Source organism: Cylas formicarius, unplaced genomic scaffold (genome assembly GCF_029955315.1).
Source record: "Cylas formicarius isolate icCylForm1 unplaced genomic scaffold, icCylForm1.1 PGA_scaffold_6__28_contigs__length_40554024, whole genome shotgun sequence".
In the NCBI taxonomy this organism is placed as follows: domain Eukaryota; kingdom Metazoa; phylum Arthropoda; class Insecta; order Coleoptera; family Brentidae; genus Cylas; species Cylas formicarius.
This window is the reverse complement of record NW_026844347.1, coordinates 71,868-143,956: the sequence shown is the minus strand read 5'-3', so window position 1 is coordinate 143,956 and position 72,089 is coordinate 71,868. Positions and strand designations below refer to the sequence as shown.

Here is a 72,089-nt window from a genome sequence, read left to right as displayed (position 1 = left end):
TGCAAATCACCAGTTTTCAATTTCTCCTTTCAACGTTTTTCTTGTAACCAAATATTACGACCGAAATTTAAAACCATATACTCCTCAAAACGACCGCATTCCAAATTGGTTCTTTAAAATGCACCAGGCAACTAATTTAAACGTTCAAGTTTCAAAGGAAGTTTCCGGTAAAGTAATATAAATTAGGGTGGGGTATTTATCTCACTACGAGATTTAGCAGTGGTTCGATATTGGTAAAGTTTTCTATTTACAATGATGAAAAGCGTTTTTAGATATTTTCGTAGATATTATAGACTAGCGAATTAATTAATTAGGCTGTATGGTCAATTTTATGTTTTATAATTAGAATCGTTAGAAGAAATCACAATTTGACGACTTTTTATATCAGACGCCTGCATAATTTTATTTCGCCTCTTCAATTTTTCGACACGTGAATTTTAGTATTTCCATTTATTTAACCAAATTTAATTTGTTACACTTTTTAAAAAAACTAATATCATTCGGGTTCGACAAACGTTACAGTGAAATAAACAGAAAACTTGTTTAGTCGAAAATAACACTTAAAGCCACTAACAACTCATAGTATATTATACAAGTCTGATAAACCCTTTTTCTGTCAAGATTTTATAAATAAATGAAGGAGTAACTGAAGATATTAATCAACGTGTTGCATGCTATAATTTTTCCACCACTATGAGTTTTTGCATTTTCTTCCCACCAATAGTTACGATTAATTGGCAGGTCGAAACTTTGTGCTTTGCACAATGGACAATTACTGTGATTCTTTAATGTTACAATATTAAACATTTTGGAAGTGATTTTTAACAAAGCTACCGGAAATAATATGGAAACATTTTGGGGGACGATTTTGGAGTTTTATTTTTCTTATTTTGTCTATAAAAACACAGATATCAGGATAAAACGATAAACAAAAAATGGGCAACTGAAGCAGCAAGCATCAATTGCATTAATTAAATCTCAAAAGCGTTAGAATGGCATTTAAGATTTATCCCACGCCTTATTAGAAAATGCTTTCTAGCAAACTTTTACCGAATTATCGGGTTTAATGACAAGTTTTATGAAAGTTCCCGAATTCTAAAATGGTAAGTAATATATTTTAAATTCAATAAATCTGTTTCCAGAACGGATATCGGAGTTTAAAATATTGGTTTAAGTAGTGGCCACAAAGTAAGTTTCGTTTAACATAAAAATTAAAGCACCTATTTTGCTTCAATACCTATCCATATTATGAAATAAAAAACAGGCACTTCACGGATTGCTTGTCATTTTTGCTAATCTTTATTCCATTCTGGAAAACATCTCTTGATATAGGAATCAAATCCATAAGTTTTTCAATGTTCCAAAAATTCCACCTCCAACTTATATAATAAATTAAATATTTTACTTCCGTAAAACATATTTCCAATTGATTTTATAATTTATTATTTATTTTTTATAAACTGTTGGGCACTCGAAAGAAGTAAACACAAATTTATTTTATACATTATATCTATGTTGCTGTATTATTATTTTTTAATCGTATAACAATGTTTAACATAGAGGAATTTAAAACAGAGTCTGCCTTTGGTTTCAAATTTAATTTTTTATGATTTTTGTATTTTACATTTGTTAAAGTCTACGTATTCAAAGTAAAAAAAGATTTCTGGCGATTCCTTAAGACTTATTCGAAAATGGTTTTACAGATTTTGTATAATTAGCAATCATCTAGATTTTAAATTTAATAAATTTCCAGAACGGATATCGGAGTTTAAAATACTGATTTAAGTAGTGGCCACAAAGTACTTCACGGACTGCTTTTCATCTTTGCTGCTAATATTTAGCCCATTCCGGAAAACATCTCTTTATATAGGAATCAAATCTATAGTTTTTCCAATGTACCCAAAATTCCTCCGCCAACTTTGATAATATATAATAAATTAATTTTTTTAATTCCCTAAAACATATTTCCAATTGATTTTATAACTTATTATTTATTTTATATAAAATATTGGGCATTCGAAAGAAGTAAACAAAATTGTTTCCTTTTTTCGGATCAAAAAGACAATGGATTTATCAGTATGTCAAGATTTATTTTACACATTATATCTATGTTGCTGTATTATTATTTTCTAATCGTATAACAATGTTTAACATACAGAGTCTGCCTTTGGTTTCAAATTTCATGCATATGTACCTTTTTTATGATTTTTGTATTTTACATTTGTTAAAGTCTACGTATTCAAAGTAAAAAATGATTTCTGGCGATTCCTTAAGACTTATTCGAAACTGGTTTTGTATTCTGTATTTGTTTTAGATTCTGTATAATTAGCAATCATTTGTAAATTATATCATTAGTTAAAATTCTTCGATATTTAAGTGTGCTAGCTTCCCATAGGCTCATCGTATCTTATGGCGTAGATGTATCCAGTATAATATCTGACAACCGACTGAGCCTTCTATTTATAATAATCCTCGGTGAAGATCACATTTGCTTGTCAGAGGAAGTTTTTGCAGCGGCATATCGTCCGGCATGGGCTTTCTTAAAAATGGGATATTCCAGTTGTTGACCACTATAGATGTAGGATTTAGCCATCCAACTCCAAAACATCTCTCGAATAAGCGTAGACTCACGGTCCATGCACAATTGAAGGGCACGAAGACTTAAGAGCCGTACTCTACGTATTGTGGTCTGATCATAATTATTACAGGCTGGACAAAGTAATAACCTTCAAACTAAATTTTTATTGATGATGATGTGAATTATATAGAAGTATATTGTGAAGATTCTGTAATACTCAGAAAATTAAAATTTCCAAATGAATATTTAGTGCATCTAACGAAGTCGAAAAAATGCCCCACCTGAGATATATTTTTTAATCTCCTGTAAAGTCAAAGTCACTATGAAGAGGTAATCATAATTTAAAAATATTTCTAGTTTTTAATAAACGTTTTAAACGCATAAATCTAGTTTTATCAGCTTTGACGGCGCCGTAATACGAATGAAGTTTGCGGAAAATTTGCGAGTTGAATATTAAAATGGATTTTTGAAATTCGGCCAAGAATTTCCTAGCGTTACGAGTACACGGCTTTGCACGTCTCCCTAGAACTTATTGGAAAAACAACCATTCGTAGGCTGAATGTTACACGTGGTTGCCATAAGTTCAATTGCTTATTCTGTATACAGTGTAAAAATTGTATAAAACTTTCTATATTTATTCCGTAAACTTTGCTTGTAACATCTCCAATCAACCGATAAGAATACCGTGGTACAAGGCATTTGTACATAGCAAAAGATACTTCAAAACTAAATAAGAACAGATCAAAGTAGATACTTTTACTTTTCTCAGAAGTTACTATAAATACCAAGTAGCACGGGGAAATTACTACATTACTAGTATAATATTTGTCGAGTTCTTATAACAGATTTGATATTCGATGGCATTTAACGAAGTTTATGAAGAAACTTGATGCTTTTATTTATTGCGGTAGCTGAAAATAAGGTTCGTCATTTTTGAATTCCGCTTTTTTTTAAGGTTCAATAAAGAAAGCGCATTTTACTTAGGAAATATATTTCTGATAGAAAAAAAAGAACGAAACCAGAGGCTTCCCGCAAGTTTAAGAAAGCCAGTGTTTTTTACAGGTTACAGTTACGTACGTAACTAGACTACTCACATACATATTACAACATTTAATTTATTACTTTACATTTACTAACAATCACAGAAACAAAAAAATATGGATACTTATATTTTATGAATTACTGGAATTTAATTTTATTCTTGTATTTCCTGTTTTGTTCATATCCACAATTTTGCTTTTCATATTATTATTCTTTAAATATTAGCACTTAAGGAACTCTCGGAAGTGATCAGATGCTTCAATATGGAGAAAATACATCAAAGCAAATCATTAAATTTTAGTATGACTACTTCGTTTATATTCATACAACCCATTATCAGCTTGTCAGTGTGTTAATGTGCCGTCGCGTCACGGAATTGCTCAGACTAATTAAATCTACACTGATGTCACAGTTCGTTGCTAATATTGGTTGATATTTATTTACTTATGACGTCTCTGAAAGTAGTGGCGAATGCGCGCCCTATATATTTTATATATAAAAGAATTAAAAGTAACTTTTTGTATCGTATGCTACACGGTCGGTAAACTTTTTAACTCACTCATTTATTAAAAACTCGCTCCGCTGCGCTCCGCTCGCGTCAAATAAACTCGTGAGACAATAATATACTATAAATGTATTCGTGTTGTTTTGCATTTGAAAAACTTTTTAAGTCACTCGTTTATTAAACACTCGCTCCGTTGCGCTCCGCTCGTACCAAATGAGCTAGTGCCTCGAATGACGTTTACCACACTTGTTGCGTAATATAATATTGCTTCTTGTTTCTAAACCCGTTTGTGCAATTTCTTTATTTTTATCCTTTCCTAAAAAATTAGTTTTAATATTTACACCATAAGAAAATTCATTCGAAATACCTATTTAAAAATTGGGCCCATCTGCTGTGAATAACGCAATAAATTGTGAATGAAAATTTTCTATAAAATTATTAATTTTGTTGTTTGTTTGTTATTGTTTGTTCATAATATTAAAATGGTTCAAAAATGGGTCAGTCCATATAAACAAATGATTAGTTCAGCTCCTATAAAACTTATGAATGGCAAACCACTTTTCTAAGCACTTAATAAAAGATGGTTTGTGATAGTGGTTGATTGATCTGTGCTATAGAAAATCAGGGTATTCCCATATTCTTCTCCACTAGTATTCATAGACACTAAACACTAATCTAACCTTTCGATAATTGGTGGACACTCTCTAAAATAAATATTCGTAACTTCCGTATCCATCTCTAAAATTCTATTCCAAATCTTTTTGTTATCGAGTGGTAACGTGACTGCACATTAAAATTTCCCATCATTAACAATTAATGGTTTTCGCATAGGTAGTTATGTTTTATATTTTATATGTTTTATATTTTTTATATTATCGGTATCACCCATGTACCACAAAGAAAATACCAAAACGGAACTAGTTGGCGAGACATAAATTTGATGAAATTAAAGTTAACAATTAACAGCATATTATCCAACGAGTTTGATAAACGCCATTTGAAGACGTTTATCAACGTGTCGTTGCATTTTTGTAATATAGAACGACTACATTCACTGAGTGACGTATACCGTGACCACCAGTAAATATGGCGGAAGTATCAATATTTTTTGATTCCTGATGTTGCGTTTTCATCAGAAATTTGAGATATATAAGAATTACTTCAATAAAACGCTAATCTTTAATTTTGTTTTCTTTTTATACTCCTTGAAAGAAATAATATATTTTGGTATAATACGCATTTAATATTGCACACACACACACACACACACACACACACACACACACACACACAGTTTGACAGGTATCTAAATTGTTGTAATTTATATTAAAAAAATAGTATTTTCCATAACCAACTCATAAAAAAAATTATATTAAATATATTAATTTAAAATAGCTCTTATGTGAACAGCTAATAACAAACTCAGGCATTAAATAAATCAAGCTAGTTTATATATCAAAATCAAAAAACTCTATCTAGATCAGTTTTTCTCTTTTCGAAAAGTTAACACATAACCGGTCTACAAATGGTGCATAAAATATTTCCAAAATCGCTTGGTATCGAACTGACAGCTTCGACATTTCTATTTGCGATATCTTCAATTTCATGAAAAAGTAGAGTTGGATCTTGAAAGCCATAACACGTAAAATTTATTAATAATAGAGATACTCTGTAAAACAATAAAAAATGGGACACACTGACAACAAAGTAAGGCGAATTCATTTTAATTGGAAACAGAGCACACACAACTGAATCAATAATTAATTTTGCTTTAAAAGGTGTACCCTGCGGAAAGTAAAATATAGCGCTGAAAGTACCTCTTAAAATTACGAAGTTATTCTTTGATGGCTCTTTTTCACAAACTTGGCGAATTTCTTTCTTTGATCGCTTTAAAGAGAAGTGCACAACGAGTTTTCGCCAACTGCATCAATTTTATTATCTATTTTTAAATTCTACTCTTGTTAAGAAAAGACTTCTGTGAAATCGAGTTAGTCTGAAATTACTTTGAAAGATTTTCGACCATATCTATGTTACTTTTTAAATAATCTTAGTTATCTTTGTACAAGGTAGAGCAATAGGTGTTAATTCATCTTTATTTATCCGTTATTACTAATTAAATAATTTGAAAATTATGAGCCTATTGGGGCAAATGTTTTGCAATTATTGATTTTAGAAAATATGCTGATAATAAACAACATTACCAACTGGAACAGGTTATGTTGACTTTGCCTTCAAAAAAAAAATCGTCTTTAATTGGGTTATTAAATGTTTATTCTCCTTAACCCAATCATTTGATTATGACTAATACCTAATTGTTAATTCTTGTGTTTCTGCAGTTTGGATTTATTAACAGTAATTAATTAACATGTCTTAGTTGATTGTTAATTGAAGAATATTTATTTTACTATGATATAAAATTTGACTAAATGTGAATAATAAATTTGAAGTTCAAGTAAAAACTTTTATTATGGATAAAAACATTTGCATAATTGTAATCTTATGAATTTTTAGATTATATATTTTGGTTATTTGTCAAATTGTAAAATTGAAAAAATATGCAATTAGTAACAAAAACTACTGATAAGAAAAAGGTGCTACCTTCGTGGTACGCCATACAGCAAAACAATACATTTTGCTATTATTTGTTAATTCTGTTATTTTAACATTTAAGAAGTGGTTTTATTCGAATCTACAAAACATTCGCGAAATAAAATTTTACCTTCTTGAATATAATTTACTACTACTCTTTTATATGAATAATATTAGAATTTTGTTTTCATATTAATATTTATTCTATATTACATCGTCCTTTCGGTGCACTATGACCAAAAATAGTTTCTTATTTAAGTCACTTTTGTGTTTTCTCTTCCCATATTGTAACAAATTTGATTAATGTTTTGTCGCTTTTAATTTTCAGCAGAGGATGTCGTTTTCAAAATACAACGTGAATGCGTTTACTGATCCCTTATCTGCCCTTCCGTCGCCTATTATCCGTCGCCCACGCCAAAATTCTGTTTTCGTTGGCGGATCTGTAATGACCGTTATCAATCCGCCCAGGAGGGTGAAATCGGCAACGGACATCCACCATCTTGTTGTCACCGAGCACAGTCCGACTGCTTCATTGACAGGTGTGTTTTGTATTTAACAAAAAAGTGTATTTTTTAACGAAAATTTGATGCTATACCTTCCAGCAGAATACAACTGCGGTCTTATAAAAAATAGAATAATAAGATACTTTGAAAAATTTTAAAAATGAGGATTGAAAAATAAGATACTTAATTTAATTTGATTAGTGTAAACAATTTTTTGTACAAGTTACAAAGTACGAAAAAACATTTTTTACTGTTTTTTTACGTTATATCAAAATCTCCTGTTAATGCCAATAAAACTTATCATTTCAAATCTCGTTTTTAACCAGCAGTATGACCACTGACAGATCGTCAATTCGATAGTTTTCGGTTTGGGTGTGACATTTTTTCGTAATCATTTTGTCAAAATATGGTACATCCCATTTAATTTTCGGTGGAGAGGAGAGGTGTTTAGTTCGCTGTCAGGTGTTGCCAGGCAACTAAATGATGACTTTTGCTCAGAATAAAGATATTGAGATGCGGTTTTTACTAGATTGTTGGCCCTTATTTAACTAACTAATTAATATGTTAGAAAACTCCGCCTGGTGGCAAGGTAAGCAATCACAATCGCTATTGATGGACTAACGACCCCAAGTTTATTAAAATGCGTCAAGCCGTTTTGGTAATATGAACATTTACTTAAGAAAATGTTCGAATATCCATCATCTTTTCAGCGATAGATCAAACAGCAATAAATAAAAAAGATTCCATTTTCTCTCTTTAAGATAGTGCTTGCCACAGTCAACAATAGAAAGAAACCGATTTCAAGATGACAATTGCGCCTTCTGATTTACTTAATAATTTTTTTTCAAATTTCTAGGCGTGTCCGTTATCCTAGTATCGTACCTCGTTGCCCTTACTGGGACACCCTGTACAATAAAATTAAATTCTACCTTGTAAACTTTTACACTTTCTTTAACGACGCATTTACTACAGCTCTTTAAGAGATAAACAGCGAAAGTTTAAAATCTAAAGGAGGGATGAGTAATCTCCGAAATATTGGAGAAATATTGTGAATTAAGAGAACACCACTGGCTCTGTACCCGCTGTCTTTGGTCTACTCTATATCAAAAGCTTAATCGTATAGAAACTACCATCGCCTATATGGAACCTGTTAATATTTACTAAATTACTCGAGAAATTGTTTTATAACAATCTTATTAAATTCTAGTAAAACCTATTTTCGGAATCTCATGACAGCTTGCCCAAAAATAATTAAATCGTAACTACGAAGGCAATAAACTTTGTTAACAACAACATTGATGGTAAAATATTAATAGGAGGTATATTCAATGATTTGAGGTCATGAATAGTACACCATTCGAACATAAATTGAATGGCTTCGGTCTCAGCGGGTCGTCTTTGCAGTGGCAAATATTCTATATATTAAATCGCAAGCAATATGTATGTCTCTCAAATAATAGCCAGACGTTTGTCTCCGAAATCGTTTTGTATGCCATTGGATGATATATTGTGGCCGCTCCTAATTCTAACATTTTAAACACATCGAGTCGCAGTGGAGTGACTTTGTTCGGGTTTGGGGCGGAACTGGTTACAACTGGTTCTCGTCCCCTAGCCTTAAAGTGGGATTTCTTTTTTTTTTTAGAATAGGATTAGTGTTAATTGTTTCTATATGATTTTTATTTCTTAATCTTTGGACAATGTACCGTTTTTGTATTGAATTGGTTTGTGTCTCGATTTTAATTTTAATAATAATAATAATTAATTAATAAGGAACGCAAGTAGCAATTTTGATTATAATCACTTAATTGAATATTTCAAGTAATATCCATCCAAAAATACTGCTGTGGGTTTCTTTAAATTGTTTCCTCTTTTTCTTTTCTCTCGGTCATAAATAGTTTCTTGATCAAGTTCTGTTTTTTCAGAGTCAATGATGCAGTTATTCAATAACTGTTCCTTTAAACCTGTTCAAAATTAAACAAAAACAACGCAGATTAGTTAGCTACTAAGTTAGGAAATGTTTCTTTCTAGAAGTACGTAGTGATTATTCGAGATTTTTCGAGTCATCATTATCGAATAAGTGCGCAGCTAGTCCTGTAGAGTTTAAAAACGGTTTCAAAAATACCAACTCGAACCAAGCTTATATGTGATAAAACACACAAGAGAAATAACAAAAAGTTGTTCAGTCCGTTTTTAGCTTAACGATTTTTGTAAATAAACGTCAAATAACTGACACGTAACGTAACACATTTTTGTCATTTAAATCATATTTAACAATCGATTGTTACACCCAAAAATCTGCGCTTCCTGCCCATAGTTCCGTAGTCCCTAGCTCCACTGCTTTAACTACGCATATTGTCGTTTAGTGTTAAAAAATTACCAAAAATTTTTGGAATAAATACTTGCCGCGTTGCAACACTAGCATTAATTTTAAGAATAAATCGTCATAGTATATGATGCAACAAGTTTTATTAACGCCACTCTGGTTATGAGTTTGTTTGTTTGTGTTTAACAATCCTCTGTGTCTGAAGAAAAACAACACGAATACATTATCTGGGTAATTTGAGCAACTATGGCTACTAAATTGGAAAATTGGCTTCGTTATTTATTCATTAAAATTCAAAAGAAAAGGAAATGATGGATGAGTTTATGAAAAATCAAATTATTATATGTTACTGCCTTCTTCAGGACTAATAACGATATGATATTAGGACGGCAAATCATCCTTATTAATCTTAAAGTTGAAAATTGGCTAAACGTTGACTACATAACAAATTAATTATTCACATACTCAGTCCAAAACCCATCCATTCCTTAATATCGAGAGAGAAACTGTTAACCTTTTGCTTTTTTACTGAAAAAATGTTTTTATTTAAGTGTGCAGAAGATTTAAAAAGATGGGAGGTTCTATTTGAAATTTTTTAAGTATTAGCTGGCTTTTGTGTTTATTTTTTTTTGTTAATGTACTGTTGATCTGTTGCTGTCTGTTTAAAGCAGTTGCAGTACACTAAACTTGTTTTAGAACTACTTCCGTTTAAAAAATCTATAAGTGCCTCCGAGAAAATGTCAATTACGTACCTACTTACCGAGGAAATTTTGTATGAAGCTTTTTTAATCCCATTTCTACGTTTTATGGAGTTATTCTCTGTTCAAGAGAAAGTCAATTATTTTTTTCTTTGTTCTTTTCAGCTAGCTAAATAATGACCATAAACAATATTGCCACCGCTGAATATGGAGAGTAGCAGCAGTATCAGCATCATAAGCACGAATTCTAATTTCTAATCAAGTAAATATTACATTAATTTTTTAAGCAGTAAATTATTTAGTTTATTCTTAAGATATCTGCATATTATGGAAAATATTTCCGGTATTCCCATCAACGGCTGCTATATTGCGTGTTTGTTTATATGCATATGTATATTTTTCGGAAACGAATTCACATAGTCATTAACGCTACATCTGATTGCGGTGTTCTCCAATTTCCCATATACACCTACTTCCTAATTAATTTATGTTAACAATTTAACCACGTCTGGCAAGATTAATTGTTACTGATGAATATTTTGGTGTAATACATTTTCCCTAATCATGACGTTGCGTTAGTAGTAATGAATATCTACGCTGATGATAAACCCACACGAACTAAAATTATTTTTTACGTGTACCGAAAATCCTTGGAAAATGGGTAGTTCGACGTTGTCTTTTCCATAGATTGTTTAAATCACATTAATGAATCGATAGTTCAAATTCTAGGGTAGACGTTCATCGTTTTCTTACCACATGGTTCTATTAATTGCTGCATGTTGGAGGTTTCTTATCCCTGCCAACTGACCGATGCATCTTAATCCCGACAGTTTTTTTCTTCTATCTGGTCCTCTTGTCCTTTCAATTTTAAATCGAAGAACTCACCATTGCTACTTTATATTTCAATGCCGCACAGGACAACTAACCAAACAAAGCCTTTGTCCATTCAATATCTGATGCTGAGAATAAGGTTATCCGAAAAAAAGTTTAATTCTCGGTAAGGCTGGCCGAGCTGTTGCAGTTGCTGTATTCAGAAGAAAAAAATGTCTTTTTGTGGGATCTACCGATATTTAAAAAAAAAATATTGAAATTATGACCACGATATTCACTATATATTTTTTAAATATCAATAAATTTCATATTTGACACTTAAAAACACTAATTAGCATGGTATTAAAAAAATGACAAAAACTTGGAAAATAAGTTTCCACCAAATATTTAGAAATAAAATTTATTTTGGATAAAGGGGTTAATTACCCACTAAAGTTTATTTGCTATAAAATTAAATAATGAATAAAAATATATAATTTATTTAATGATTATTATTTCATTAATCGCTTTTTAATGTATTGCAAAATTGTAAAAAATAATTCTTATGTATTGTAGTATAAAATTTGATTTATCTTTTTTCGAATTGTGAAGTTATTAAATTTATTTCAGTAATTATAAGAGGGACCTTATCCTTGGGAGATAGACCTCTCCATTTGTCTATTGAACGTAAAAAATGGATCATACAGCTAAGTATGAGCACATTTTTTATATCAATATATTTTAATACCGCATAGGAAATAAAACCTAACATAGCACATATTACGATACGTCAAGTCAACATGATTGATAATTTGCATGATTTGCATTAACATTCTAAAGGAAACGAAATTCCGCATGAATAAATCGTTTTTTCCAAATATGCGAGTCGAAATCACTTGCCATTGAATGTAAAAAGAAAAATTAGGATTAAGAAGGATAAAATATATTGCAAACAGCGAGTTACCGCTTGGATAGAGAACAAAATATGATAAGAAGGAAAATATATTCCCTATATCAAAATCAGATTGTTTTCACTTTGGATAAACAAAAAGGGAAGCTAGAATAAACCAAGCGAGTTATCTAAAAGATTGGATTTAAATACCAAAAAAAAACAACAAACAAGTGGCAATGGAATCGCAGAGATTACGCACCGGCAGATGTAACCTTCAAGAAATTGAAAAGTATAGATCCGAACACGGATATATAATTTACCTAGATGGATTGATTCCAATAAAAAATGCTGAACAAAAGCACCGTCAAATAAAGGATAATGCACGCTCGTTCAGAAGAGGGATTTAGACCAAACTACTTGCTCAACCCTTTTGAAATGAAAAATTGTTTTTTTAAATTATGAAACTGAAATTCAAGAATATTTGTTAAACAATGAGATTTATTTATTTAATCCTGTTACCAGAAAATGCAGCTTTTTGAAGTGTTAAATTTACATTTCCTCCATATCATTGCATATTCAACCCCATAGATCATTTGTAGCACCAGGTAGAAAAATCACATCTGAGAGCAGAACACGTTACTCATAATTTAAGTCCAAGTGTAATAATAATTTAATTAACAATGTAACGAATAATATCCCTGATAAGAGCTGCAAAATGTAATACACTTTTTTCAAATTGATGATTTTACATCTGGATGCAAAATAACATAGAGCTCATTATAATTAATCTTAATAACTACTCTGAGAGTGAAACAGAATTAGGATTTAAATTAAAACGTACATATGTAGGTAATTATTTATTATTTGTATTTATATTTGAATAAATATAAACGCCTTAAAAATCCATCGTCCCTGATGCTCTGTCCTTCAATACCGACTAGCCAGGTGTTTTATTGCCGTCGGCATAATTATTATTTAAATTATTGTTCTTCCGTCCTTTCAGAGATACGTAAGGGCTAGGATCCCGAAAAGTAATATTTCAGGTAAAATAATTGTTAATGGGCTTAGAGAAATGCTCTGCCGTAAGTGAAAAAACATTAAAATTGGTTAATACAAAACCACTTTATATGAACCAACGCAGTGAGTAAGTTCACAGAGGAAGTTTTGCAACCCATAAAATCATTAGCTCTGACAATTCGCCGATTGAGGCCAAGAAAGTTAATTAAAATTAATTTATTTATCTCTGAGCCCATTTCTTCAATGTTTGATACCCCAACGATTATAGCGTCAGGTATGGTTAGGTATGTATAGGTAAGGTTTAAAAGCAACTTGTCAATTGTTTTGTTTTAAATAAAAACCATCGGCCCATATCGATCTACGGTTTACTGACAAACACCAGTAAGTGCAACAGCAACTCATTCGTCATTCAGCTTGACACCAATTTCGATTAAAATATGAAGACCCAGATATACGCCCACGCTTCCGTCAAGTATTACGCTTATCACCACTTCCACCTGAGCGCGCGAATTTAAATTTTATCATTAAGCCGACATGTATTAACAGCCTCTCCAAAAGCCATTTTGCTTTTAATAATCTCCAATTTATATTCGTCCCACCCGTACCAGGCAATATTTAGGGTAGTTGAAATTATTTTTTCCCGACTGCTGACAGGTCTATTATACCAAATCTAGTAGATTAGCAGAGAGATGGATTTGTTTTCAGGATTAGAGATACAAAATTTAGCAAAAATGTTTTTTTACAGATTTGTTGCATAACGCTTAAAGGCCCCTAAAGGACATTGATGAATGCGCATTCAAAAAGGTACATGAAAAAACGTTAGGGTGTATGCAGAAGAAACGTCACATATTTGAGCGTGTAGGCAACGGAGTGAATTTGTAATCTGAAATCAAAATATGAAAATAGATCACTGAACTGGAAATATTGGAGTGCTCAAGGAGATTTAGGTGAACACAACATTAAAAATTGGACGTTTTGGTTAGTTTTGGAAACAAAAAATTGCAACATGAACGCAGCAGATAGGGATAAAGCCCCACCTAATATTTCTCTAGAAAATAATAATGAGGATGTAGATGTAGCGATAATCGTACCTCATAAAAAAAAACATATTTTTTAATGATTATATTTGTTGTTGTTATATTGGCATTAATTCCGAATTGTAAAAACATTTCAATGTATTTCTGTAATTTTATTTTGTTTTTTGTCATTAAGAAAATTTTTAATGGTGCTAAAATATGCTAGACTAAGCTCAATAAAGTTGTAAATTATTTGGGAATCTCAATCATTCAGAATATTGTAGGTGCTATTATAGATCCTCTGTTATCATATCAGGATCATGATGATGATATCCGGATTTAACGAAGTATTCCTTCGTCATTACTACACATTTGGCGTAACGCACTGAGAATCCTGTATCGTTTGGGCCGAAGCGCAGTTCGATATTATTACTATACAGAAAAAACTTTTTCTTTTTTTTTTCTACTTTTTATTTTTTTAAAGAGACATCCACAAGCTACTATAATACTATTTACAAATATTTTGGATTCCTCCAATCGTCCTGTTTATTTCTTTAGACATTTGGAGCATTCGTATGAGGAATCCATAAAACTTGTAAATACAATTACTAGGAAATTGTTGAATAATGTTCAAAACCAAAGTTGTTCATTTGTCAGAAAAATCCTTTACTGTTGCAATTTAATAATTGCTCAACTCCCTCTCTTTCGTTGCTCCATCCGGTATCTCTCTCTCTATATGTTCTTGATTTGTTTTTCATGTTTTAGATTTTGTATTGTGTGTTGTAGATATTAATGTTTTCTATTTATATTATATTGGATCGCATGTTCAAATTTAGGAGTTTGCTGGCTAGATGAGCTGGCAGAAACAATTTTACTGTATACAGGGTGTCCTTAATCGTATGCAATAGGACTGCAGATTCTTAGGGTAAAATATTAAAGATTTGGTTAAAATTAATTTAGTGGAATACTTCTTAGTAATAAATATTGTTTCTTAGAATATTTACGTCTTTGATGATAATACTACAATCAATGAACCTCGCCAAAATTTTATGCGCAATATTGGTTCAAAATGATGTAAAAAAATCATCAACTTTTGGAATATCTAAGTTGAACCAAATCTTAATATTTCTGCTCAAAAAATCTGCAATTTTATTGTGCACTAACAAAAAAAAATTGAACATAATTTTATGCAATCCCAAACACTTGACCTCAGACCTCAGTGCTTAAACTGACAAGAATTAAGTTAAAAAATAAACAAATCCATGAATTCTTTAGTGTTCAAATCCGTTCCTCTTTTCTTTCTAGGTTCTATCATTCCCATCCTGAATAAGGAAAGAAGGCCATCGTTAATAACTGTAGAACGATCCGAGAGACCAATATTCATATCAAGACGCCGGCCGTCGAATGCCGTTGATAGATGGTATCCGCCACAGAGAGCGCGACGATCATCGTGCTTTGTAGAAAGGCCTACGAGTAGACATAGAAATTTTATTAGTTTCGATCATCCCGATCGCCGAACTCCTTCCACATTAGTGATCAGCGAAGGAAGGTCTTGTAGGTATGTACAATTTTTTTTTTTGGAGGAAAGGTTTCATGATGTTTTCTTTTCTCTTGTTTTATAATATTATGTTTCGTGATATGTAGGTATGTCTCGGATACTTCTCCCTCTAAATCATTATAACGTATCAGCTCATATATTTTTTTGCCACGGATGATATTGTGACTTTTGTCAATTCTGATGGCTACGTCATACGTCTCTCAGTGATCAACAATTATTTTAACTATTAATTTTATGAAACTTACCAAAACTAACAAATTTTGGCTGGCACCATTTATATACCGCCCACACCTTAAACCCGATCCAATCGCAAAAAAATTCTTTAAATGAGACTCTTGAATTCAATTCAAAAAATTTACTCAACTTTCGTCGGATTACCTTGGATCAGTGTGTGTTTTTACAAATTCTTCATGATATCACAGTTATGCTTACGCATTAAAATGTCAAAAAAGGCAAATTGTCCCTATACAATGCCATATAGTTGTGGTGGCCATAAGAACAGACGGCTATGATACGCCCTTAAATAATGGCATTGTTTTCAGCACGTGCCGCTAAATTTCACACAATTACCCGCACTTTGCGCTATTTATTTACTAAAACGCGATCTTCAAGCACTTAATTCCTTTTCCATTAACATTTGGAGGTATCTGCTTAGATGAAATTAATTGCTGACATTTATTACGATATGCATATTAATTTATTTGCCAGGTGCAAATGACACAAAGTTTGCAAGCCATATTAAATTAAATTCTTGTCACCCCAAGTAGATTCGAGACAAAGCTGATGGCGGCAACTAACGAAAATTAAATCAAATGTATTTGACCATTTACATGCTATATGCACATGCATTTTAATTGTCACAAACTTTTGAAACCTAAATTAACAAACAAAATGTTAAATACTAATTCGCTAGCTTTAAGTTGCCATTGAAATATGTCTCTATATTATCGAATTTGAAGTTGAAGCTTAAAATCCTATCGTGAATATTTTTACATAAAAAACGTTTGCTTATTTTACACATCAGAAAAAAAGATATATTTTTTTCTATGGCTACAAACAAAATTGAGAACCCGCATAATGCGGGTAACCAGTACAAGCAGGCAGAAAAACGTTAAGCGAATTGGTGCGCTAAACGGCATCCATTTGGCGAAATCAGTTTATGCTAAACGAGGAAATGAAAAAAAGGTAACTAAAATCTGTCCTACGTCAAAAGAGTCTATTCTAAATGGGCATTGAATATTGATAACCACTTTATTTAGTTTCTGCTCCTTTCCTTTTCCTCTTTCAACCGGTTTGGTCTAGTGAAAATTAGTAAGCTCGGAATGAATATTTACGTACAAAAATCTTTTTTTATTAGAGACTGTTGCTAAATATTTTAACCATATTGTAAATGGAAAGTCTTACGGAAATCATTACTTGCCCCATTCAAATATATAGTGGTTAGTTTTGGTGAATACTCCGAATTCCCATTATCATGATTTTTATTTAATAATACCTTTCGAACTGATGAATTTACCTGCTCTCTTCATTCGTGCCTGATTTAGGTGCAATCAACTTGAAATTACCCACTACGCATTCCAGCTCTGGTGTGCTTTATTAGGAGTTGCCACATCGTATCGTTATTTTCACGCCTGAGTTGCTGATAACATTGTTAAGAATTGTTATGAAAACAGCTTCGAATTTGCACTGTTCTCTTCAATATAGAACTCATCGCATTTACAAATTATTTCTAATCTTTTTATTTTCTGAGTCGGAAATGTAATATTTGTTGCAGCTATCATCAGCCAACTATCAGTTTTGAGACTCCAATCGAAACGTACGAAACAACGGACTGCACTCAGTTCCATTGTCAAGCGAATCGAAATAACCTGAAGCCGAAGATATCAAGAAGCTTCGAACAACCGCCAAGCTTAAAGCCGAAACCGGAGCGTATGGCGAACAGTTTAGACGTAAGCAGTTCGTTTAGTATCGATAGACGGTTGTCGATTCCTGAAGAAGATCGATCTTTTCCAATGGATGAGACTAAAATAACCGTGCCACTATTGGAGGGCATCAAAAGTTCCAACGTGTGACGTTAATGTGCCACTGCGGCAACAGATTTATTTTTATAGTATGTGTAAGTCAATTTTTAATCTAGATTATAATAATAGAATATATCAGTAGATTTATTATGCATTTGCGGGGCCATTTCAGAAACAGAAAATTTTAGTTGAAAGTATTACAATGACAATAAAGGTTCAACTGACTTTTTAAAAACCGGTAATCCATTTTTTACTGAGATTGAATTCAATAGTCTTCCTTTAAAACTCTCCTTCCGATTCGTGTTGCATATGTCTTGTGCTTTAAAAAACAAGCGCCAATGCTCTGCTGGATATATATCACCCAAATTAAAAAAAAAATTATGTAAACGTAGTTTCGATAAAACGACCGCCATATTTTAATAACAAGTATGTAATGTAATAACTACATATAACGTAAGGATTTTTGAAAAAGCCGTTTTTTGACATCAAACATTTCCGGATCTACGGTTATATGATTTTTTTCTTTTTTATATATGACGAATCTCTAGCAGAGCGCTGGAGCATCTTTTTTGAAACACTCTGTATATCATGGTTATATCTTTCTGATGTATTTATCAAATATCTATCTTTCAAATATAAACATTATAGATTGGTGGTACAATGCCATGGTGCCAAATAACTTTCATTACACACACTTCGTTATAGTGGTTTAAATTCGAAAAAAATAATTGTTTCGTATCCATGAAATAGCATATGATTCATATGTTTAATAGGGAAAGGAAAATAAAACAGTAACCCAAGCGAATTATAGGTAAGACCAGTAACGTGGTGTCCCATTTCGGTTGCAATTGCGGTTATTAGTAAGGACAGAATTTTGCGGTTCTCCCAAACAAGGACAAAATTGTCATACCACTCTTAGTTGCCCAGTTTTTTTTAAATATTACTATTTATATAATATATTATATGTATATTATATATATATTAAATATTACTATTTTTGAAATATTGATATACCTACACATATACAGGGTGGAGCAATAGTATGACAAATTCTAAACTCCCTCATTTAGAACAATTTCAAAAAAATGTTTTAGCGAGTGTCAAAAACAAACATAAAATATTACTAAGAGGTCAGTAAAATTCCAATGTAACTTTTGCCAATTTGACGAAATTTGAGCTAATTTGCCTCTTATTTTTTAAATGGAAGACCCTGCCTCTAACTACTTTATCGTTTTCAGTTACTGCACCTTCACCACTTTTGTTAAGGTTTGCCTATACTTATCGATCCAAGCAATATTAATTTTTATTAATCAATAAAAAAAATGTTTTCATTTGCCATGCGCTGATAAAAAACGAGAATCAATTTTTTAAGAATAAGCCTAGGACAAAGGAAGAAATGAGATTTATAATAAGGTTGGGGCAAATGTTGAAGTGCGGTATTACTAATTAACTAGTTGTATATAAGCAAGTATTTTAAGTTGATTTCCTATTGTGTAGCGGTTAGCGGTTTATTTTTGCCAAATAATAACAAGAATTAATAAAATTTCTGATTTTGGAGGCGCCAATAAAATTTGGCAGTAACAAAAACGTTGGTTTGATGGATATCTGTGCACGGCATTTTTTTCTTATTTATCAACAATATTTTTTTGCGTCTTAACTGTTTTGAGAAAAATGTTTCACAAATCAGATTGTTTATTTTATTATTATTACTAATATCTTGTTTTATTTTAATTTGTTTATTTGTTCTATTAGAATTGACCTAAGCATTAAGTACGCATTATCCATTAGCGTTCCTTGTTATATGAATATTTCCTTATAAACAATAAATAAAATTGATTTAATGAAGAATCCGTATCGTCTTTTTAAACGATATCTAATACTTATGCTTTTAATTATTTTAGAATACATGCAAAAAAACTATTTATATGTAGGTACAATTCAACATTTTCATTAGATAACAATTCGTATATTTTTAAAAACGTTCGAAATGTTGATTTTCCGCCATAATGACAAAAACCTAGGAAAATATAAAAATACATCAAAATATACCGGATCCCAATAAAATTAATAAATTTTGGCTATCACAAAATTTCGGTAGATTTCGGTGATATAAGTCGTCGAAATATATTCTTTTACTCTGGAAATCTAGAAATTATAAAATTACTTGGGTGTTTACGTAAAAAGCTCTAATACGATTTTGGTAAGTTGTGAGACAACAGAGGGGAGCAGATTTTTAATATCGCCCTGTATCTCGGAAACTAAAAGTGTTATGACAAAATTGTTCCACGAAATACCAAAACCCCAAGGTTCTATTACTAATAACCGAGATATCTCGCTATTGCCACCAAAATAGGTGCGTCCTGTACAATATTACTTTCATATCGAATTATTTTTCCTATATCGATGCCGGTTGAAACAATGTGGACTGTAACACCATCTTTGAAAATAACTAAAGGAAGTTATCTCGGGTTTTTAAGCCGTGAAAAAGAAGAAACTCATCTTTTTCGTCAGCGATAGGAAACGGTGTCCTACCAATAGGCACTACTGCAAGTAAGTACGTGAAGGTACTGCAGCTTTTATTTGCTGCAGTGTACAAGGTTGTTTGCCCTGAATCACCAAAACAATGAAAGACATAAGAAAAACAAAAATACTTACTTCGATGCATTTCCGTTACATTTGAAATTATTCAAACTAATTTTTGAAATTGGAAAACTTGTTTTTATTTGTTTAATATCCTGTTAATAGCATGTCAGCACGTCAGACGAATGTGGCCTTTCTGCGTGGTAGCACATTATCAACCTCTCGTGAGGTAGCTTTCTTTATTTTGTAATATTTGCCAAATACGTTTAACAATTAGAACTTAATAAAACCAGTAAATAAAATAAATAAGTGTAATATGAACAGGTTTGGCGTTACATTGGAATTGAATTAAATGGAATCTGTACTGATTGGGCCCGTGAAGCTAAATGCAAAAAGTTTTATCGAAATTAAAATATTTCTATTTCTACATATTTCTCTACTTGTAAGTTAAACGAGAGCAAACGATGGTGCAATAATTACTACTTATTTGCGTCTCCTAAACTGTAAAATCTTGAGACGACTATTGTATATTATAGATTTTAACACATATTCCATCCGTTTAGTACAACAATAACATTGATACGTGAAAGTACTATCATATGTATTATAAATTGTGATACACATGTATTTCTATCGCTTCTAGGACCAATATTTCAATAAATTGTATTGATATAATATATCGGCCCAGTTTTCCTTCTGCAATAAAAAATATTTATTAACTCTGTTGAACTACGTCGTGTCCCTAAATATTTGTTACATTGACTTCTTTAAGTTCGATTGCGGAATGAAGCGAAACTGGGTACCAAAAAATAGGAGCTCTAAAATATGAAGTTACTGATTGTTGGAGGTGGCTCAAGCTTCGTAAGTTTTGTTGATTTCCCTCTAATATTCTATTATCATTACGATTATAGATTTCTTGTTATATAAAAAAATTTCGTTTTATTTTTGATATCGCTAAGTCACATGTTTTCTCCACCTCAAGAAGTTTCGAGTGGGACCTATACAACTCTATAATTAGTATGTAGGTGATTGAACAATTTTATCTTTTATAGTTCGTTGTATCAGTATTGTATGAAACTATTACAACGGGTTTTAAAGTGTAGTAAGTAAGATTTTTCATAAGTGTTGAAGGGTTACAGTTGATAATAGAAAACAATTGATTATAAATAATGTATCCTTAACCGCCTATTTTCCCAAATAATTTCTTCACCTGCCCGAAAACGGTAAAAATGAAATAATAATAATCAATAAAATTAATTGATTTTGCACCATGGGATAAAGCGGTAAAAGTACTAAACGTCTGAGTCATGATGAGTAATTTATTTTGAAATTTGTTTTTAAATCAATTGGGTTAGTTTTTTCCGTCGGGTCGAAAAACGCTCAACTTCGGCATAGCTACATTTCTTGAAAAATTATGTCATCGAAAACTTTTAAAGATAAAATATATTTTTATAAAAGCCCAGAATGCAATCAAGTTGGTTTATACAGGATATATTAAAATGATCTTAGACCAGTTAAGTTTCATATTTGAAATGCAGCATCCTGTCTACAATTGCGCTTTTGGATTCTGCGGAAAAAATTTACCCTTGGTACACTTTGTTAACATGTACTGAAGATTGATCATTGTTAGACTAATAAATAGGTTTTTAACAAACTTTTGAAATTCCTATATCGCATCATTTTAAAATGCAGTACTTCAGTAAAATGTGTATTTTCGGTATAAATTAAGTGATTAAAACGAATTTCATAAATACCCAGTAAAGTTTCATATCGATTTTTTACGTGGCAACAGTAATAAGCTTCTTCCTCTTCAGACCATCCGAAAAAGTGGGCTATAGTGAATATTTGCATTCTTAAATAATAATTCTAGTAACATAAAAGTTACTTCGTCATAATTATACATAAAGCACTTTGTATCAAATACAAATTAAAATGAGATGATATTGGTTAAAACAAAGGTACCAGAGATACGTCTGGGATAAAAAACAATAGCAAGCATAAGGCATTGGCATTGCTTATGCGTTAAATTTGTTGGACCGTTAAATATCTAATTTCGTATATTAATAATAGCTTTTAAGAAAAAAATGCTATTCCTAGAACTACATAGCCATACTTACATCAAAATTTAAAAGATCAAAAAACTTTATTGCAACTGTCAGCACTCTCATGACAAATATAAAATCTTGTCATTTTGGTAGAAAGTTTTGAAATATCCATCCTTCATTTACCTATCTATTGATGCATTACTATTGTATTGCTATTACTGTTATTATATACTTTTCTTCCTTTCATTAATAACCGATTTTACTGCAGATAAATCGGCTTGTTTAATGTAAAATGAAAGTATTTGTATCTTCCTAAAAATGTTTTGAAAAGCAGATTATCAATTATATTTTCATTAAATAGGGTCCTGTTATTAATGGTACCTACGTTTTAATATAACTTTTTTATGGGATTATTTCGCGTTTTCAATACGAATCCATTTCAAAGATCACCATGAAAACGAATCGGAACGTATCGAAACTCAACCAATTTCTTCTACTTCCTAATTTATTAATGTTCGATACTGCCTAACATTGAAATGAAGTAAAATGCCGGAAGTTGTCCTACTAGTGCCTTCTGGTTTAATATATTGGAAATATTTTCTTTCTTTCTTATACAAGATATTTTATCAAAATTTGGATCAAGTTTCGAAACGCCTTCAATTCCCGCATTGAGAATTGTTATCCTCTTTTCTTCCGCCACAATTTTATAACAAATTCAGTTTGAGGACTGTGTTGGAGAGACTTTGTAACTTGAATTTTCCCAATATTTTCCCAAAATTAGATCATAGTAAAAAAACTTTATAAAGTCAACCTATTATATCTAGTGTGGCCGTCTGCAAAATGTTATTTATATATCTCTCTCTCCGAACTTGTTTTACTTTATTGGGCTTAGTTTGACACCATTTTCCATTTTGTCTTTTTTTAGGCCCTTTTTGCTGCAATACGTCATTTTGGTGACTTTTTTCATGTCATAGGTATCGTTGTCGTTTCATTTTGAAAGCCTTGGAAACATAAACTGAGACCTTCATTTTCTCAACATCCGTTCATCAAAAATTTTCATGCAAAGATTATTCACCGATTTTCCAATCTGACTCGCGAAAATCTCTTTAGAATTCTTGAAACAATGTAAACCGCCTAATAAGTATTATTTTTTCGTGATAAATTTTTTCAATGCCTGACGGTTGATAAATTTTGTTCTTGTCGTGAGATTGAGAACTTTGGCACGTCAGGCTAGAAAATTCGGAAATGGTTTTGTAGATTTCAAGGAATGAATCTTGAAAAAATCGTTATAATCACTTTGCCAACATTGTTCGTTAATCTTAATCGTTAACGATCTATTTTTTTTCACAGAATATCGTTTTCGCATTTCCGTTCGTGTTTCAAAAGAAGAGAGTATTTACAAATTTTTAATGGCAAAAAGTCAAGAATATGGAAAGAGCGAGAGGTAAACCGCAGCCTAATTGTGCTGTACGGTATGACCGAATTGCAGAGAAATTCCAATTAATTACCGAGAAAGTACAAGAAATATTAACTATAAGGAATTACGGTGTACGCTCGTTTTTCTTGAGTTTACATCTCGAGATATAATATGTATCAATAAAATTTTTGTCTCCGGATAGTCTAATCATTGTTATCCTCTGTGTTAATGTGTCAATCTTATGTTATTGTCTTTTATTGAAGATGAAGCGGCACACAAATTTGTAACTTGCAAATGTTATACTCTTACAATAAATGTAGAAAATAATATATTAATATCCTATAAATAAACGTTCAGCAAGTTCCACCGTTTGTTTCTTCCTTCTGGACACAACCTTTTATTTGTTCGAACAACGCGCGACATGGAAAAACTAAAAGCCATCTCCTTTTATGCAAAACTTTTACATTGTGAGATTAAGGGCGTCTCTTACAAGTCACCGAACAAGAATAAAATCATGTAGCAAAAAGGTCGTGTTTACAAATCTTCCATTCTGTTTTGCTTCGGGCTTGGGACGATTATCCACCCTTCTCGTCTTTCTTACGTCCGAAATCTGCCATGGAGGTCGATTTTCCATAGGAGTTGCCAGGGCGTTTAATTCGCTACGGAGGAGAGAATTTACCCGGACGTTTAAAGTAAATATTAATTAGGTATAACCGTAAATTAGGGAAAAAATAAGTATTTATTTGCACTTCTTATTGTTTATAAAATTTAATTCGTTCCTACGTTCTTGTTTGAAATATTTGTTCATATAAATACAAGATGGATCAACCAAAATCGGGCATAAGCTTAGACCAAACAAATATGCCTCGAATTATTAGAAAAGACTACAGTAACATCACCATCATACGTACCCATTAAATTTGCAATAACAGTATTTAGTATCCCTGTAGCCTTGCTACAAACCCTTTTACTTACGCCCATACCAATCTTATGGGGTTTAGCTGAGACATTATTTTGTCGAAGGTTGGTTTTCCTGTTTTTAAGTGTATTATGTTAGTCTGATGATATCTGACGGATAAAATTGTTAGCTATCCAGCTCCACATTTGAACAATTTTTGCTCCTTATGCTGAGTTTTGTTGGGTCGAGTTTGAACACATTGATGGTAATAATAATTTTCTCATTTTCAGATAGCGCAGTTTGCCGGAAAGTAACTATAATTTTAATATTGAACACTAAGGCACATCATTATAGTAGTATTATGCTATGCCTATAGAATAAAGTTAAGACCACTAAGTTTTACAGTTCAATAATGATTTATAACTCTCGCGCATTAAGAAACATATCATAGTTTCTTTCTTTGGCTCTATTGCGGTCTACAGTTTGTCAGGAATGTGGAGCTAGTATTTGCACGCTGAAAGCAGAAGCTAAAAAAGAACGCATTAAGAGATGTTATTGTTCAGGATCGGACGAAGTCAGTTTACACTTTTCTAATAAATCGACCTATTTAATTTAGCCAACGCTTTCAATATACGGCGAGGTCACAAAAATTTATATTATTTTAAATGTGACGCCTCCTAGAAAAAAGAATCACTCACTTCTCTTCTGCTATTGTTTTCTCTTTTTAACTGTGTACGTTAGACAGAGAGAGATGTTTTATTGGATATGTTATATAAACAGCGGAATAAAAACAATTTTAAAATGTTATGTTGTTTATTTAACTTGTTCAATTAATCATTAACTAGTTTATTTAAAGAAAAAGTCTGTAGTTGGATGAAAAATTATACAAGGATAGAGCTTTTAAGAGGTTTAAACTGACGTGGTAAAATGACACCTTCCGCACGCTATATTGGTTTATAACAATTAAGCATCTTACAGAAAGAAATAGAAAAACGGTACTTGATGGACGAGTTTAAGTGGCCCGACCTGAAAGAGTGCTTAATAAACCAGTTACTTAAAAAGTTTGCCAAATGTTTTGCGTACTATACATTTTCTACCACCTTTAGTTTTTGGGTACATTTTTGTAAAACAACACGAATACATTCACTGACAATTCAAGCCGTCGGAAATATCTCCGATTGCTCCCAAACCGGTGCTGTAATATTCCGGATATATCCGAAGTGGCTTCAATCCGTGGGGAAACGAAATTGACGTGGTAAAGTGACACTTTTCGCACCCTAGATGGGTATCGTATAATTTTACATTGTTTAGAGGGGAGTAGAAAAATTTGTTTAATAATTAGGTACGATTACTTTTTACTAAAAATTTTTAGGGTTGTAGAAAAATTTCAGTGTGTAATTCTACCGCAAAGTGACATAGCCGTTCTCACGAGTTAGCCTTTTCGGTTAACAACTTCTACTTTTTATTATTCTTGGCATCTCAGATACGTAAGTTTGCCCCAATTTCAGCTACCCTGTATGTCTCGTATCGTCTTGAATATATGTAAATGTAATGTAAAAAAACTACTTTATAGTTTCAATGACCTATTGTGGGCAAGTATTCAACACATCCTTTCAAAAAATGAAATTAAACCCCGAACCCTGTGATCACATTCGTAACAACCGACTTTTCAACCACCAAAATATTCTTTTAAAACAAAGAATGTAACAAAATTTTACCATTTCGATTATTCAAATGTCTGCCGTATTTAACTTATTTCGAATCGATTCTAAATTATTTTCATCCGAAACTTTGCTAATCGAAGATATTTCTGACTTCATTAATTACCCATATGTAATATATCGTCTGGAATGCAAATGCAAACACGCATCATGGACTGCGCGGCGATTAGTAAAACTTGATCCCGACGACGCAAATATTACGCGAGTTGGCGATAAAGTTCGTTAAAACCCCGATACGCGTATAGTGAAATAACATATTATCGATAACGAGAACTTAAATGTATTCACCTGCCAACGCACATTGTGTCGAAACTTGGGAGGCTGTCGGTATAGATCGGATGACTTCCTCCATGATGTTCAAATTTGCTTGTTGTTCAGTTTTCCATAGCGGTGGTGCAGTTGTGGTGTTTTACAGATTTTTCTACCAAATTATATATCAAAAATACAACTTCTTGAAATAAACCACAGGTAAATTTTATCTTTTAGTCTAAGAAAATTAAATGTCAATGTTGTAGTAAACTGACCTAAAGCAGTAACGATAACTTAATTTATGTGTCCTTGTTAATATACACACAAATGTTTGCAAAGTATCTAAAAAAACAAGAAATGTACAGAGTGTCGGGCATTATTGCTAATAACTATGCATTATCGGGTAACATAGGGTGTCTCGGCCCTATAAAGTCTGTTCATAGATATAAGAAAGTGATTAACTGATACGAATTAAGGAAAGACCTGGGCAAGCTGTAAGAATGAAATATGGCCGAAGAGGTCCGTACTTTGCTTAGAATTTAGTTATTTGGGGTTTTGTTAGGAAAGATACTAAACAATATTTATTTATTTATATATTTATTTATGTTTAAATCTAAAATAAAATTACAAATTATTTTTATTACCTACTTAAATTACTTAAAATGCTATCCCTATCATCGTCCGTTCTAATTATTCTTAGTTCTATATTATTTGCAATATAGATATACGATTGTTCTGCTTTTTCTGTATGTTTAACAGAATTTGCCCAACTTTTTGAAGGGATGTTAAAAACTTTGGTTTCTATAAGTGGACATTGGAGTTAACACGGAGAAAAACATTGTTACGACGAATGGCAGATTTCACTTGGTGCTAAACATGTTCAATGGGCTTAAATATAGAGTGGTAAGGTGTCACATGAGGAAGGGGTTTTAGTCAATTGTCCACTGTGATAACTTGCATTGTCCATTGCGATTACGCTATTAGGAGGAATGTTTAAAACTGGTTTGTTTTTAAACCAACTTTCAAATAAATAAGCGATGGTGTCTTCATTGTAATCCAGAGAAGAATCTTTAATATTGTTCTCAGACAGAGAAAGTCCATTTGGAATCCAACCATCTTTAGAGCCAGCATGCAAAATAATTATTCTTTTACCTCTTTTTGATGGCGCGTTTGTTTTACACTTATCGGTTGAGTCAATCTAACCCTTTTCCGGGGTATCATAAGTGTTGAACCAGGTTTCATCGAAGTAAATAATTGGCCTTTGTTGTTCCCTGTAAATCCTAAGTTTTTCTAGATGTTCCAGTCGCTATTTCCGAATTCTAAAAGATTCCATTAAAACTTGTCTTTTGTCATTTTTAACACCGGTTTCATCTTTTTCAAGCCTTCTAATTAAGATACCTAATGTAGGTACGCTTTGGTTGGTAAATTTTACTCCGTATTATATCTTGATCACTTTCATCTACACTCGAGAAAATGTCAGCGTCGCTTTTTTTTTCCTCGCTGAAATGGGATTATACAGTTGATGTTGGAATTTTCGTCAATGTGGCCGTTTCTTCTAAAGATGCTCGCTTGCTGGCACCACGTTCAATGAGAGTGAAATAAACATTGTTTATAACTTCGTTAGTCTCAATAGAAAAGTGTTTTCAACATTTGGGCGGGAGCATCTCCTGAGATACACACGCTGTATTACACACAAAAGAAGAATGATTACTAATAAACTTTACTTACTTACTTAAACCAAAGAATATTAAACACAGGTAGATATAAAATTATTTTCTATTACGGACCACAATTTTACCTGAATTTAAATTCCGAAATTTTAGGTAATAATCTTGTTGCATTGTATGTTAATGACCACCCTTGGATAATCCCATTCAAAAGCAATTAGTCACTTTCTTATATCTATGAACAGACCATACCAACATATATATATTTATGGCCGGTGCATTTTAAAGTGTTACAGTCAGGTAGCCGAAGGATCGAAAATACTCTGCGATATTATTGTTGTTTTCAAAATTTGGGAAGTTATATTAATAATAAAATGACTAATGCTCGAATGAGCGGTTTATTGATATTATTAATGAAATACATTTACACCTCGAGTTGTGGATGGATAGGCTGATCGTTATTATTAAGTTTTTCTACTCCCTATTCTAAAATACCGCAGCAAGTATGTAGAAAGTTTCACTTTGAAACGTCAGTTTTGTTACATACAGTCGCAACTTCGGATGTTTTCGGATCTTTAGTCACGGGTATAGGAGCGATCGGATGTTTTAGGTAGATTTTCTCCATGGTAGTTTGCCGTTTCTCAATTCTGACGATCACGTCAAACTCTGTGAAAAACGTGCACCTGCTTTTCGGTAGAAATGTATCCAAAAACTAATGCTGGTAGGAAAAGTATAGTATTCAACACTTTGATAAACTTCGGTACTATTACGGTCGAGCCATGTGCTGCATGCGAAATACATTTGAAGGAAGATAGAAACAGGCTTGATTTGAAGAGATATTTAAAAAGGGTAGGGAAGACTGAGGTTGGTTATATATTGTGCTGCCAAGCATTTGGTGTTTTGTTGATCGTTTTTTTTATCGTATTAATGATATGGAAACATGTAATTTTCGTTTAGTTTAATGATAGCCGGGGTCCGAATGCATCCCCATTGACCCCCAGTGCTTAAACTGTGCTTACGCCTACGCCTATTTACACGTGTGTTCGGGTGAAGTTTCCTCTACGCGGCTTAAGTTGTTTAAGATTTTACTAAAAAATAGTGCTATAATTTGTTTAAAGCTTGTGATACAAATAAATACTTTATACTGTTATAAATATTAGAAAACCTGTAGTTGTTATTTTTACACCTTCTGAAATTAATTGGTTTTTATTGTAAATTTTTTACCGTTAGATGTAACAACATGCCCATGTCTCGGGTACGGGGTGTCTTTTTGTGGAATTTATCTATGTGTGTTCTTTCTTTTAGGCTGATACGCAAAATGATTTTGAAATTTCAAGAATGAGTAGTTCCTCAATCGACCAAACTCACAAAGAAATAAGTAAATCAAGCACAGAAAAATGTACACACTTCATAACACAACCAACCCCAGTCTCCCTAATCTTTTTGAAAAACCTTGAAATAAAGTCAGCAAAAAAAGTCAAAATAAATCAATTCGGTATTTCTTCTTAATCAAAGCTCATTTTGAGTTCAGTATGCATCCTAGTCAGCTTCTCGCCAGGATTGTTCTATTAAAAGCAAAGGGACATATTGCTAATTCGAATAATATTTTATGTTAAAGAATTACTTGTACTCGCGGTAAAATATCGGAAAACTCAAATTTCAGAGTTTTGTTTTTAAGCGAATAAGACATATAAGATATATGATATATGGCGGAGTGGCGGGCATCATTGCTAATAACTACTATGCATTATAGGGTAACATAGTGTGTCCCGGCCACATACATTTATATAAATACATCCTCGATCCCACACACACACATACACACACATTCCCACGCACATACATATTCTCTTATGGAAACGCATATTATATAATATCATTTTGAAACAAGAGCAACCGTGTAACTGAATAATTCAACATGTTTAAAGTGATCAACCAAATGAACTGAATTTTGTTGTTTTGACCGAAGGTAAATAAAATCGAGTGAGTGCGCAATAGGCTTCTTAACAGCAGCAGCAGTGGTGCAGGGAAGGATGTAGGTAGTCGCGGGCGAGCCTTGAGTAAGGCAATCTATATATTATTCTGTAAACTTTGGTAATACTATTTATCAGCAACCACCGACAAAAAAGATAGTAGCTATACTTGCAGAAAATAGTGTGACATAATTGTGCAATTGTATGGTTCTCAGTTAAACATTGATTTTGTTTGTACCGGGTGCACTTTCTGTTTTCACAGAAACTTCAATGTTCCATCGTTTAGACCCCTACTTTTTTGTTCTAATATAAAGCCGTTCCCAAAATAAATAACAATCCTAACAAAGTATTCCACTTTAATCTTTTTAAATAAATGTAATAAAATATTACATTGTGAACACATTAGACACTAATCATTGAATTTATATAAATTACCTTGTTGTATCAGGTCGTAATTACTTTGTAATTTAAATTAGCGTTTAAACAAGCAAAATTTGCTTTTCTACTCCCTTGTGTAAAATACCTAATTATACAATGATCTAGCATCCGAAAAGTGCACGTTTTAAAACATCAGTTTCGTTTCCCACGGATCCGAGTCACTTCGCCCATTTCCGGGATATTATCACACGGGTTTGGGAGCAATCGGATGTTTTCGGAGATTCTACCACACGGCTTGAATTTTGACGTTTGTCAATTCTGTGAAAAAAATAAAGAAATTTTTTACAAATGTGTGTGTACCAATAACAAATAATACGAACTTCAACAAAAATTTGTATCTACTCTGTATATTGCAGGGAGGCCATAGTAAAAAATTAAGGTATTATTGACTATACAATTCGACGAAAGCGCATTACTAACGCTTTGAGCTTATTAACCATACCGGGACTGTTGCCTTCAGCGTTTAATTTGTTGAGTAAAATTTTGTTATATTTTGTTTATAATGGAATTGGGAATTGTGTGTACATGTTTTTATGTATATGGATAAATCGTGATGTGGTGGGTACTTCCATAACAGGTGCAGCGCCAATATTTTGATGGTAAGTATCATCCAGAAAAACGCCTTTTTTTTAATCTATTTTCCTTTAAATAGTATTTGACGAAATATTCTGCCTGTTTTTATTTGAACAAAAGCATATGCTGCTATTATGCCAAACAAAGTACCTTTTTATATTACGCTCTATTTAACACTTGCGAAAAATGTGACCAAATGTTTTAGTTATACAAAAACGCCAACTATTCATCACCAAAACGTCAATAAAGTTATTATGTAGTTGAGTAAATTTGTTGATAAAGGTAATACCAAATTAAATGCAAAACCATAACCGGAATTATAATTGTCCTTTTCTACTCCCGTCTATAAAATACCTAATTACCCACCGATCTAGCATGCGAGAAGCGTTACTTTACCACGTCAGTTTCGTTTCCCATGAATCCGAACCACTTCGGACATTTCCGGGATTTTACCTCACGGATTTGGGAGCGATCGGATGTTTTCGGAGATATTTCCCACGCTTTGAATTTTGACGTTTGTCAATTCTGACGATCATGTCAGTGAATGGATTCGTGTTGTGCGAAAATGTACCCAACAACTAACGGTCGTAGAAAAAGTATAGTATGCAACACGTTCGGTAAACTTTTTAACTCACTCGTTTATTAAAAACTCGCTCCGTTCGTGTCAAACAAACTCGCGAGTCAAATGCCGTTTACCGCACTTGTTGCATAATATACTATTAGAATTAATTGAATGGTAAAATGGGAGATCCAGGCTATTTCTGTTATAAATTTATTCTTGCCACTCTGTGTATTAGTCGAATAATTAAAGCAATTGTTAAATGTACAACACATTGTTCTACAGGTGGGGAAATTCTTGAAATGTTTCCACAAATTCTAAACAAGTGGACTATTTTTCATTCTAGTAAATAGAGCACCCACCGCGTATATGCTCGTATTTTCCTTGTATTGTCTTGTCAGGGACACATTTATTACAAGCCGGTGTTTGCGGCGAGTCTAAATTTACCATCAAACGAACCTAGGAAACGTTGAGGTTAATTAGAATCACCTCCACGAATATTAGTCTAATAATCTCATTATTGTCGTAATAATCAAAGAATGGTTACCAAGAAATTTTTAGGATTAAATGAATTAGAAATTCGAAGCTTAGAAAGATGTTGTGCATTGTGTTTAAGGAAATTCATAGATTGTGAATCTTATTCTACTATAGTATAGGAGGAGTATCGAGAAGTTGTGGGTGAGTATTCGAAAAAGTTTTGTATATTGGGCTGGATACATTTTTCGCCTTTTTTATTCTCCAAAACTTATGAAGTTCTGAAGCTTCCAAAATTTATTCACACTTTTTAGTTATACTATGAAGAGGGTTCTACTTGAAGAGATCTAAATATATGAGGTTTTTTCATTATTTATATATATTTTATTATTAAATTGCGCCTTTCTTAGCAAGTCGCCATAACCATGTGTAGTAACTTTAAATCGATTTAAATTACATTTCATTGTAGTAAAAACCCGAAGGGCGAAGAATTGCCCGACACCCGAATTGAACAATTTATTTCCTTTAAAACTGTTTAAAACTTGATTAAAAGAGAGCAAAAATACACACGAATATTGTTTTATCAGTTTTTTTTTTATTTTATCGTATGGCTCTACAAGTGCTATATAACAGGTTACAAACAAAATTCTTATGAAAAGTAGGTATAAATGACAATTAATACAAGTAATGTAAAACACAGTAATACACATTAAATATGACACAGACAGTACATATAACAGGTGCATGCGAGCAACCTAGCGGTATGGGAAAATCAAATCTACAGGTCCAAATCCAGTTCGGATAACCATGCAATGGCAGCGGGGCTTGCATCAGTAAAGTCTTTCCATTGTCCAGTAAATCTTCTCAGTGGGCAGTCTTGGACTATATGTGTTAATGTTTGCTCTTCAGCTCCACAGTCACATGCTGGATTGTCGGCAATTCTCCATTTGTGCATCGCTGATCTCGTTTTTGCATGTCCAGTTCTAACTCTATTTAATAGGGACCATGTTTTACGAGGTAGTTGCATCCCTGGGAGCTGTTTATTTGGATCTTCTATGTTGTGTTGATTGACATTGCTGTTATTCCATACGGATGTCCATGATTCAGAAGCGTCGTAGGTTTTTCCTGGAGCAAGTGCTTCCAAGTTCCATATTGGGGCCCTTGATTTCAGTCGATTCACACAGGGTTCATCGATTACCTTGTGAATAGGCCACGTTCTTGGCTGGTCTGGGTGATTTATCTTTTGCCATTCTTGGAATGTAGCCTGTTGTCTTCGGATTCCTGGGGGAGCGATATTTGATAGTACGTGGAGCCATGGTAAAGGAGTCGACTTCAGTGTCCCTGTTACTACTCTCATGGCTTCATTAAGTTGGGTGTCAATCTTATTTACATGAGAGCTTCTGCCCCATACAGGAGCGCAATACTCCGCTACAGAGTACACAAGTGGTTGTGTTGCAGTGCGTAAGGTAGCTGCATTTGCTCCCCATGTGGTGCCTGCCAATTTACGTATGATGTTGTTTCGGGTTTTAAGTTTCTGGCATGTCAATTCAAGGTGCTTTTTAAAGGTGAGAGACCTATCGAGGACTACGCCTAGATATTTGGGGTGTTTGTTGTGTTTGACTGGTTCTCCACAAAACGTGACATTTAGTTCTCTGTGCGCCATCCTGTTATTTAAGTGGAAGGCACATGTCTCTGTTTTATTTGGGTTCGGGCGCAGTCTCAATTTTTGGAAGTATTGGTTTAAGGTTTCTAAGTCGGCTGTTATGGTTGTTTTTCCTTCTTCAAGGTGTTTATTTTGAGTGGCTATAGCCATGTCGTCTGCGTAACAAAACTTACGTGACGTAGTATTTGGGGTGTCACTTATGTAAACATTAAAAAGTAGTGGAGCCAGTACTGAGCCTTGAGGGAGACCGTTTTTAATGTTTCTTGATTTGCTACTTGATGTACCTAAAGTGACCTTGAAATAGCGACCTTTCAGCATTCTTTCCAGTAATCTGGTTAGTTTCATGCAAGGGATCATTTTCATGAGTTTCAGGATCAGCCCATCTATCCACACTGTGTCGTATGCTGCGCTAAGATCGACAAAGGCCACTGATGTTATTTATTTATATACAATCTTTCCAGTAATTTGCTGTTGCTATATCTTCGCTCTTCCAAAATCCCTAGATTTTTGCACGCTGTATACGGGACCTAATTCCGGGGGCGAGTCCGAAATTCATAATATTTTCGTAATGGAATGATGCGATGATATTATAGTTAAAAAGATAGTATTAGTATTAGCAATAGCGTCAGTAATGGAGATTGATTTCTTTCTCTTGATTAAAAAAATTAGACATTTAGGTATTCTCGTTGTTTTATCACGTTATTTGCCGATACGTTCTTACTAAAATTGATTGCACATTATTATTAAGCAATCAAACAATACCTTCTATAAATAATATTTGTGTAAAATAACATTTATAATAAATAATATTAAAAAATAAAAAAGCTCGTAAAAATTGTTGTAATAAGAAATTGAAAATTAAGGATTAATAACATTTTGAAAGAAAATACAGGTATGTATTTTGTATGTTCTTTATTTTATTTCTTGAACAAGAGGAACATTTTCATTAAAAACAAAGTGTGACCAACTAAATCAATTCCAAATGATGACATCAAATATACCAATTTTCTTTTCCCTTCTCTATTTTATTTAAAACAAAAATTAAATCAGGTGTAAATGCTTTGCATAATAAAAAAATCGATATATAACACAACCACTTACTTCAAATAAAATAAAATATTGAAATGATTTGACAACGGACCCGTTAACAAAGGACCCACCTTCAAAAAACTTAAGCAGGTACAAAAATACATTTATCTGCCATTAGTATTAACTTTTATGACAAAGAAAATTATCCCCACTACTACCTCTCTCACTAAAATTAAAATTTGCCCCACTAAATCCACATAGTTGCAAAAAAATTACGTAGAAAGCTCATTGGAGCAATAATAACACGGTGCAGCAGTGACAAATTTACAGAAAAAGTTGAGATATGGTCATTGTTCATTTGTTTATGAATGAATAACGCGTAGCCGCAGGTGCAGAGTATCTCTCTGATGAAAATAAGAAATGAAATAATCACACACCATATGAAGCATCTACCGCCATTTGCTATCAAAATCGTCGAATCTCTCATTTTTTAGGCCGCGATCCGAAGATACCAGTAATACAACGAGTAGCAGATGCCACAAAACGTTTAAAGTTTTTATACCAGGCCGAATAATAAGAATACAAATATAACGTCGATAACGATATAATAAAATTACATCGTGTTGTTACTAAATAAGTTAATTATTATCAAATGCGGTGAACAGTAACTACACTTTAAAAGGTTGATATATTGTGACATACCTAATAATTAATTACAAATTCAGCTTGCAGGAAAACGAAATGAACGATTAGCTTGTACCCCACTCCGTGACTAATTTCATTTAGAACAAACTGTTTGGAAGTTATTGGCACCGTGTAAACCAAAATTTTTAAGGTAAATATAACAGAAATTACCATAAATACTAATAATCTCGATACGTGTGTAGAAATTTAAGAAATGTTAAAAACCTGACCAACGACAACTAAGTTGCGTGTGGTAATTTTTTTTTCAGTACAGACACAATTACTCATTACTTGGTCTGTACAATCTTGACGTGGTTTTGTTTACCTAGTCCTACCCAATTCGTGACCACAATGTGTATTAGTATAAAAAATTCATATGAAGTGCCCCCTCATTGTTTAGAAGCTACTTTAGTACACTATCGTAAGTATTATTCAACTTTGTTTTTTGTGGTAGAATGTTCTACCTTAATAACACTTTTAGTGTCCTGATGAAGCCTACATTCATGGGCGAACACATGACTTCTTAATAAAAGTCAAATGAACTGAGCGTATTTATTCCCTTTTCAAATATAAGTTTTAGGACAATCCCGTAGTTTATTGTTACCAGTATCCTGTCAACAGAACAAGACCAAAGGCAAATGCCTAATTTACATTGAAAAATTTATATACGTTTAATAACAAATTTGAGTAAAACCAAATAAGTATAAGATAGCAAGGCTGAAGATGGCGGAGAAGTTGGATTGATTCGTAAAAAAACTGCACTATTGAGTTGTGGAGGGCACAATCAAGCAAGAAATCTGGTCCTACGAATTCATGCTGACTTTCGCTTTTATCTACATGTGAACAATTGTATCAAAAAATAATATAAGGAACGCAAACTATAATATTCTCACAGACACATATTTTGAGATAGAATTGAAAGTGTTAGTTGTTTGCGCATGATTTTTGGCACTAGTCTTTAATTGATTGCAGAAAACAAAACAAATGCCTTCCTTACCTGAACGCCAAAAAACCTTTCGTAAGTCGATGTATGAACGGTTATTCACATATTAACATTTTCGCTCCAACTGACCAAAACTAACACTATGCTATTTCACGTAATATTCCCATCCCGTCACCCTGAAGTTAAAAAATTATCTTATTTCTACAAAACAAAAATTAAGGTCTACAGGAAGTTTTAATAATCACCTGTTAATACCGTTAGACTAGGAATCTTTTTCTGGGGTGAGCTAGATCTTTTTTAAATTGTTCTCTAGCTCATCAAATATTACCGTTTTTTTTTACTTGAAATATCCTCTATGTGATTTGCAAATCAACGTATTATTATTATTATTATTATTAAAGACTAATTAGGACTATCGCTTGGCAGGGGAGAGTAATTATTTTCAAATCTATAAATGTTGTGGCCGTTGAGCCCGTTGCTCATTTGGCACTTTGGTAAATATAGTGCAACGACATAAACATTGAGCAATTAAGATTGCTGTAGCTAATTAATGAATTACAGCAGTTTATTCAACTGATCTTCATTTTTGTTACATTACGCACAGAATTATGAAAATGGTAAAAAAAATAATCACGAACCCAGAAGAATTTTAAAAGTAACTTTATAAAAGTATGTCTTTATTCACATGACATTTAGGAATGTTGATAAACTTAAACCATATTTATATTAACCGTAGTGTAGATATAATATGACACATATAAATATAATAAAAAGTACATAAAATAAGTAAGCATAAATTACAATGATTATCGTGAGCAATGAAATTTATCGTTAAATTGATTTCATTCATTTAAGTTTAAGTGCTGGTTTACAGCACGCAGCATTTTACTCTGATTAAACGTTTTTAGACGCAAAAAACGCCTACAAAATACGAATACTTTATACTCGGCATGGCATCGGTGCCACCAAGTTAAATTTTTAACAGCGTTTTGTCATTTACGCGTCGTTCTCTGTCGCCTTGGGTTTGCCAAAATCAGGTAAACAATAACATAAATTAAACTTATCTTGTCTTAGTGGCTCTCAGAAATCTGGTAAGTGCAACAGGTTTTTAAAATTAAAGTATGCAATAAAAGCACAATTAAATACGGTCAAAAGAACCTAAAATTGTTATTAAAACTTATTTGGTCTGTTTGTTAAAACCAACCAGGCAGACCTTTTTTACTTGGAATAAAACGCAAAAGTGAATTCTATCAAGTGTGGCGTCTCGCCAGATAACTAATTTTTAAAAGTTATTAAATTAGTGTAGGCACAAAATGATCTTATGGTTTAATTAATAACTTCATAAAGGTTTTAATAAAATAAATGATATATGGGCAATATTGTGTCCTTTTAATTTTGAAGCGGGTAAACATGTTAAACTTGAAATTAATATGTTGGAGTTCCGAGAGAAATCCAAATTTTTTAATTTTAATCATGATCCAACCTAGAAGATGCTTTCATCTTAAATGTTATTTTTTTTCTATATTTGACTTCGCTATGGAAAATAGGAATCATTTATATCTCAAGCCGTTTGCGAGATATTAGTCCTACTTTATTTCTTTGCTCATCTCATCATGTGTGAAAATATATTGCCACCATATTCATTGAATAAGTCTTATATTGATTTATAGTATGACTGATTAGTTAGATTAGATCGGTACATGCAGTGTAGACGATGTTCACTGTTACATTTTAGGAAGTGAGTCAATTTATTATAAACTATCGATAAGATGTTATAATATTCCAAAAATATTAGAGTATTGCCAATTTTGAGGATCGACCATACGCTCGATCCGTAACACTGATTTGGAATTAAACTCAGCGAGAGGATGTCCTAACACATATTTATTTTAAAGCATTATGAGGCGATTTTCAACAACAGATTTCAGTTATCACTTTTTAAGAGCTAAAAATAAGTACGATTAACGACAAAATCAATTTTCAATGCCCCACAAGTTAACAGATCTAGCGTTGTTAACGTCCTTACAAGATGATCTGTTATAGTGTGCGAAAATCATTCACAGACATTCCTGAAATCCTCTCAAACGAAAAACTGGCCAGGTCTGAGTTTTAACGATTTCGAGGCAAGTTATATTGCAAAATCCCCAAGGCCAAGACTGTCCAGACTTTCCATTTAGAGGATTCCAGATTATGTGTGAGTACCATAATGCTTTTTTGACGCTAGCGCTGTCAATTCAAAATTTAATTTTTATATATAAAAGACAATCTGTCAAACACCACGCAAAGAAAATTGTTGCGTGCATCTAGCTAACGTTATTGCAAAAAGTTATTGATGCCTACAGTAATTCCGCACAAAATTAAAATGTACATGTACCACTTACGAAAACAATTTTCAGATGAGGAGTTACATCCGGATATACCTAAGAATGTCCGTAGCAAGATGCGCTTACATGTGCGCATTCTCGGCGCTATTTCTAATCCTTGGAATAGTATTAATTTGCATTCGGACGATATTGTACAACGCAATTCTCGACAAAATGCTAGTCCTCCAGCCTGACAGTTCAGTCCACGATTTGTGGAAGATTACTCCTTTTCCTTTGAGTTTCAAGATTTATATGTTTAACTGGACCAATCCAGAAGATGTCTACAATGCTACGACCAAACCAAAGCTACAACAGCTTGGACCTTATTCCTTTAACGAAACGAAGGAGAAGGTGAATGTGACGTGGAATTCAAATAATACCGTCTCCTTTATGCATTTGAAGAGGTGGTATTTCGATCCAAAGAAGAGCAATGGTAGTTTATACGATGCCGTGGTTTCTTTGAACCCTGTAGCTGTGGTAAGAAATACTTTTTATACGTCTACTACTCTATATTTTATACTTATAATAAGGGCTGACTTTGCTGACGCTGATATTTTATGAAACAAAATCTGTAGGTTTTCAAGCAGACCAATAAATTGGAATAGCTACCAACTACTTAAATTTTGATGTTGAGAAAAATTGAAACCGCTGTTTACACGTCGAGGACAAATATGGATAATGGCATTTACTCCTCTCAATATATACTTTTATTAAACACGTTGCATTTGTTGTCTTTCAGATAAGACCAGTCGAAAGTCTAGATAAACTACGTAGGGAGAAACGCAAAATGACAAATAAAAGTTAATTTGTACTAAAGCTAGCTCTAAAGTTAAGAAACGAGTAAAACAATTTTTGTTTTCAGATTAAAGAGTTAAAAAGTTTTTTTTTGCCAATAATTCTCAATCGGACAAAGGTTTTGAACTACGGTTTAAACGTTTTTCATTGTAAATTCAATCTACTTTCCTATTATCATTACAAAATTATGCTTGTGTTTTAAATTTTCATGAGAAAATAAAAAACTCTTATTGCTGCGAATCGCGCCCTCTAGCGATTTTATTTGAAACCATAGAGTAACATTTGAAAACCCTTACATTTGTCTTGAAACTGATTTAAATAATTAACGCTTCTACTCGAGTTAGATAGGATGTTATTAGAGTTGTGTGATTCATTCTATCAATTAATTGCTGTGAAGTGCAAAGTTTAAAAATGATTGTCCTCGTAACTTCCCGACCATTTTTATCGCTTTTTTTACCAAAGTTTTTGAGATATGACCAGTAACGTTAGAAAAATACAGAAGCTGAAAATATATATCCCAGCGATTTTTTCAAAAACCTCAACATCTTATTGCATTTTTCTTCACCAACGCAAGATATATTAAGTATGATTAAAGCATTTGGGCTACCCGTTTTAACTTCCAATACCTTTACTTTATTATACCTTAATACCAGACTAGCACTAGTTCCAGCAATTTCTCAGATTCAAAAAAAAATCGCATTGACCATCTTTTTGCAATTAATATAAAACTTATGATAAGTTGATTTGTAAATTACGTGCATTTCCTTTATGGCTGATTATATCAGATATAACACACTTGTAACTGATAATGTGATATATGCAAAGCAATTTCCTAATCACCGGCTACCGCATTGACGTCATGTGTGAAATAATTAAAGCGTCATCAATTACAACAATTACAGCCCTTGATACAGTGTTACGTTTACGCAAAATTGCAAGCCTATATTCCGGGAGACACTATTTCCGATTTTTAACAATACAAACCATTGCATGATTAATTAATACATCATAATGAAAAAACGGAAACTACGCAATAATCCATTACGAATATAATCTTCTTTTAACTTTAATTATGAAAAAATTGTAATTCGCGGACACTTGAAATTTATAACACCTATTTAAAAACGCTACACTTCAAGGTTTATTTACATGTATATTACAACGTATTAAATTTTCCCGTCCACCTAATAAAATAGCTGGATGGTTGGCCTTACCCAGTGAACTCGTTTTAAGCTGAGATGGTTACGGTAATACAGTCAATAGGCATTTTGAGAGGCTGATTGTATGTAAAAGAAGACGGGTAGTAATGACAGATAAGGGTACTAAGTGTAACAAGTAATATTTCTAATTTCCTATTATCTTGAGGCTAAACAGTTTACTAACGGCTACTTTGTAACATCATTTCAATCGATTATCTTGTTTTGAAATGGGTGTGATATATTATTGGGCATGATCTTGTGCATTCATAATACCAACCAATAGTTGATTGGGGTGCATTTTATTTACAAATTAAAAATAAATCGATATTTTACTATTAATTTCGTTGTCACAAATATTTAAAAAGAAAATTAAAGCTTCAAGAAAATATTAAACATGTGTGTAAGTGTTTTTTGACCAAGTCTTTTTAAATAATTACAATATCTAAATAAATTCAGTAAAAATTATATTGGTAAATAAAGTAATTAACCAACGAGAACATCCCATTTTTGTTAATTACTAGTCGTCTTTTTCTGACTTTTCACGCATTTTAAATCAGGTTCACTGAGCTTACCTAATAGATGGCTTATCTAATAGCAAATCTACTCGGGGTTCGTTTCATCTATTTTCAGACTGCTGCATATACAGCCAAGGATTGGAGCTACCTTTTCAAAAAGGGCATCGGTATTTTTCTCGGGTCAGTTTCTGCCAAAGTGCATTCTGTCCATTCAGTGGGGCAAGTGCTCTATGATGGCTACGAAGATCCCATAATGAAAATGGCTCAAAGTTTACCAATGGCATCAATTCAGCTACCCATAGATAAATTCGGATGGTTCTATGGAGTAAGCATTTTTTAGCATAAGCATAAGCATAATTTACTTGCAACCGTCACTCAGTGTTATATTAGTCATAGTATTAAAAATATAATTCTTTAATGCTTGGAAGATAATGTATCTATTCGTATTATTATTATTATTTTTAGTCTCATACTCTAGTGTCTAGATTTGTCACAATTATATCTTGTATTTACTAGAGTGGTCATTTTTGACAAATTAGGAAATGTTTTGATCAACAAGTAAATGAATAAAAGGCTTCTTTTTTCATAAAACTTTCGCAGGCTGTGGAACATGTAGATAAGGTTTGTCTCAAAATATGTCGTCTGGAATTTTGATGGCAATTATGAAACTAAACTGCAGGATGACATTTGGTCGACATCTATCTAAGTTGCCCCGGTCTTGTCCCTTGCCTACCAATAAATTATTAGTTGTTGGGTAACAGTAGCTATCAATATCGTTATTACATTTTGGTGGATGATCCGTCAAAAGCTAAGACGACTTTGAGACACACTTTACAAATGTTCTGGAATTTTCCTACGTTGGGTATTGACTGTCTTGCTGGCATTTTGGCAAAACATATTCCCTTGCTCCCTCAGGGCGCTGACAGAAACTGAGGGCCGCTTGCCATGCATGTACCTTAAATACCTGGCGTTAGCAAGGGCAGTCGGAAGGGGGGTTTAATTGCTTCACAGATGACCGAATCCTAAATAGACCAGAGATAGAAACTTGTGTCGTAATTCCTAGGATATTTGATGATTTCGATAGACTCTGAAATAAAATGTGGTGCCATTTCTAGTGATTTTGTTATTTATCGAAATCTGACTGATATCCGGTGTTCTTTCAATCTGATTCATTTGTCGTTCGGTCAATGAAACAATTAAAGCTCCTTCTTACTCTCCTTGTCACCGGCAGGTATTTAAGTTACATGCAGCGCAATCAGTTTCTGAAAACGCACTGAAGAAGGCTGCAGCATGTTTGGCGAAACATCAGCAAGTCGAAGTCAATACTGGCCGCAGGAAACATAATTGTTTGTGCTTTCGAATTTTTTTAACCGTTCGTCTTTACGAAATATTTTTGGATAGTTTTGGTTAGTTGCAACAGATGCAATAGAAATGCAAAGCGTCCCAAAAATAACTATAAAAATTCGTTTTGTCAGTTTTCATTACTTACTTGTGGCTTATTATGAATCGTTTTCAATGCAAGCGAAAATCAAATTAAATATCACGAATATTAAACAGACGAACGGTTCTCAAACAGAAAGTAGTTTTATTATGCATTTTAATAGTCCATAAAAAGCTAAGATAGAACCATTTGCTCCAATCTTGAATAAATTCAAGAGATTCAATTCAAAATTGCGAAAATTCCTACTTTCAATTGTTTTTTTTTTTCAAAGGAATAATATAAAATAATAATTATAAAATTACCATCTAAATACTTAGCTTTTATCTCAGTTGACCGATCCTTTTTCTTTAATGGTTTAAAGGTTACGCATACAATCTCATTGAAAAGGTGTCCAACCTGTATATGTATCGTGCGGAAAAATTGCCTTAGTAGCATCGCCAACAATTGACGGAATGAATGAGTAAATATCATTTAGTGACACTTCCTTTATCGGTGTCGCGACAATATAACGTGTTTTTTTCGATTTTTGTTACAGAGAAACGGGTCTGCCGATTACGAGGGCGTATTTAACATGGATACCGGAGTATCCGGACAATTGGGCGAATTGTACAGCTGGAGGTACATGACAAAAACTCCTTATTATCCGAATCGATGCGGGCACGTAGAAGGATCCGCTGGCGAATTTTTTCCGACCGAGTTACGAAAAGACTCTGTCATCAAATTTTTCTCAGCTGACATGTGCCGATTCGTAGAACTTGAATACGAGAAAGAGATAACAATTAACGGAATAGTCGGCTACAAATATGCAGCAGGCGATCGATTTTTGGATAACGGTAAGTCGAATAAATAACGAGGCTCGTTGTCAAAGCTCACATTCGTGTGTAAATAGTCTTTGTCACAATATAGTAGTACCGACACCAACAAAATTATTACACATTTACTTTACTTTTACTTTTACAATATTTACTATCATATCCAAAAATTGATAGATAGGTTGAACATGCACACTGCAATTCAGAGGCGCTGCTTCATAAGTTATTGTATTACTAAGATGGCGTAGTGCCTCCTCTATATCTCTACTAGCTATATGGATTTACAGAATCAGCTCAAAATGCCCTACTGCACTTTTTACAAGGAATATGATGTGTATTATTATTTAATTTGACTGGGAATAATTTACGATTTTTAAAATTTTTATAAATAACAAAATATACAAAATACGATAGGAACTTGTAGCGGTCAGTAAAGTGTTTGTCCATCTATTTTTATCTTTCTATCTTTAAAGATATGTGGCAGTTATCGCAAAAATTTCAAAAAAATGAAACTCTTTATGTCTGATGATATTTTTTTAAGAATAATGACTAAAATTGCATGTTACAAAGCTTCTTGACAGAGACTAACTGTTTTTAAACGGCCTTTTGAAATAAAATTGTAAAAAAATTAACAGATATCAAAAATGGCTACACCATTTCTTCTGTCCCAGCCCAATATGACTAACAGAAAGTTTCCGAAACTCTACAATAAATTCTAAATTTAATTTCAAATTCTTTATATTTTAGGCAACGGTCACGGTAACGGGTAACGCATTTGTTTAACGCTTATTTATTGTAAACTTTTATTATAGTGACGCATATAATAAGTCAGTTTCAGATATCAAGTAACCAATAAAACATTTTCCATGTGAATTTTAATTTGGCTTTGTTTTAAAGTAATTAAGCAATTAGGGACTTTGTTATAGGAAATAATAATTAAGTAGTCAATGAATTGATGATATATAGATTGATTGAATAAGTACTCTCCCTGATAACAATAAAAATATGCAATTATCAATCGTCTTTATCTAGCTGCATAAGGCGATGATTTGGGTACAAGTCGCCGGTAAATAATATATTCTAGAGCACATTATTCAAGTAATTCGTCGCCTATTGCTCGACTAAGTTTAATTTATCCTTATTTTTTAATTTCAGTAATTACCTAGCAATCTTGAACCTAACTGAATCAAAAAAGGGACAAAAGAATAGACCCGCCATTTTAGGGTCTAATTTCCGCACATCGAAAAACTTTCTCCCTATTAAAGTATTCATAATTAGTTCGAGATGACTACTGCTTTTTTTTTAATTGCTTTCGCAACATATTTTTCTCTAGTATAGTTCCTTTATTGCGAAATATCATCTTTAGGGCTCCGTCTTTAAGAATACTCTAGCCCCTTTAGTAAACATTTTGGAGGTATATTCACATGGACTTGCTAACCAAAACGCGTGAGTTTAGCTTTAATTCGGATTTTTAATCATTTTAATCACGAGTTTACTATTTCCTTTTGAGTTTATTAGTTCCGTTATGATCTCGAAAAACTTGTCAACGGCAGTTTTTTTCAATATTTAATTAAATTTTGCACATTGCGATATTCACAAAATTAGTCTTGTTATAGGTACAAAAGTGCCTGAAAATAAGTGTTTCTGCATGGGCAACTGTATGCCTTACGGTGTTCTAAACGTTTCGTCGTGTCGCTACGGATCGCCTGCCTTCGTTTCGTTGCCCCATTTTCACAAGGCTGACCCTTATTATACGAGTCTGCTCGATGGGGTGGAATCGGACCGAGAAAGGCACGACATGTACATGATATTTGAACCGGTAAGTATAGCATTCATTTCACGTGTGATGACCGCGTTTCGGTCGAGTTCGAGTTATTTTTGGAAACCCTATTGGATGCAACGAAGCGCACACTAATCCCTATCCCGTAACAAGAGTGAACTTCTCATACGAAATTTCTTACCCTGAATTAGACGTGCGTTTTGCAGTTCTTACTAAAAGTTATTTTTATTCATCAATATCGCGAGCGATTATGTTGCTACATTCTTCCTTTCTTCTAGAAAACTGCTCTACCTCTTCAGGTCGCTGCCAGACTTCAACTCAACTTACTTCTTCAGCCAATTCCTGAGATCAGGTAAGCTTAACTTGATATTGTTAACATTATATAATTTTTCTTATCTAAAATATACCCGAAAGTTTTTTGTGGTTGTGACTCATTTATTTAACTTTTTTAGAAACTTCGATCAAATTCCCAGGGAGATTTACTTTCCTGTTTTGTGGTTTGAGCAAGTTGTAACCATCCCCGACGATATGACCCTCTACGTTAACGTTTTGGTAAATTTCGAAACAATACTCTTAGGAACGGGCATTTTCTTGATTTGGCTGGTGATAATGATAAACGCCTGTTGCTGCTACAAAGTTTGTACATCCAAAATATTTACAAGAAAAGTGAATATAGTGCCTAAAGAAGAAATACCATTGAACCGCAAACATAAATAACACTTCGTAGCCTCTAATCAAGTGACAAGTGCAATTTTTTAGAATAATGCGAAAATAATTCTTTAAAGACACATTTAGAATTGTTTCGTCCTAGGAATAAAATTCCAGATAAAAACATTTAATTATTTGGTAAACGGCTAAGGACGTTCTAATGTCTTTCCCAAGAAAACCGTAGAATATCGCCAAAATATTTTGGATATATTTGGAAAACACGCAAAACTTTGCTAGTTTCTATATTTGCTTATTAAGCACAAGGAAACATACTTTTGATATTACCTCGGACATCTCCAGCGGTTTATTTTTCGCGATAATATGATCACTGCCTAATTATTAGTTGTTTTTCGTCTGTTGTTGAACGTCAAAGTACTGTAATTTTTTATAATGTTTATTAAATAAAATTGTTGAAAATTCTTTTCGTCCTATAATTTAAGAATAGAACTAAAAATCTGTCATGAATTGTATAGCATTTCTTCTTTTCCACATTTCTAATAAATTGAAATTACGCCAAAGTACTGTATATTAGGAATGCTTTTTTTTGTTACAAAATTCCTTTTCTTGTATAACATTTCGTGGGTACCTCACATATATTTTTTAAAAAATACGATTTTTTTAAGTTGCATGATTTGGGAAACCTTACCATTCAGGAACATCATTTATTATTTAAATTTAATTATGTGATAATTTTAAAAATACTATATTTTATTGGTGTTTGATTTTTAAAGATTGACTTTGCGACATGTCGCATGAGGTAGTAAGCAGTAGTGGTAGTAGTAATATTTTAAATAATATGAAAATCGAAATTGTCGCTACAGGCAGTATACTGTGTGACTGAGGATATTTTAATGGCGCGACCCTGTATATGTATATTTGGAAAAATTGTTTCAAGACTTAGGAATAGAGCTAAAATTAGTCCTATGGACTTCCTATAGTGCTAAGATATTAGAATTAAACTTACTTACAGAGTCTCAAATTACCAAAATTCCATCAAAATTAAAATTTGAAAAGTAATTAGTTTCAGATTAATTCATAACAATATGAATAAATATGAATAATATAAAATTAGTGTTCAAGGTGCCCTAAATATTTTTCTCTATATTAGCCAATTAGCTAAAACAAAAAAATATTTTTATTACTTTACGCAAATATTTAATAATCACTTAGTATGTTCTGTATAAAGATATTAATCAATGAACTGGAATTAGTAGTCCGTGCAATTTTTATGTTTAAAGATGATCTTTTGTTTTAATCCACTAAAAACTGTTTACGACTTCTCAAATGAAAATCCGAAGCCTACTGCTTTATTTGTTCATGTGCGATATTTAGTGTTTTCGTATTTAACATCATATTGCAAAATTTGGGTAAAATTATGCGTGTGTGTCACTTCTTACAAGGCCGCAAAGAATCTCATAAATTTGTAGACAGACAAAAATAGATAATTATAGAGTGAGCCATTTTCAGTTATCAAAATGTTTTCACGATCACGGTTTAGCTTTTCCTGACTTAGCTATAAATATAAAGTAGATATATATACGTTTCAATATTGTAAAAATAATAAATATTTATTTTATTACTTGATGGCAATTGAGAGGGACGTATCGCCGCCAATTTTCCACTATTTCTACGTTTCAGTTTCGAACGACTCGCTGAGTACACCTATTAGGGTACGAATTTACTCAAACATAGATGAATACGCTTGTTATCGACGGTTGTAGTTATAATATACGGTATGTTTGCGTCACAAAGGTCACCGCGATAAACGAGTCGCCATTGTTTGTTTGTTAAACCGTTAACGGTAGTGCATTTTCGTCTTCTATTCAAACTTCGTTGGCTATTTAAATGTTGTTATTCGTCGAGGTTCGCGTTACATCATCACGCCACTTTGATACACAAAGCGCGCGAACGCAAAAATTATGTTACTCGATCTTCCGTTGGAGGGATCATGTTTAGGTAAGTGCGTGGAGTGACTAGTAACCAGGCTGCGTATTGGTCTAATACTATTTCGGTTCTTCCTCCTCCAATCTCCAACCAACCAGGTATTGTATTTAAGAAATCGTGAAAGTTCATAAACAGAGAAAAGTTACTTTTTTAAAGAACTGTGTTTTCTAACGGGCTCAATTTCCAATAATAACAACTTTTTTCCATTGATGTTTACATTTAATTTTGTGATTCTGTGCTGGTTTGATATTTCTCACTCACTTCAATGGCACAAAATTACTTCATCATTACAAGCATCCCCAAACCATCTAATAAGGCGTGATTCTGATGATGCTAATATTTAACCGCTTAATTTAAGGAGAATCATGAAGAAACTTTAAAGTTTGTAATTTACCCCAATAATTACGACCCTATGTGGCAGAATGAGGAGCTCGAAAATAATTTCCAGAATCTTTCATGTCCATTTTAGTCATTTTTTTTCCTCAAATTTCATGTGCCCTTCGGACTTGAAAGAGATCGGATGTTTTAGTGACTTAAGAGGCGTTTATCATAATTGATACCTATATTAAAAGTTAGAAAGATAGTGGTTACTTATTTCGCTTTTGAAATTGAGGGCGTTTTTGAAAATGTTGCATTTAAAGATTCTCTCTGTATCTTTTTGTATTCAATAAGTTATATAGCTTTTTACTTAGAAGTTAGTGCCAAAATTTTGGCATACATATAATTTAACTAATATTGCTCTAAATTAAACATTTTTTTAGTTCTCCTGAGCATTAAATAAGAATATTCACCTTGTTCTTCAGGAAGATCCTGGTCTCGTTAGTGTATAACGTCTAAACTAATTTTTAACGAATGACACAGTCTTTTATAACCTTAAAGTACATTCAAATACATACATACAAATTCAAAAATTGTTATCTTAAAATGCGAAAAGTGAAGTTAAATGAACAAATATCGAAAAAGGTCATTCGAAAAAGTGTTTAGGATTATATTTTAGAGCTGTATACGAAATACGGAACCAAAAGGGATTATAAAAAAAAACTAGTTAACGTGGCTGGTAGCCAATCCGCTGTGGCAATTAAACTTTTATTTTAGAAAGCTTAAAGTCAACAATCATACGTGTCAAAATTTTTTGTTTTGTAAAAATTTAAATAGGCCCTACTTTTTTAAAAAAATTCTCATAGCCCAAAAAGGAGTCCCATACTTCAGATGAGAACCTTATAAATTCAAACTTGAAATGATTCTATGTAAACTTGTTCGGAAAATGACAATATTTTGGCAATTAATGAGAATCCAGATTCTTGAAAACGTTAGGATATTTTTGAACGAATATCGATTTTTTCACGCTGGCTGGCTAGTACTATGGTGGAGGAACTAAAAATATTTGGAAATTATATAAATAAAAGTCTCATCGAGCACCATCATCCTCCGCCTTTGTGACACTTAATAAATTACCCACTTAACCTATAAAGATTAACAACTCCTGCAGGCCAAATTACGCTGGTTAAGTTCAGTGTATCCAGAATTGCTTCTGCGTGAATCGATATAAATAAGAGAGTTGTTATGGTGACCGAAGTTACTTTTTGCGTGTTCTTGTTCATGGTGTTTCTCGGGTACTTGTACCTATGTATAAAGTACATTCCCTAAATGTCATGGCGGGTCATATTAAAGTAAGTTATAAATAGTGATAAAAATTTTACCCAAAATCAAACTTCTTTTTAAATTCAGTCGCATTATTTTATCATATTTAATATTTATGTTTATGTTATGATTTCTTAACTGTCAATAATTTAATATTGTGGCAGATTCTAAATATGTTATATAGGTTAGGAGAAAACCACAAACGAAAGTGGAAATATACAGTGTGTTCCCACTTAAGAACTGCTACACTCTTGTAAAGTCCTTGTTTATGGTTGAATTTTTTTTTTTTTTGTTAGACAGGTCTCTGAAAAAATGCACTAAACCTTGTTCTGCTTATGGATTCAACTTAAAATCAGGGCCAACTGAGACTATTTAACAAAAGTGAACGACGAGAGAAGAACTATTAAGGATTTTTTTAAAAATAAATTTGCAACGAATTCTTATTCGAGTGTACTTAGAAACCAATTATACCAATTTTTATGTTTCATTACAGTGTGTTCGAAATATTCTTTGCGCCCCATTTAAGCTGTACATCCTTGTAAAATCTTTGATTACCGTTTGATTTCTTTTTTTTTTTGTTGAATGGATTTCTCAAAAACGCATTAAAGCCTTATGTTTCTTATTACATCAACCTGAACTCATGGTTAACTGGGACTAATTTTTGATGTCAAATATCGAGAAGGGAATCTGATTCTTATTCACGACTACATAAAATCTAGTTATATTAACATATCTCGGGCGCCTCGCTCAAGCATTACTCCTATAGAATGTTTGTTATTTTAATTATTAGATTTTGATTCAAAAAATACGGCGTTGTAAAGTTTGTTTAGTTAATACCTACACCTGTCTAATCATATTTAATTAACTAACCAAACATTCTACATGAGTAATGCTTAAGCGAGGCGCCCGCGATATTTCGAGCACCCTGTATTCGAACTTCATGGAAATTATTGTAGTTAGGTTTTATGTAGTCCTGAATAAGAATTCGTTAACACTTTATTCTTAAAGAAATCTCTAACAGAAATTTGACAGTTTGACATCACAAATTAGTCCCGGTTAGCCTTGACTCCAGATTGATGCTATAAGAAACATAAGGTTTTAGTGAGTTTTTGAGAGATCTATCCAACAAAAAAAAATCAAAATCAAACCGTAATCAAAGGTTTCTACAACGATGTACAGCCTTAAGCGAGGCGCAAACGATATTTCAAACAGCCTATATTAAAATATTATAAAAATTTGTATATTTGGTTATATTACTCCTGAATAAGATTTCGTTGCCAATTTTAAAGTCCTTATAAAAATCCTTTTAAAAATCCTCAATATTACTTATTTCTTCCCTCTAAATAGTTTCAGTTGGCCAAAAAAATTATCACAATCGAACTCTAAACAAAGATTTTACAAGGGAGTACAGTTCTTAAGTGGGACACACTGTAGATGACATATTTATAGGATAGTTTTGTATCCACATACTAGTTTCTTTTAAATTTTTAATTTTGCAAAAACAATCTTAATTATTTATCTATTATTATCAATAAAACCACTAACTTAATTCACGTCTGAAATAATTATTTAAATAATCCGGGTTGCCAACAACCGACGTTAGATTATTTTTGATTATTTTTCTTGTTACAGTCTAGTCCATTGAGCGAAATCATTATAATGCATTTAAAAACTTGATATAGTATTACGTACTAAATCAAATAGTACATTCTCGCTGAAATTCCGCTGTCCTTTCTAAACTCTCAGTTGAATTAACTAAATTATTGTCACTGTAGAGATCAAAATTTATTTCAAGCTCACAGTAAATAACGATGTAATCTAAACTTTCATTTAAATGTCTAGTTCCATGTGCAATTCAATCTTTAAAAAGGTTGGCACGTTGGACTTAAATTAAATTCTTCTCGAGATTATCAAGGAAACCAGTCAAAATAAGAAATACCTCATACTTTACTGTTTCATTTATTTAATTGTCAGTATATCCATGTCAATAAAGATTGTCTAACAGTTTTTCTGCATTTGCAGATAAATTGATATTTGAATTAATATTTGTCACACAAACTAACCAAAACTTTTTTTTACTGTAGTCTAAAAAATAAAAAGATAATTACTTAACACTTATTACGGATAAATAATTCAGAATAAAGGCAATTGCTTTTAATTCTGATTTGAAAAATTCTTATTTTCTCACTCTACAATATCTTGGAATTTAATTTCTTCGACTTCCAAATTAAAATAAAAGCAGATAGGCCACCCAGCAAAAGTTTATATCTAAATGATTAAATAATGTGTATTTTTATTAAAATTGTATAATATTTGTCAATCACCGTGTAATTTGTTGTATTGCTATTTTCCGTCGCGTGAAACAACCGTTGTTGGTGCCTTGAATCGGACTACTTAACCTCCATTTTTTGTCTGTTCCTTGTTTTTATTCCTTTACTGGTTTTGATGTTTTGTCGAAATTACATCAGGATGTTAGTGAGAGAAAGCACTTTGATATATCCATGGCATTAGTATACTCAATCCGATAATACAATTGATCAAAATCAGGGGGTCTGATTCATCTCGCCAAACCGGTAACCTACATTGTGGAGGCCGTATTTAGAAGCTTTGGGAATAGATACAGACTTTTAGACATTCTTTATCTTTATTTAGTATGAAGCAACTTAACTCCTTACGACACTCCAACAAACAATTATCGCTTAATCTTCCCTGAGGCGCCGCAGAAACATGACGTATGGTTTACGGCTTTAAATGTATAATACTCCCTATAGTTGATGGTGACTGTAATATCAACAAATTCGGTGGTCTTATTTTGGCAGATTGATTTCTTGTCGCAGGAACCAGCAAAATTGCACCTGTGCAGTACCGTTGCCCAAGGATAAACCTGAAAACCAAGAACTATAATAGCTTTTTTCACGCATTCTCATAAAAAATTGTCTCATTAAAAACCAGTTTGGCCGTGCATTTCAATTTTCATTTTGTATTATTATTGTATTGTTTGTACTGAATTCAAGAGGAGAATGAACTGAGTGCATTGTTTTCTCGTCAGCTGAAGTAAAGCAAACTTAACAGAAAAGGGATCGGCCATTATAGAACGATATTTTTGTATACTAACTTCAGTGGAATTTGAATATGTGACTTTCCAATTTTTTGTAAATACCTTTTTACAGAACAACAGTAGAAAACTGAACACTGAAGCCTGGTGTTTAATTCCCTATGTCCCCTGTGTCCCCAAAAAATTAAAAATGTCGTTTTACAAAACTTCTGGATTCCTCCTGCGCCTGTTTTTGCTGAAACAGTCTCTGACCGAGTTTCAGTCAAGCTCTGAAGAAGCAAACAGGATGACTGGCGAAACGTCAGCAAGTTCGACTCAGCAAAAACAGACGCAAATATGTTGTCATTCAGATTCTGAAAAATACTGTTTCCTTATGTATAAAGAAAATTCTAAAAATGATCAAGAGACAGGAAAACATAAAAAGTTTTTTTTAATAGATTTTCATCAGTTACACAAATAACTATTACTTTATACTGCAAAATTTGGTGCTCAGTAACCGAATCAATTCCAAGCTGAATAAAAAGAAGGTAAGAAGATGCTTCTTGTTTCACTGCTTTCGATGTCAGAATTGAAGCCGATTTATTGTATCCACCAATGTAGTTTAGTTGGTTTAAACTGTTGTATGAGAAAAAAAATTGCACTAACTTTAAGAATTACGAGAATACTTAACAATTTATCAAGTCAGTATTGGACACCACTACCTGAAAGTCAGCCTGAAAGAAACGTAAAACAAAATTTTAGGTATTAATGTGGGAATAGACGAAGCAAACATTATTACGCAATAGTTGAACAAAACTTAAGCAGCTGTTGACAAATTTGTAGCCGTGAGAAAAAAAGCATTGTCGACAAACTGTTCCTCAACAACAATCTACCAAGTTGCTTCGATGATTGTCCATTATAGGCTTCGTCTGTTAAAATAAAAATTATGGCGCATACGCGTCTACCTGCTTGACGTACGGCATCCGAAGCGCACACTGCGCAACAGGTCAGCAACAGCTGCGCAATTGTACACACTGTGTAAACTCCTGTGTTGTTTGACGGTTGGTTAACTGTTGAGCCCTAATGTTGCTTAATCTATTCCCACCTTTAGGTGAACTGGAATGGCAACGGCGTGATAGAAAAGTCAGACAAATTTCGCAATAGCAAAGACAGCAATGTTCATGTGTTTGCGGTATTTAAGTATGTGGTTTATTGATATATTCTTAGTGAAGCTATTTCCTAATTATTATTTGGCGATCAAAAAATATTTTTTTTAAATATATGTATAAATTAAAATATACAATAATTTATTTTCTTAAAAACTCTTCGAAAAAAGCTAATACAAATTGATCTACTTTAAAAATCAAATTATTTAGCTCTTTTAAAAAACTTTATTGGCGAAAATTGATGTACAATATTGAATACAAAATAATTAATTTTAGTAATGTATTCCATACGAGACAAATCTGTAGGTATATGATAAGATATTTTGTTAAGGTATAACTAGTAAAATTGGACATTCTAATGATCTCTTAAACGGATATAGCGTCAAACAAAATCCATGACCCCTTTTTTTATATTATGAGCGTTGGAACTCTGACCTGTTATTAATTCAATAGACTGGCCAGCTAAACATTTCGTGCCACAAACTACAAATTATAATAAAACCAACAGTTTATCCAGTATTGATTTAATTGTAATAAATAAATTTAATTGTAATAAGCAGTTTCAGCTTTCTGTACCTCTTTTTGGAGGTCATCTCACCCAACCCAAAATTCCGCTATAAATTTGCCATTTTCAATTGATGTAACATAATTAATTAGCATGCTCTGCGCATGGACACCCACCACCACCGCCGCCGCCGCCACCATATCTCGAACGGTGCGATAGAAAATGTCAAATGTCGGTTCTTATCACACGCAAACTAAGAATAGCAACATTAGCTTGCTGTCTTACTATCAATCCAGTGAGATTCCTTTCGGTCGCCAAGTCTTCATACGGTATCATTCTGGGCTGTGGCTTGGCGCACCTGAAACGCTCGATGCGGTCCAAATGTTCACTGAAACTCTTTAGATCGCCATAGCACAAGACCATCAAATTTATCGCTAGTAAAGTTGCCGATAAGATCGCGATCTGCGTCATTATTGCTTGATTACGAACTTAGAACGTGGAGATAAGGCGCGACGAACGCGGTTCATAGTGGTTGCGGTGCGGTGGCGCTTTTGATAAGATTAACTTCGGAAAGTCCGACTGCCGACTCAATCGAACGTTTTGCAGGATCTTTGAGTCGCGACGTCGTTTTCGCGATAAATTATAACCGGTAATTATTTTATTGACTGTTTATTGCGATTTGCTCGTAACGTGTTTCGAATTAAGTAAATACGTGCAGCTGTCTGCCGGAAAATTCGAAAATTAATCGTTGCCTACTTAGTTATAGATTCAGGACATGCGACCCAAAAATGAAGTGCACTTTGGGATATTCCGTACTAATGCATCATATTGCAATTAGGCTAAATGATTAAAGCAAATATTTACCTAAACATCTAAATTACGCATTTGTCCTTCATTTTATTTATCGATATTTAAACAACACAAAAGTTTAACTACTAAACTAATCAACGAAATATCGGAAAAATATTTTCATATTTCCAAAACCACTAAGGGTTGCAACTTCCATCTTAAAGTTTTAAAACTTTTTTCATTGAAATAGACCAAAACTAGCCCAAAATATATTTATATGTTTAGTTTTGAAAGCTAAGATTTATTCAAGTGAATTTTTCTACCCTGACATGTTCTTAATAAACTGATTATTATGCCCCTATAAGTTTTTTATATTATATATTTTTTTAATCAGGGTTGCTGACAATACAAAATGATGGAATTGTGAAATTTTATCATTGAATCTCGAAATTAGAAATAAAACTAAAATAACTTTTTTCGATATTTTAGACTAGGAAGAAGATATGGAGGCAGGATTTTTACTAAACTCTTTGGGTATTATTTCACAACTGTCTTTCTGTTATTGTTACAATATTAAATAGATTTTACAACGTGACCAAGTTAAAATCGATTCGGTCGTTTAATAATTACAGCTTTTTATTTAAAAAACAATTTTCTGGTATACGTGGAGTGTTCAAAATGTAAGGAGACTTTTGTAATTGCGCGGACTACGTACATTCAATCTTCGACATATTTTTTTGATGTTGGTAAACATGTCCATAACATATGTTTGCAGTTTCAGCCAGTTTGCATGTTTTTTTTTTCTTGAGAGACAGAAACTTTAGATGTGTTTTTTGTGCTCTGCAATTTTCTCGTGTCAAAAAAAAATGGAACATAAAATATTGTGTAAAAAAACGGAACACAGTGCTGCAAAACACTTGAAATGTTGACAGTGGTATATCGCTCTGGACGCAGCAGCACATCAATAAGTGATGAACGCGCTGAAGAAGTGAAACAAATGCTGTTGAAAAATGGTTAAATTATTATTAGAGAAGTGGCTAAAGACGTCGGCATCTCTATTGGCTCGTGCCATGCAATTTTTTTCGAAGTTTTGGGCATGAAACGTGTAGCAGCAAAATTTGTTACGAAACTGCTGCGCCGGGAGAGCATCCTTCAAGAGATATTAAACGACGTTAATGATGATCCTGATATGCTCAAAAAGATCATAACTGGTGACAAATCATGGGTATATAGTTATGACATCGAAACCAAAGTGCAGTCGTTCTAATGGAACAACCCAGAATCGCCAAGACCGAAAAGAGCACGTCAAGTTCGATCAAATGTCAAGGTTTTGCTTACTGTTTTCTTTGATTATCGTGGCGTAGTACATCAAGAGTTCTTACAACAAGGTCATTCCGTCAATAACCCTGAAGTTATGAGCCGTTTGCGAGAAGCAATACGAAGACAACGTCCGGAATTGCGGGAAAACAATTCATGTATTTTGCATCACGGTAATGCGCCTACTCACTCATCGTTGCTTGTGTAAGTTTTTGGCCCAAAATCATGTCTTAGCCTCCATATTCACCCGATATGGTTCCCTGCGATTTTTTCCTGTTCTCAAAACTCAAGAAACGCATGAAAGAAAGGAGGTTTGGAATGATTGAGGATATTAAGAAAAAATCGCTGGAAGAACTCGAGGCTACACAAGAAAGTACTTACCAGAAGTGCTTCGAGGGTTGGCACAAGTGTATTATATCTGGGGACTTTGAGGGGGACAACATTAATTTTGATAAATAAATAAATAATTTTTGATATAACCTAAAAGTCACCTAATTTTTGGATTTCAAAGATTGCACTTACGCCCCCTGGTGACTATCTTGGGCTTCTTTTGGTTACTTGTTTAATAACGTTTTTCACCGGAAGTTTTGATGACAAATAGAATACATACTTTACCTTTAAAAGAGCAATATTATTTACAAAATATCAAGATATATGATATTTTATTGATTTATTTTTTTTTTCTTGGACCATAACTATGTAACTACTAGCATCATCTCTCATTTGAACGAAATGGAGAAATGGAGATGACGCCAAAAATCACTCTAGAAAACTGAATATTAAAATTGCCTCGTGAAATTTTTGCCCAACATATTTTTCTTTAAAATTAACAATGTACGAAACAATGAACATAACCTAAGTACATCTAAGCGCCTTCCAACCCAGAGATATTCCAACCCACTTAGGCAACTACGGACTCCTCTTTCAATTTTTTCGGAATTTTGCACTGAATTTCAAGATTTCTCTCAGTAATCATAAAATAAGCCGATCAATCAATTTGGAACTTTCTGATTTAGAAAATATCTCACAATTACCTCCAAAATTAATATAGGTATTGTTGTTTACAACCAAAGGAAGCCTATCGGTGCATACCATAGATCAGGCGTAATCTGTTAAGATGCAGATGATAAATATAGAAAAGAATTATATAATAAACTTTCTACGATAGCCTCTCCTCACACAAGCAAACGCTCAGGAAACGGTTGGAATTTCAACAAAACATTTAGGAGTACATCATATTGGGCTACCAGGTCATTTTTATGAAGTAATATTCATTGCTTATCAGCTAAGAATTCGACTAGCTAGCTAATCCAAATTTTCCAAGAAAATGAACTTACACAGCGCAAAAATAATCGGATTCAACAAAGGATGAAGGCATACCAGAGTAAGTGGAAAGGAAACGCGTCCCGTATGAACGTATTTATTACTGGTTATCGGATTCTATTTTTACAACGCCTTAATTCGGCGCTCTATTTTGGATGTAGTTGTTGTCGATTTAAATGATCCATAATTTACTACCACCAAAATGGCAATTATTGAAAGAAAGCTTGGTGAATAAAATACTGTTTTTCTACCAGAATATGCTGTTACTGTGTTTAGAAATAAGTAGCTTAGAGCAATTGCCAACAAATATATTATGAAGTTCAAACCAGAAAACAAATAAAATCACTTGATGGTTTTTCAACTTTGTTCCTGCACCCACCAACGTTTGATTCTAGATTTTGCTATTAACTTAACAAGTGTAACAATTTAATTAAATGTTAAAAATTTAACTAACTCAATGACTTTATTTCAAAATACAAAATAAGCAATACATAACAGTAAATTGTCATTAATATAATTTTCATGTATATTTATTTATTTAAAGAATGTTTATTGTTTTGTCCAGTTGTCATAATTATGAAACAGATTTGATGTGTATATCATTGAATTTTTTGGTTTCAAAAATTATTATTGAGTATTAAAAAATGTTGATGTGGGTATTATTTCACGGCGCGTAATAAATTTCGAACCAATGCTACAAAAATTATAATTACTTATTATAAATCGTTTTAGACTTTGCCCAGTGGGTTAAATGTTCGATCAATCAAGCAGTATTAGATCCCGGCATTCAAGTACCTTTTTCATTGGTACAACATGCACATGTAAATGATAAAAATCACGTCTACCGTTGTCGAACAAATTAACTAAGTTTATTTATTTACGAGAAATATCGTAACTACATTTAAACGCAATCGCAACTAATCTCTGCCGACTGCTCGAACGATAAGAGAAAAATTTCGTCTCATCGCAGTGTGTTTATATTATTTCCAAAACGTGTATTCACATTCAAGCAGCACTGATATAGCGTAGAGCAAAAAATACATATAAAACCTACTGTAAATGGCCCCACTTGGTGACTGTAATTTCCACCAAATCGGAAGGGTAAGTCAGTATTTTTATACTATGGCGTATTACTAGGTTTTATACTCGATCGTTGATTTTCTTATGTACGTGTGAGTTAGCTAAATTGATTACTATTTAAATCTTGAATCTCGAATTACTTGAAGTCTTTTGAATCATAAATCTTATTAATTGTGTAAACGTAACAGGCTTCTCTGACCAGGGTACCATCTATGAACCTAAAACAGTTGAATAAGTTATCTGACTTAAAATGGGTATACATTTTTGTAAGGTTAAACAAATTCCAGAAAGTCGCACATCTCCGGTACTTTTCGGTAGATTGTAGTCACGGATGGTATTTTTAAAATATTTAAAAGATCTATTTGTATTACTTTATTTGAAATATGCGGGACTATTAGTTTTACAGCTGACTTATCCACTATCAGATATTTTGTTGTAATATTTAAATGAAAAAATAATTTGCATCCATAACTTGATGATGATCAATAAAATGAACTATGTTCTTTGAAGACAACAAAGAAAATCCGTAAATTCTAGTCCTTCATCTGAGAGTATATTGGTATGGGGCAGATAATAAAATGTTATTTCATAATTCACCTGCAATCATGTTGTGAATGGTTTTCTATAACGCTCTCGGATACGCTATAAATATTATTATTTGCTCTTGGTTGCCTTAATAGCTACGGAGTACTAAATTTATTTCCAATAATATAAAATAGTTTTGAAACACAGCGCATAAAATATCAGATTTCGGATCTAAAATTTTGATCAGTTGTTATATTTCACCTATGCCCATTAAAATAATTGAAATTTTGGTGTTTTCACATAAAATGCCAGAATATGTTTAGAGAAGATTCAATTCAAAAAATCCTTTATATAAATTTACTATATTTACCAAAATTAACTTTTATTATTATCTGATTCACTTGTGGTGGAAGAAAAAGGAAGAACAGATCTATTTTTTTTAAATAATGGAAATGCGAATATTTTGTCTATATCTGTATTGAAGTTTAAGGCTCGAGATAAACGTGGCAATACATTGATAGACTATAAATTTGCAGGTCATAATACTTTAACATAAAATCTACAGACTGGTTTCCAACTGCACTTATGTATTTTATTTAACAGCAAATGAAACAGTATGCCCAATCATACTAACAGTAGAATTTTGGAAAACCCTATTGTTAGGCACTATTTTTCTCAATCTGCTCGTTACTAAAAATAGTTCTTCTGTTTGGTCTTTGTTTTTGATCATTCCGCAATGGAAACCAGTAGTAGAAAACTATTCTATAAGTAATTATTTATTCTCAAAATAGTATATTATGCAACAAGTGTGGTAAACGGCATTAAGAGATTAATAAACGAGTGACTTAAAATGTTTACCAAACGTGTTGCATACTACCCTTTTTCTAAGATTTTTTTCAAAAACAACACGAATACATTTATTAACGTACCCGTCAGACTTGACAGACGTCAAAATTCAAGCCGTGCGCATTGCTCCCAAACCCATGCGGTAATATTTCGGCTCGGATCCGTAGGACAAGAAACTTTCGTGGTAAAGTGACACTTCCCGCACCCTAGATCGATGTATAATTAGGTATTTTGCAGAAGGGAGTACAAAAACTTCTTAAGAAACTCGCTTATGAAGCTGCTGCGCGCTCCGCTCATACTACGCTTATTGCATAATATATTACAATTGCAGAAGAAATTACCAAATTTGTTATAAAAATCTACGCAATATTCATTCAGTGGACATGCTTCCGTTAATTCCCCTGTTTTAATTTACCGTGTCAACGCTAAATTTTTGGAAATATTTTGGTTAGTTCTCTATTAGTTTAATATTTGAGGAATTTGACTAAAATTATATTATTTTATATATATTACAATATTGTGAAACGGAATTCTCAACAAGGACAAAAGTATGATCTGTTGTTTTTAAATTTTACCTTTCTCTTTTTATAAATTAAATTGTTTATGTTATTAACAATTTCAAAATACATATATATATATATATATATATATATATATATATATATATATATATATATATATATATATATATATATATATATATATATATATATATATATATATATATATATATATTATAAGCAATCAACGCATTAGTGTTATTATTTTCCGAAATTCGTTTTTTTATTAGTATTTTTTTTAATTTGGTATTTTTAAATCCTAATAGCAAAGCGTGGCGATATTATGAAAATACCAATTTTTTTAACTGAAAATTAAAATGAAATGTACTCTGTCATTAGGAACACCCGATACGTTTACACATTTTTCAAAATTAAGATACGTCAAATGGAACGCGGTCTGTTTAATCTTATCAAATTTTAGGGGTCATTTGTTGAAAGATTATCAGGCTGACCAGACGCGTTTATTGCCATTCTCTTAAATGTGCCTTCAGTGGTGGAGTGACTGTTTATTATTGCAAAACAACTTATCTTACTGGCTCAATCTCGATTCTTCTTGCCAGTGACAAATAAGCGTTCCGACCGTTAGGGAAATGTACAACAAAAGGATTTGATTTCACACAGGTAGGAAACGTTTCTATTCTATTGCCAGTGTTATTTGTTGAAATACAAAGAAAAAAATTGCAACATAATTTTCAAATTTTGAAATCGCACCATTTAGATTAGAAAATTATCCACTAAAGCACGTTTGGTCGCGCGTTTTGTTGGTATTCAGTTCGTATTATCAGCACATCATGTAAGCTACAAGCTACAACGTCGTTGACGCGAGTATCGCTAACCGATGAATCAGCAGATGATTTGATAATTTCATGGATCATGGATCGGGATTGCAAAGACAACATTCTTGCTCCATTCATAACCTAACCTGAGAAATGTCGCAAAGTAAACACATCTACAGTGTTTGTGTACAAATCCGTTAAATTTTACTTTTTAAAATAATCTATTAGTTCTTTTATAATTATAAAAGGAAAACTCCCTAATTTTTGAAATGTAGAATATTAGAGAACATTTAACAGATTTTTTATATATATAAAATCAAATATTTTGAAATCTATGAAAATAAAAATGTATGAATAATCTTTGAAAATAAAATAATATGTGTTTATATACAATTGAAAGTAGACGCCCTGTATATTTGGTACACAAATGAAAACACGCAGCCTGTATATTGATTTCTAGGTGCATAAAAACATTTGGCGTTTTACAGAGTGTTTTAAAATAAATGCTTAAAACTTTTCTTAAAATGAAGGGTAGTTTGTTACATTAACGGTGTTTCAAAAGCCAACCATCAGAGAGATATCGCGCTACAAATATGGCGGAATAATAATTATTTCATTTTTAATCATAAAATCGAAAATATATAGAGCAATGCAATATTACGGAAGTATATTAAAGTAGAAGTATAGAAGTATAATAAAAATGATTTTTGTGAATATTCTTTTATTTTCTTAAAATGAGTGGGGGTATAGAATTAGCTATCCCTACTCCTTAACTAAATTTAAAGCCAAATTTACGTAATGGTAGGGAAAAAAAATCTATAGAGGGGTATTCTCTTGGTAAAATAGCTTAAGCCTTTAGTACGCGGTATGGATATAACTATTATTCTTTTAATATTCTCCATACAGTTGATGCGTCAGTATTTCATTCTGCTGCAATTTTCCTGGTATTTGTTTCCAACAATATTTAGCAGTGCAACTTCTAGTCCGGAAGTTCGAACGTCGCTTTGGCTACCGGTATCAAATCTCTTTTTTTGAAACTTCCAGATTCATGTAGCCTTTGATGAAACCTGATAATCAAGCTGTGATGAGGAGATCTACGATTAGGATACGCTTGTGTATAAAAACGACAAGTTTCCAAACATACATAAAATTCATATCTGAATTTCCGCATTAGTGCAATTCACCATTATTCAATTAAAACTCTTACTGTTGAACAATTAATTGATTAGTTAATACATCTTGAATTAAATGAAACGTACTTGGTTTCAATGTCACCGAGCAATTTCAAATCATGCAATTATAAGAAACGCCTCCAGAAGTGACAGCAACCCATTAGACTTTATTTAATAAATTTTTTATCTCTCATGCTATTTTTTTATTCGGAAAGTGTTATTATTAAGAAAAACTTGCAAGAGACAAAAGTTTCTAAATAAAACATTGAATAAAAAAAAATGTGTCATTGCATAAGTTTTTTAATAAAAATGATAGGGGAAGTGTAATTCGATCCCTCCACTCATTTAAAAAAAAAATAAAAAAAATCAAAAAGTTCGTTTTTATAATAGTAATACTTCCGCAATATTTTATTATTCTATCTGTTTTCATTTTTAAAATAAAAAATATAAACATGATTTTTCCGACATTATTTTGGCGAGATATATGCTTTTTGACCAAACGTTTATATAACAAACTACCCTTTATTTTAAACAAGGAACGAGGAAGTTTTTCTCATTTGTTTTGAAACGCGCTGCATACAAAGAATTTCAAATAACCCGCGACATTGATTAGGACTTAACAAAACCGCCAATCTTTACTACAGATTGGACTTATTAATTAGTAAAATAGTGTCTCATATATCGACAACATCGACTGACAAATTGTTTGTTTCAGATTTCTAAAGATGAAACGAAGACGGCAGCAGTGTGGCCAACTATGCCTCCTATTGGCCGGAATCCTTCTAATCACATTAGGCCTATTGATATTTATTTATTTAGAATCGATATACGAATTCATATTAAACGATGCTCTCAAATTTACACCGACGTCGGAACCATTTAGACAATGGCGAATAAACGACCCTCCCTTGGATATGGACGTGTACCTCTTCAATTGGACAAACGCCAAAGACGTGAAAAAATCCGATGTGAAACCTCGATTCGAAGAGGTAGGACCGTACAGATTCAAGGAGGTCAAAGAAAAAGTAAACATCAGCTGGCATGACAATAATACAGTTAGTTATAAAGTAAGAAAATTTTATTACTTCGATCAAGCGAATAGCCCAAGGAACCTTAGTGACATGATTACGATAATCAACCCCGTTCCGTTGGTGAGTTTTTTTATATTAAGAAAATGTTTAACTAATGACAAGGAAATAAGAGCATTTTTCTATCAAGTATTTGTTTTTAATGGGTGTACAGAGTGATTGATTTGGATAAGTAAGCCGTTTTAAAATGGTTGGATTGAGATTAATAGGGTAGAAGCAAAATTTATTAGGTAGTTATAGAACCGATTTTAAGGGAGTTTTAATATAGTTTCGAAAGTTTTCCAAGACATTTCAGGTAGTTGGCAAAACTATCCCCGTTCATTAGCAAGATACAGGATGTTTTACTGACTCGACCATTATTATTTTCATGTCTGTGAGTCCACGTCCAAATATTATTTTTTTTTTTTTAGTTTCAAAATTCATAGCGCACCTATCAAGCGGATGAAATACAATTTGTCTTGAGAGACCATTCGAATGTGTCAATAAATATACCCAAACTCGTATTTTGTATAATAAGCAAAAATGATAATCCTGATCGAGAATGTGCCCATTTTCATAAGCTTTCTCAAATAGATCTTACTGGCAGGTAATATGAAAATAAAACGAGATAGATATACCAAACATATCATACTTTTTTAACATTTGCTTGTTTTTTATAACGACGGATGCAGAGAATGTTTTAGAGAGGATTAATTAAATGAAATGAAAATAAATTTGGTAGAATGTTTTTGATTTGAATATCCAATGCAATGTTTCCAGTCCTATGGCGGATTTCGATTTTTTTATACTGCCGAATTGTTATGGTTTTTGAGCTAAATGGGATTAAGAATATATAAATATTCAAAAGAGGTATGAATCCTACTTACTATCTACTTCCAGAGTTATTTTGTTTAAAATTAAGTTTTAAAATAAGTATTTCAATCATGTAGTTTTTGCATACTCATTTATTGCGTTACCTTAAATGCAATTTAACTCTTTAATGATAACAATAATAAAAAAATCTTTTATAACCAAATACTGATGCCGTTTTGATCCGTTTAGAGAGCCCAAAAATCTACCAATGACTATCATTTTTAATACAATGGAATAACAATGTGTGCATTGAAAAAAATGCAGTAGAATAATATTTGTCGAAACGGCCACCCCAATATTAAATATTTCAATTAAAACGAGCATCGAACCTTTATTCAAAGTTTTCGATTTTATAAATTAAAAGACATCGATTTTTCATTTAATATTGGTTTAAATATGCCCACCGTATATCCTTGCCAATGAAACACTTCGTATGTAGAAGCAAGTCTCTGTTATGGTGATTTCGTTAATAATCATCCGTTTTGTCAACTCTGTTTTCTAATATGTTATAGACCGTAGCATATCAAGCAAGAAAGTACAACTTTTTCACGAAGAAGCTATTGTCCCTTTCACTGTCAAGTATGTCGACACTTTCAGTGACTAAAACTGCCAATGAAATTCTTTTCGAGGGTTTCGAAGATCCTATCTTAAACGTACTCAGTCGATTCCCTCTACTCAATGTACAGGATCGTTTTGGGATATTTTACGGGGTAAGTCTCATTCTCAACCAAGATTAGCTTGGACTTTTTGAATACAATCGATTTCCATTTTGGTAGCAAAACGGGACCACCGGTAGGGAAGGAGTCTTCAGTATGTACACAGCAAACGACGAGAACTTTGGAAAATTGCTGACGTGGAATTACCGCAACACAACAAACTTCTATGAGGGTCACTGTAACGAAATAAAAGGATCCGCCATGGAATTTTACCCTTTGAATCGTAAAAGAGACCGGTTGGTGTTGTTCTCGTCGGAACTTTGCAAATATGCTGAACTAGATTACGCCGGTGACGTGATCATTAAGGGGGTCCGCGGGTACAAATTCACAGGCGACAATATTTTTGACAACGGTAGGTATTTTTTTTTTGTTTTGTTTATTTTGCTACACCAAATAAGGAAGCGACATTACGTTCCATAATTCCAAAAGGAGTTCAGTATACTCAAAGTATGCAAATTTTCGTACAGCGATTGCCCCTATACCTCACATATTCTCCTGCACTTTATTCCATTTTCTTACTACAGATCAACCTCAAAACTCATTACTCGCTTTTCTCCTCAAAATTTAAAGCAACTATTGCAAAAAAATGATACTTCCAAATTGAAAACTGTCAGAACTGTCAGTGGCCATATTGATTGTTGAACATCGCAAGTGTTGAAATGACTGATCTTATTGGTTAAAAGGAAGTTTAAAAGTTATTCCCGAATGCGCCTATCGAATTAACAAGTTTTGATGTTGGCCTCAAAAGTGCCTGTATTAACAAAAGCAAAATCCCTGTTGATCTAGTAGCTATACAGATTTTCCCAATTGAACAGTTCCATGCTGCAAGAATGAAGCAGCTTCGTTAGAGCTACGGAGCTGCGTGACGGTGCGATCTCTAGCTGGTAGCTACTTCTCTTTTGTTTAGTTGTTATTAATTATCTCAATGCGTTCTAAAATCAAGCGCCTTAGATTCCAAGAAAGGAACAATTAACTATTTTTTTGTTATAGTACTTTATCGAAATGATTTGGCATTGTGATATTCAAATAAACTATGTATTTTCAACTAAAGAATAAGTTATGGTATTCTTCAAGTTAAATAGAACAAAAAAAGAACTATTACTTTATTTGTACGGAACCATTCAATATTTTCTGCTTAAATGAAGTTGAGAGCGGGAAGGATTGAGTTGTATTGACAAGTTTTGGGGTAGTGCTGTGCAGGAATTCGATAGCGTTTTCGACCTAAAGAAGATTTCTAAATTTCTCTCAAATTCATTCGCATCTTTCTATTTCAAAGACACTTTCGCAGGCTATAGAACTTGCAGATGTACATTTCCAGGTTTTCTCCTCGGATTTCGCTGGTGTCTCGCAAGCACAAAGTGCTGTCCCCGAAGTATTCTTTTAGTTTGGTAAATATTCATCGACCTGTTTCTTGTTCATCAAGGTACTATCGAAAGCGTCATGATTCTAAGTATTCTTTACATTTTATTTCTGGATTATGCCCTAAAATTTAAATTAAATTAAATTAAAATTTTGGAGATAAAAATAATATTTAGGTAATAAAAAACTTGGTTTTAAAAAATTAACACCGGATGTAGTAGTTTTTGTATTGTACATTCTACAGGCAAGCAACATTTCTACAAAAAAAAACTTGTAATGACATAACCTTTAAAAACCGAACATTCTGTACTTTCCTTAAAAATTAAAACGCTTTACAAAATTTATTTGTAAAAATATATTAGTAAATGCGTGTTTCAAGGTTGTAGGCACCGAGTTGTTAAACAACTTTATTTCGACTTCCGTTGTCTTTATTTCAATTATACTTCGACGTGGAGGTACACAACCGAAACGTTTGAAAATAATTCAAACAAAGACAATAGAAGTATATCAATTTAATTAATTAACCCCATTGCATTGTTGTAATATTTTTTCTGAAGCATACATTGTTTTATTTCTTAATGGTTCCTAAAAATAGGGATAGCTTAGAAGAGATTAGAATTCATTTTAAGTCAATTAGAGAGAGGTTTGGCTCTATGGGCCAGTAGCCGGACTTATTCGCAACTAATAAAACGAAAAAGTTAAGCATGTTGACAGTCATTTCTAGTATCTTTGACTAAAATTAAAATATTATGTATCAAAGTCTATCTTGTCATAGACAGATATTAAAGACCTGAACATTAAGAATACTTGCTATGGTACAACTGAATTAGTTTGAGTTTTTCACAAAACAATTTAACACAATGATACAAGTGAATTCTCTCCTTCTGTCCACATCTCTCGCGCCTCCGGTCACAGCAAAGATTTAATTTATAGAACTTTAATATAGTGCTTAAGTATACGGTCATGGAGTAAATACAATTTTTGGACATCTTTGGTTACTACGTTCGACTTTGCATAACCTGCAGTGCAAAACGCACGCTTGCAAGGGTACTTCGAGTCTTGTACACCACAAAGCTGTACAGAGTACTTCTAAAGGATGTATCGCCGCTCGAAAATGCATGGAATCTAGGCAGCGTAACTGATATTTCGTCATTAACTGCACAAACTATGCAGGGAATACCTGCCTGTGTCTATCTCCGAAGCTCTGCAAGCCCAAGGTTTTCTAGTTTGTAAAAGAACAATCACTGCTGCGTATGATAACCAAACCTTTCGAGCATATTTGTAGTCAGAAAAAGTAACAACACATTTTCAGGGGAAAAATTCAAGTCTTTCTTTCCGCACAGCTTTGAAAATAAATGTTAAAATGAGTTACTCGTCAAGGCAATCGGAGATGCGCTCATTGACGTATTTGTGTGACATACAGAATGCTTTCTGGGGAAGCTATATTGTGAGTCTCCCATCTCTCATAGATTTAGATCTATTATGTGATAATTTAGGCAAGATATCCACTAGAAAGCAAGTATCAAACTCTGTTTAGCTACACAGAAAGTTTACCTTGAATTATTGCTAAAGACAAATAACGCCAATCCAAAATCACGGCCTTTGTTTTTCCGTAACATGCTGCTCCAACGTACTTTTATAGAAACTACCGCGGAATGTTTATTTACCGGAGAAGAGATCGTATATCCCCAATTTTAACCTGTTTTTTGCAAACTACAAAGTTGTTCAATTTTTTTTCTACTCAAACACCTATAAATTAACACTAAAATACGTCACAACTTAAATCAGTTTCTTTGGTATTTGGTATTGCGATCCACGTCACATGATTGGCATTCCTAATGGGACACCGCAGTTATCAAAACATATGAGTTTTGCGGCTCTATATGCTCTAAGTTGTTAATCCTTTGTCTATATCTCCTCTGATTTTAGCTGGATGTCGCAGACGTTTCGCAAATACAAGGCTCTGTTCCTGAAGTATTATTTTAGTTTGGTAAATATTCTTCGACCTGTTTCTTGTGCATCAAGGTACTGTCGAAACCGTCAAGATTTTAAGTATTCTTTTCATTTTGTTTTTGGATTATACCCTAAATTTTAACTTTCGGAGATAAAAGTAATTTTTAAGTAATTTTTAATTTATTTAACACCGTATGTAGTAGTTTTTGTATTGTACATCCTACTGGCAAGCAACATTTTTACAAAAAAAACTTGTATTGACGTAACCTTTAAAAACCGAACATCCTGTTCTTTACAATATGTGTTCCTTAGAAATTAAAACGCTAAATATCAAATAATATAAACTATATTCGAAAATGTGTGTTTGAAGGTTGTAGGCAATGATTTGTTAGAACTACTTTATTTGAACTTCCATTGTCTTTATTTCAATTTTATTTAACGGTATCAGTGGAGATACGGAACCGAAACGTTGGCAAATAATTTAAACAAAGACAATAGAAGTAACAATTAAATTAATTAACCCCGTTGATATGCTGTAATATTTTTTCTAAAGCACACTTCCACGGTTCCACGTGCTCAATGGCTACGCATTTTTTCCACCTTCTTTTATAGCTGCCATACAATTTATAAACCCCAAGAACGAACAAAACGTCGAAATAAATAACTAGTGTTTTTGCTTTTAGGTACATTAAGACAAGAAAACTCTTGTTTCTGTATAGATGAATGTATCCCATCTGGTGTGCTGGACGTTTCCAGATGCCGTCAGGACTCACCCTCGTTCTTATCATTTCCACACTTTTACGCCGCCGATCCTTATTACAGGGATCAAATTCAGGGAATGAAACCCGATGGTAGTAAACATGAATTTTTCATTATAATAGAGCCGGTGAGTTGCAAAAACTACATTGACTTTTTTATAGGATCTTAAAAAAAATAGTCAAGCCGATGTGACCAAAGCACATGGTTCTCTTGTTTTCTTGTTCTCTGATTTTCAAACTATGCTTTTGCTTTTCTTTGCTTTGGAATATGCAAACAATGTTTTTTTTTTGGAAAGGACATTAAACAAACCTTAAAAATTAAGCGATATCGTTTTTATGTTTAGATAAAAGGGGTCCGATACCATCATTCTCAGGATGATAAATTGTACTTTAACGAGTCCATTTTAAGTAAAATATTTTTATCGCTCTGTTTAGAGGGGAACCTGGACGAGCCTGCCTGAAACATAAATCTTCTGAAACTGCGTTAAAATCCGATAAATTTCTGCCCGTTTTTTCTACATATATCACCTTTTTACATGTATAAAAGACCACGGATCCGAAAGCGTGTAAACATATTCCGGTATGAAATGCTCTGTCAGGTTGCAAGTGGGAAGTGATAAATATCGCTACGGCTTCATTGAAAATACCGAACGCCGGAGTGCAGCCCTTAGTTATTTCGGTCATTACTGCTATATAGTTCACGTGTATTTTGGCCGAGGGAAACCTATATTTTACTTTCCTTTGTTTTGTTTCACGTAAAATCGCATCATTAAATTGACAAATTTTTCGATAGACATAATTATAGCCATAATTCCTTCATTTAAAAAAACAACAACAAATGTTTAATGATTTGCAAATACCGGTTAGAAACCACTTATATTTATACAGTGATTCGCATTACTTTTTTCGAAAAGAAAATGTCTCAAAAATGTCCCTGCCTCATTTTGCCTAAATTGTAATATATCTCAGTAATGTTATTTTTATTGTTTAAAATATCAAACGCTACTTTTTACAAGGGACAAGAAATGGATACAAACTTTCAGGAAATGTGCCTCATTTTCTATATAATTCAGATTAACAAATTATATCTCAAGCAATTATTCATTTTATTTTAATATATCATTATTTAAGTCTTAAATAATAATGTTAAATCGAACTTGTTAAGCTAAAGTAAACTATAATAGTGGAGTTCAAAGTAAAACTTATTTCAAATTTACCTAAAATAAAAGAAAACATCGACAGACAAATTTTAGTCTGGTTATTTAATGCTTTTTTGTTAAAGAATTTGTTTTCAAGAAACACAACAGATCGTATTTTACTGAGTTACCTGGAAACATTTACCAGATCAATCCTAGATCTGACATAGGAATGAATAATAAAATTGCAAAGCATAAAAATGTACATATTTTAATATTTGTTGTTAACTTTGAAGTTACTTTGCCCAGTTTTCTATAACGTGTAAATTACAACAAATAAATAAATAATCAATTTCACAAAAATTTGCATTTTCCATACCTAGTTATTCTCTAATCTCATAAATTGAGTTTTGTTTTTAGAAATCTGGCATAATAATGGATATAGGAGCCCAAATGCAGCTCAATATGTTGCTTCAACCTATATTCGGGATAACGTAAGTTTGCGATTTTTATACCTATAGTCCTAGTTGTCACATAAACCATGGATAGTAGAATAATATGCCAAAGGAGTGATTTTCTGTGGATTTGTAACTGTAAAATTTAAAAATCTAATTATGTATGTATTTATTTTGTAGCATACTCGAATAACTTAGCGTAAACTTATTTTCAGGTTGTATTCAAACGTCCAGAAGACGTTTGTGCCCATATTCTACTTTTCACAACATATCGAGCTGAAGGATGAATTGGCAGCGAATCTGAGACTGATTCAAAATCTTCCCGAATACGAAAATTATACCTCCCTAGTATTTCTAAGTCTAGGAACTATCTTAATATTATGGGGTATTTGCTCAATATGCTGTTGCTCAATCGCCAAAGACAAAACAAACCGACGGTGTGAACCAAAAGTCATATTAGCCGAGGAAGTACCATTAAGCGAGAAAAAATGACAAACAATAGTGATCTTTGTGTTTTTTTTTATTAAAGCCAATTTTTCTAAATATTTTGATTTTCTTCTTACAAATTCCTAACCCCTATGTCTATTTTTGCCAAGGAACTCTACGTTTTGTTATGTAGATATTAATTGCCAGATGAACGATTTTACTCATTCCCTTTGGTATTTTGTTATAAATTACCGATGGTCCTAGCTAAAAGCGAATAGAATGTTAAACATATATCCTCAAAGTTTTTAAAAAATGTCACAAATATTTTTAAATTAAAAATTTTTAAAAATTTTATATATTTTTTAATGTATCGTATGCTCAAATTTATACCTTATATCGGAAAGAATCGCACCACCCCCGCAAACATTTTCCCAAATTCCCAGAAGTAAAATTAAATAATTTGCTGTATTCACACACCTTTTCTAACGAAGAAACTCAGAACAACTAAAATTAATTTGTCAAAAAATATATTATCGACTCTTAGATTTGCCGTTCTTAATGACGCTTATTCCCAGAATTACTTAATATTCT

At 32.5% G+C, this 72,089-nt stretch overlaps 3 protein-coding genes across 7 annotated transcripts in view; 2 read left to right on the top strand and 1 right to left on the bottom strand.

Annotated features, from left to right (window-relative positions):
• LOC132703974 (uncharacterized) overlaps window positions 1-23,944 on the top strand; it is an 81,907-nt gene extending 57,963 nt beyond the window's left edge. For 3 of the 5 annotated variants that reach the window (XM_060673551.1, XM_060673548.1, XM_060673549.1), the window contains exons 5-7: window positions 7,042-7,252; window positions 15,278-15,530; window positions 17,305-23,944. In XM_060673551.1, the coding sequence (XP_060529534.1) occupies window positions 7,042-7,252; window positions 15,278-15,530; window positions 17,305-17,602 (762 nt within the window). In that variant the 3' untranslated portion in view covers window positions 17,603-23,944. The remainder of the gene's footprint in view (window positions 1-7,041; window positions 7,253-15,277; window positions 15,531-17,304) is intronic. The other 2 variants (XR_009619198.1, XM_060673550.1) reach the window with 2 other exon arrangements.
• A 14,916-nt stretch (window positions 23,945-38,860) lies between these two features.
• Window positions 38,861-71,738, top strand: LOC132704160 (uncharacterized). The gene is made up of 13 exons (XM_060673986.1): window positions 38,861-39,304; window positions 41,452-41,661; window positions 43,313-43,610; window positions 45,206-45,408; window positions 45,648-45,721; window positions 45,822-46,085; window positions 47,848-48,033; window positions 63,471-63,906; window positions 65,208-65,405; window positions 65,472-65,763; window positions 69,407-69,609; window positions 71,038-71,111; window positions 71,288-71,738. The coding sequence occupies exons 1-13, from the start codon at window positions 38,861-38,863 to the stop codon at window positions 71,562-71,564; spliced, it is 3,159 nt and encodes a 1,052-aa protein (XP_060529969.1). The 3' UTR covers window positions 71,565-71,738.
• Window positions 51,336-55,414, bottom strand: LOC132703976 (uncharacterized). Its single transcript, XM_060673553.1, has 2 exons — window positions 54,653-55,414; window positions 51,336-52,546 (listed from the first exon to the last, which is right to left on the bottom strand). Exons 1-2 carry the CDS (start codon window positions 54,836-54,838, stop codon window positions 52,355-52,357), a joined length of 378 nt encoding a protein of 125 aa, XP_060529536.1. The 5' UTR covers window positions 54,839-55,414; the 3' UTR covers window positions 51,336-52,354.
• Window positions 71,739-72,089: the final 351 nt, after the last annotated feature.

Bases quoted from the DNA above. Each gene is read 5' to 3' on its own strand.
- LOC132703976 (XM_060673553.1), bottom strand. From the start codon at position 54,838: ATGACGCAGATCGCGATCTTATCGGCAACTTTACTAGCGATAAATTTG. The intron at 52,547-54,652 runs GTAAGACAGCAA...CTTGGTTTTCAG, and splicing joins GGAATCTCACTGGATTGATA to GTTTATCCTTGGGCAACGGT.
- LOC132704160 (XM_060673986.1), top strand. From the start codon at position 38,861: ATGAGGAGTTACATCCGGATATACCTAAGAATGTCCGTAGCAAGATGC. The intron at 43,611-45,205 runs GTAAGTCGAATA...GTCTTGTTATAG, and splicing joins CGATCGATTTTTGGATAACG to GTACAAAAGTGCCTGAAAAT. The intron at 48,034-63,470 runs GTAAGTGCGTGG...TGTTTGTTTCAG, and splicing joins GTTGGAGGGATCATGTTTAG to ATTTCTAAAGATGAAACGAA.